The 70,992-nt window shown below is 44.5% G+C and overlaps 2 protein-coding genes and 1 long non-coding RNA gene across 13 annotated transcripts; all 3 read right to left on the reverse strand.

Annotated features, from left to right (window-relative positions):
• Positions 1-7,803: 7,803 nt before the first annotated feature.
• Positions 7,804-31,893, reverse strand: Znf180 (zinc finger protein 180). 9 transcript variants are annotated; one of them, XM_013068638.3, is made up of 5 exons: positions 31,715-31,893; positions 28,818-28,896; positions 22,312-22,386; positions 14,845-14,971; positions 7,804-13,692 (listed from the first exon to the last, which is right to left on the reverse strand). In XM_013068638.3, the coding sequence occupies exons 2-5, from the start codon at positions 28,866-28,868 to the stop codon at positions 11,948-11,950; spliced, it is 1,998 nt and encodes a 665-aa protein (XP_012924092.1). In that variant the 5' UTR covers positions 28,869-28,896; positions 31,715-31,893; the 3' UTR covers positions 7,804-11,947. The 9 variants fall into 9 exon arrangements, with proteins under 9 accessions (XP_012924092.1, XP_087056619.1, XP_012924091.1 ...); XM_087200493.1 differs by having other exon boundaries at positions 28,818-28,899; XM_013068637.3 differs by having other exon boundaries at positions 31,636-31,893.
• Positions 31,894-33,387: 1,494 nt separating this feature from the next.
• Ceacam20 (CEA cell adhesion molecule 20) lies at positions 33,388-51,233 on the reverse strand. 3 transcript variants are annotated; one of them, XM_004873123.4, is made up of 12 exons: positions 50,932-51,230; positions 48,761-48,835; positions 47,913-48,191; positions 47,210-47,491; positions 45,571-45,858; positions 43,011-43,289; positions 40,217-40,328; positions 39,896-39,981; positions 39,040-39,101; positions 38,674-38,709; positions 38,127-38,249; positions 33,388-36,345 (listed from the first exon to the last, which is right to left on the reverse strand). In XM_004873123.4, exons 1-12 carry the CDS (start codon positions 50,981-50,983, stop codon positions 36,292-36,294), a joined length of 1,728 nt encoding a protein of 575 aa, XP_004873180.2. In that variant the 5' UTR covers positions 50,984-51,230; the 3' UTR covers positions 33,388-36,291. The 3 variants fall into 3 exon arrangements, with proteins under 3 accessions (XP_004873180.2, XP_021106588.2, XP_012924098.2); XM_021250929.2 differs by lacking the exon at positions 38,674-38,709 and having other exon boundaries at positions 50,932-51,233; XM_013068644.3 differs by lacking the exon at positions 47,210-47,491 and having other exon boundaries at positions 50,932-51,232.
• Positions 51,234-59,970: 8,737 nt separating this feature from the next.
• On the reverse strand, positions 59,971-63,424 carry LOC110347272 (uncharacterized). Its single transcript, XR_002391783.2, has 3 exons — positions 62,786-63,424; positions 60,935-61,079; positions 59,971-60,606 (listed from the first exon to the last, which is right to left on the reverse strand). It is a non-coding gene; the product is annotated as an uncharacterized LOC110347272 (long non-coding RNA).
• Between the last annotated feature and the right edge of the window lie 7,568 nt (positions 63,425-70,992).

Below are 70,992 nucleotides of genomic sequence, written 5' to 3' on the forward strand. Positions count from 1 at the left end.
TTCCTGAGACTAGTTTGTTCGATGAATTGGTTGCTAGTTGAGGAACTGCATATTGTACATTACAATATTCAGAACAAAGAAATGGCCAAAGAAAACTCCAACTTGGTGATTTTGCTTGTATTTGCATAACTCTTACATACAGTACTGTGTAGTACAATCAGCAAAAATTACAGTACTGTACTGTAGAAGAAGCTGCCGTAAGGCTGCACTGCTGTTCACATAAGTCCATGATTTACCATGTGGGTGGTAAATCTGAGCAGCGAGTTGTTAAGCCCAAACAGTTATTAAACAGGTAGGTCTTTAAATGAGAAATATCTGAATGTGACATGTAAAAATCCCTCAGTTAATGTGCACCACCAGAATTACTGCAATCATATCTTCTCCAGCACATCCCCCAAATGATATAAGCCCGAGTGATCTAATGAACCACCACTAGGAGCCAGGGAGCAAATACACTAAATAAAGACACTGGAAAATGGCTCAATCCATAGAAGAAACCCATTTCTGGGGGAAGGCAACTGTGGCCACGGGGCCCCAGTGGGCATTTTCAAAAACCATGGGATGAAGAATGAGGGCTGGAATGCTACCCTCCATTTAGGAAGACGATGGCATTGCTACAAAAAAAGAAGCCAAAATTCTAGTCACCTGGAGCCCCAATGCCAACAGCCCAAGGGTCATTTCTTCCTCTGTTCTGCAGTCCTCTCTAGGAACAGTCCCAAGAAGCCAAGTCTGTAAAATAAAAATAAGCCACAAAATAGCATGATTAATCACATTCCCAACACACTACAGGGAGAAGTCTCTGAGTAGCAGCTGGGTGTAATCTACCCCTTCCTTTAGTCTACCCTTCTTGTAATCTACCCCTATTACTTCATTCAAGGGTCCTCTCTCCCTACAGGACTAGAAGTAAAAGGCCCATCCTATTGTTGCTCCACCAAACAATTTGTCTACAGGCCTGCAATCACTGTAGCTTTCAGAGACAATGAGAATCAAGACATGCCAAGATTTTGAATTCTGAGTGGAGACTCATACGCTCTGAGACACAGAAAAGTAGAATTCCAACTTGATGCTGCAGATTCATCTCAAAAAAAAAAAGTGCTGGGGCTGGGGATCTAGCTCGGTGGTGCCACTGCCGCTGCCTGCCTCGCAAGCACAAGGTCCTGAGTTTGATCCCCAGTACCAAAAAGAAACAAAGAAACAAAAAAACAAAAAAAAAACAGCTGTCAATTTTACAAAGCATCACTTACAACTTGTAAGGGCTTAATAATTTTCAAAGGAATTCAATAACAGAAGAGGAAGACTCAACTTCTGCAACTCTTTAAAGAAATGATTCCATGGAAAACTCTGAAATTTGTGAAGTGGGTGGACAGCCACCCTGAAAGAATTTAAAATATCATGACTTCGCCTCTGCCGAGTCTACTCAACTGATTTGCTAGTCGCAAGGACAAGAGCTGCTGGCTTCAAAGTGCTCTTTCCAAGCCAGGTGTGTAAATCTGCCTCCAACCCTTCCTTGGTCAGCTGGAGTTTGTGAAACCCCTAGCTACGATCCTCTGCCACAAGCCACCCTTTCCACCAGCTCCTAGAGTGACAACCTTTGGCCAGAATGCAGACCTTTAAGGAGACTCTGATCTCTAACAGGCCTTACTATTGCATAAGAAACCACAGCAGACATGGGAGGCCAGAAGCTGAATTGGGCGAGTCTGGAGGGCCTGGACTACATCTCCCAGAAGCCTCTGCAGTGCGCAGTCTATTTAGAGTCCAACAGGTGATTGAAGCCCCAATGCCAACAGCCCAAGGGTCGTTTCTTCCCCTTTTCTGCAGTCCTTGGTAGGAACAGTCCTCTCTAGGAAGCGTCCTCCTGGAGGTAGCCCACGGCAGGCGGAGTAAGGCGCTTAGGCATGTTGTTCCTGCACTTAGTGCCGGGAAACTGCTACACTCATTACCTCATTACTAACATATTAATGGAGCAGGACATATGAGAACAGTATTATCGAACAAATCTATTATCCCATCACCAAGGGATACAAAGTGTTCGTGATGTTTTCTGTGTAAATTATGCTTAAATTTTTTTTTAAGCTAATGCATGTATGAAGTAAACCAAACGTTAAATTCCAAAAGCAAATTTAAAGTGTTTTGTAATCACTGAAATCTTGATTTATTTCCTGGTTTGTGTGAGTGAATATGGTACCTCTATGGCACCATAATATTTTGTTACTGTTTTGCCCTCACATTTTATATATCATGGATAGCTTTCTATGTCACTAGATAATAAAATAATTTCAAATGGTTGCTTAGGATTCTTTAGGTTTAGATAATGTTATGGCTTGTGTCTAGATGTCCCCCCCAAAGCCTCACGCGGTCATAGGTGGGGCTTTTCAGAGGTGGCTGGATCTAGAATGCGTGATGCTGGGATCAAGGGTGTGTGATTACCAAATTAGTCCACTGATTGGTTTGACCTAGTTCTGAGTGTGGATAATAGGAAGGCCTACCCTGGATGTGACTGCTATCTTCCCTAAGGTAGCTAAACATGTTGCCTCCTCATTGATTGGATTTCTTTGCTCATGGAGACATTGAATAGATGTTGATATCTCAGTGGTGGAAATTAATAGTTGTGATTTTACATAGTGTGATGTGAAAAACAATAAGGAGAAAAATTATCTAATATAAATATTAAAATTTATGAATAAGGTAGATTAGGATTAAAACAAACATTAATAATGATAAAAAGAACCCTAAGTACAATATGCATTACCAAATAACTAAGCTTCAAAATCTGTTGAATAACACTGAGAAAGCTAAAAGAAGAAATAGACAAGTCCAAAATTAAAGTTAGGAATTTCATTACCCTACTCTCAGCAATGTAACACTAGACAGAATATTAGCAAAGAGAGAAAATTAGCGACGTCTTATAGTAAGAATAATGCCATCAAGAGAATCTACTTGGAATCTCCATCAATACACCACAGGAGAATACACATTCATTTCAAGTGTCTGTAGAAGATTCACCAAGATATACCATATATGAGTTATTTAAAACCCCCCAAATTGATAATCTTGTATCTACCTCAAGGTACTGGGAAAGAGCAAAACATATTCAAAGTAAAAAGAGAGAAGGAAAGAAAAAATAAGAGCAGAAGAAATTAAACAGGAATTAAGAGAAGAAAGAAAAACTAAAACCTAGGTCCTTGAAAAATTCAATAAAATTTGCATGCCTCTAGCAAGATTGACAAACATAAAGAAGAGAGGACACAAATCACGAAAACCAGGGATGAATCGGAGGACATCATTACACAATCTGCAGCCATGTAGAGGCTAATAAAGGGGATATACTATTAAAAAACTTCATACTCATGAATTCAACAACCTAGATAACATGAACCAATTGCTCAAAACTATAAACAAACTCAAACAAGATGAAAGAATCTGAGTAGTTCTATACTCATTACATAATTTGAATTTTGTAGGTTTTAAAAAACAATACCCCCAAAAGAAATGCCCAGTCTAGGTGTCTGGGGAATTTTTAACATTAAAAAAATTAATGCCGGGCTGGGGACTTAGCTCAGTGGCACTGTGCCTGCCTCACAAGCGCAAGATCCTGAATTTGATTCCCAGTATGGAAAAAAAAATTAATGACAATTTTACAAATATTTTCCAAAAACCAAAAGAGGGAATATTTCCTAACTCATTTTATGAGAGCAATACTACCTTAATACCCAAAACAGATAAACACCACGTAAGAGTGTTGAGAATGGACATCCCTGTGTTACTCCCAATCATAGTTGGGAAAGTATTCAGTCTTTCACCATTAAGAACAACATTAATTGTAGTCCTTTTTAGATGATCTTTATTAAGTTGAGATTCCACTGTATTCATTTTCTGAGATTTAATCCATCATATCAGCAAACTTACAAAGAAAATTCATATGATTTTATCAATCAGTGCAGAGAAAGCATTTGCAAAAACCCAACCCTCATTCATGATTTTTTTAAAAAAAATCTCAAAGTCAGTGGTTTCGCTGCCTGCTGTGCAAGTGTGAGGGCCCGAGTTTGATCCCCAGTACCAAAAAAAAAAAAAAACTTCACAAAATGTATACAGAATCTGTATCCTGAAAATTAAAACTGATAAAGTAAATCAAAGAAGATAAAAAATAAATGAAGGCAATCAAAGAAGATAAAAAATAAATGCAGGCACAACCATGGAAAACTTAAGATAATAAAGATGTCAATCTCCCCAAATTGATCTCTAGGTTCAATACAATTCCTACTAAAACCAAAGTTTTTGTAGATACAAACCACCTTACCTAAAATGTATAAGGAAATGTACAATCCTTGGAATAGCTAAAATAATTTTGAAAAAAATAAAGTGGAAATGTTCATTCTACCCAATATTAAAGCTTACAATATAGCAGAATTAATCAAGTTAGTAATATTGGGCTAGGAATATGAATATAATGTAGAAGAATAAAGAATCCAGAAATAGATCTACATAAATACTCCAAACTAATTTTTTTAAGACTGCAAAAGCAGTTCAATTAAACAAGTATAAGCATTTTTGTTGGGCACAGTGGTGTATACCTACACTCCTTCCTACTCAGAGGCTGAACCGACCCCCAAAGTTACACACTGAATGATTCCATTTATGTAACATTATTAAAGTGACAAAAATAGATAGGGAGAACAGACTAGTGTTTTCCAGTGGGCTACATGGAGGAGGGGATGTCTTTATAAAAGGGGGACAAGAAGGATCCTTGTGATGATTCTGTATCTTGACTGTCATGTAGATACATGAAACACAGATGATAAAATGGCATAAAACTGTATACATTACACAAACAAATGAGTACAAATGGGAAAACAACATGATCTATGATCTATGTATTACATCAGTGTCTGTACTCTGGTTGTATTATGGTTGTTCAAGATGTTATTAGTGAGAGAAACTGGGTAGAGCATATGAGGGATCTATTAATTAACAACTGCCTGTTCATGTACAGGTATCTCAGGGTTGCTTTTTAAAGCATTACCCAAGTTTTCAAAACAGACTCTTTGGACCAAATGTTTCTAAACTTCAGTTGAATAAAATTTTTATGTACTAAGAAAAACTTATACGATGGATACTCCCTAGTTGTTTTCCACAATGGTTAGGGGAAGCATGGACTTTTATCTCATGGACTGAAGAATATTTGATATAGAAAATGATTAAATTTAAATTTTTTATCATAGAAATTCATTACAGGGCCGGGGATTTAGCTCAGTGGTTTCGCTGCCTGCTGTGCAAGTGCAAGGACCCAAGTTTGATTTCCAGTACCAAAAAAAAAAAAAAAAGAAATTCATTACAGAAAAATAAATACAAAAAATGAAAACAGACCTTTTGCAAATGAGAAAGGGATCAACATTTGGAAAGAGCAGAGAGGGAGGAAGGAATAGGAGATAAAAAAAAAGAATTAAAATGTATTATGTACCCATACCAACTCCCCATGATAATCATTAGGTACTGCAAACACATACTAATAAAAAATAAAAGAAAACTCAGATAAGAAAAGGAAAATATGGTGCGTTCAACAAGTGTGAATATTCTTTTTTGTTTTGTTTTTTGGTACCAGGGATCACTCAGGACCTTGCACTTGCAAAGCAGGCAGTGGAACCACTGAGCTAAGTCCCCGGCCCAAGTGTGAATATTCTTAATACACTTAACTGTACCCTTAAAATAGTTAAAATGATTATATGTATGTTTTACAAGAATTTTTCATAAAAAGCAGAAACATAAGATCCCCTATAATAACAGTCCATGATCACTTAGCCCCATTGCTGTGGGCCTGCATTGGCACATCATGGTGGGTACTCACGGCACAAGAGGCCTGATCATCTCAGGATAGCCAGGAAGTAAAGAGAGAGGCAGGGGCCAGAGTTCCAATATCCCTTTCAAGGGCATATTCCCAGTGACATTACTTCCATGCATTAGGGCTCACATCCCAGCAGCTCTACAGGCTGGCAACTATGCCTTCAACATATGGGCTTTAGGAGATACTCTGTATCCAAACTATAGCAGTCAGGTACTGTCATAATTTGACACTTGATTACTTTGATATTCATCAGATGTGATACTGACTCCATTTTGACAACAAACAAACAACAACAACAAAAACAGTCGCTCAGTAGTCCTTGTTTGTTTGGTACTTAATACATAAGCTAGAACTTCCTGATGCTGATTGCCTCATAACTCATTACCCTTTGCAGCCAAAACAATTTGTTTGGTATTCACCATTTTTGGTATTCATCACACTTCCTGGAACCAATTAACTATCACTACTGAGGTACCACTGTATCTTATGGATTCTATGATGACTTGGATGGATGAGTCCAAAGTTAACCAGTAAAATTACACCCACTATGAGTTGCTGTACAGATAGGAAAGAGATGCTAACAAAATGAATGATCCAGTGGTAATCCCCATATATGCTGCACCCAGGAGGGAGTAGCAAGATACTAATTATAGTCTAATTTGATCCTGATAGATGATTGTGCATTCTTTTCTATCAGAGAAAGAAAGTCTACATGTAAACCAGGTTCTAGTACACTGATCTAAGAGATGTGAGGTCTTCTAACCTTGAATGGGAACAACAGTTAGAAGCAATGGAATTATATTTAGATATTTGGTTCCTAGGTTTCCCTTGGCTACATACTTGATGTTGCTCTATAGTTAATGTCTGTAACTCTCCCCTTTCAGCTTTGTCTTCTGGATGATCAATCTATCTATATTTTTCCTGCCCCATATCCACCCCTATGTGATAGAAAAGGCCACTTTCATTGTTTTCTTCCTACACTTTAACAAAGCTCATGAGGACTGTATTAATCTTTTATCTGCTCTCTTCAATGATAAACGTGACCAAATGCTCCCAGAGTTGAGCCCATTTATTAAATGTGTCTTTATGTGTCTTCACACAGCCTGTGGGCTTGCACACGAGAGCCAAGTGATGAAAAGACCAAGCTGAGTGTTAGCAAGGGGCTCTATGTTAGAATTTTAGGTGCTCGCTTCAGTGATGACACTCATAGTTTGCAGATGATCAATCTAGAAAAGGTTCCATTTTCTACACAGACTACAGCTAAGTCTATTTTACCACTTTTTGTAGATGCTGATTAACATTTGCCTGCAGGACAATTTAGACTGACCAATATAAAACAAAATAGTCTTTATGAAGACTATTAGAAGCCCTTCACACTCAGCCCATTTTGTAGTTTTTATTTTGAGAAAGGGTCTTGCTAAGTCACCCAGGCTAGGACTGAAATTGTGATCCTCCTGCTTCAGTCTCCTAGAGTCCTGAGATTAGGGGTATGTACCAAAATACCCAGCTATCTTTAGCACTCTTGATACTGCATGTAACAATGGACCAAAGACTCTGCACAAACCTACTTGTTTCTTCTAATCATAACTAATGGTTTCTTGATAATCAAGAGAGTTCCTGCCTTCTTTGCTAGGAATTCTACTTATGCCAACGGGTCCTGTAGCCCGACACCACCCAGATGACACTGAAGGTGTTTTTATCTGTTGATCACAAGATATTACAAGCTCAGTTTTATTTTTCTGTCTTAGACAACTGGCCTAATAACCCTGGTCCCATATTGTTGCACAAACAATGAGCTCACAGGGTAAGGTGCACCAAGAGATTGGTTGCCCTGTCAGGGCATGAACTGATATTACACTTTCCAGTTCAACTGTAGTTGTAACCCAGGCTCCCCCTTTTACAATTTTTAATTCAGTTTCTGACCTATTGGAATGTTTCATAAGTAATCACAAAAGGTCACAATATTGTTTCACTTAAAGCAAGATGCTTTTGTTTTCCTTTATATTAAAAAGTACAGCTAGACTTTATCCAGAATTAACAGCGAATAATTTTCCAAATACAGTGTTATTCTATTTCCTCATGTGAACATAAGATCCATAACTGAATACTAGGCACTCAAAGGTAGAGGCTACACGACATGGGGATGCTGTGGTGACAGGATACTTAAATTCTTGGGGACACATCCTAGACCTCGCTGTCTTCATATACAGGTTTAGAGAAGCAACACTATCAACATCCGATTAAAGCATGAGGTTATAAAAAGAGATCTCCATGCCTTCTACCCCAATACAATATATAAGTAGTAAGTAAAATGGACAGTATCCCCAGTATCAATAATGGAACCCCCATACAATTAGTACAGAATATGATCAGAGAATAGAGATATGGATTTGGGATTTCACCAGGAAAAATATCTCCCCTGGTATTTCTATAGGTTTGGTTCTTTCTAAACCTAATTTCAAATACTAAAGTTTCAGTTCATTCCACTTATGATCACACCTACATATTACTTATTTATTTATATATATTTTTTGGTACTGGGGATTAAACTCAGGACCTTGTGCTTGTGAGGCAGGTGCAGTGCCACTGAGCTAAATACCAAGTCAAGTTAATGGCATGTTCATAACTTTTTTTTTTTTTTTTGCAATACCAGGGATTGAACTTGGGACCTTGTGCTTGCCAGGCAGGCATGGGGCCACTGAGCTACATCCCCGGCCCCCCACAACATTTTTTTTACGTACAGAAAATTCAGAAATTTACTTCCATAGAAAGTTTAGGATTGCCACAAAATGTCTTGCAGAGTTCTATCCCCGGTACCAAAAAAAAAAAAAAAAAAAAAAAAAAAGTCTTGCAGAAATAGAATGGTCTCCATTCTGCCAGATCAAGTTATGGTGGAGAAAACTGTTGAAAAACCAAATATAAAAGAAAAAGAAGTGCTTATGGACAGAATCACCCATTTGGTCCGTAGTCAGTTTTAAAATTTAGTATTGATTTACTCTTCAAAAAACTAGTTCTGGGAAACTATTTCTTAAGATCAAGGTATTAAAAACATTTTGTTCAGTTTTACTTCTAAATTTAGTGGAGTGTGGTGAAAGAAATCTGACCTGTAAAATGTATACATACAGTGTGAATAACCCTTATCCAAAATGTTTAGGACTAGAAGTATTTTGACTTTCAGAATATTATAGATTTTGGGAGCTGGGGGTTTAGCTCAGTGGTTCCACCTCCTGCCTCACAAGCGCAAGGTCCCGAGTTCAATCCCCAGTACCAAAAAAAAAAGAATATTATAGATTTTGGAAATTTGGAGATGCATTAGATATTTCGGTGACGGGACACAAGTCTAAATACAAAACTCACTTATGTTTTATAAACACCTTACACATGTAGCCTGAAGGTTGATTTTATACAATATTTTAAGTATGCCTGCACTTTGACTGTAACTTGTCATAAAACACAAGGTATGAAATTTTCCACTGTGGCACCATGTCAGCATTCAAAAAGTTGATTTTGGAGCAATTGGAGATTTCAGATTTTTGGATTAGGGATGCTCAACACAAGTGCATGTATATACATATACTCATATGATACATTTATATACATACCTATATTCATACATGTTATTAAAATGAAGCTATTGGTTCCTTTTTTAATACAAACTTTAAGAAGTTTAATTACATATTTGAGGCATGTTAATACTTCTTTTACTTTGGTTCACCATTTGGTAAATATGCCTTTTGTTTTTTGCAATGGGAAAATATGGAGAAAATGATAGAAATTAACATTTTTATTAGTGAACCTAATTTATTTCAAAACACTTGCCAACCATAAGTCATTCATTACCCAGGAGTGGATACATTTATGACATAGTACACACAGTCGATAACCTACCAAGGTTGCCAGAAACACACACACACACACACACACACACACACACACACACACACACACACTTTCTCTCTCACACAATAGATACTTTCAAATGGTTTTTCGGCAATTTTGCAAATTTCACATTTTCAATGAAGTATTTTCAACATTTACTGATGAAATTCCATTGGAATAAAAGTCATTTCCAAATATTCAAATTTTCAGAGCCCTATTTTTTTTGCCCACTTTTTATATTCATTTGTACAATCTTTATTCCTTGCCTTCAATGAAAGACGCAAAATCATCCAATTATATCAAGCACCAATACTAGTTTTATCTATAATTTTGGAGAAGTCTACGTAGGTCCCATTGTTAAACTGGTATTTTCCACAATTTCAAGCCCTCTCCAAAAGCCACTACATGGAGAACTCTTGCTGCTTCTCTATTTGTGCACTCATGGACTTGGAGGACATGATCCTAGGATGGGAGCCAGTTTTCCAAAGGTCAACAACTGTTCCCCCAGACCTTCTGTCACTGCCAAGTGTGCTAAACCCTGGGACTTAATTCTCAAAGACTGCTCTACTGGGCAGTTTCAAGGGAATGGAATTTCACCAAAAGTTGTATCAGATGTCATTTTGGGTTTTCCTTCATTTCTCCAGGGGAGATACCTCTATGCTCTGATCTCTCAGTTCAACTCTTGACTTTTTTTTTTTTTGACACAGGGTCTCATTTTGTAGTTCAGGCTGGACCTGAATTCACTATGTAATCCAGGCTGGCCTCAAACTTGTGGTAATCCTCCTGCCTCAGCCTCCTGAGTACTGGGATTACAGGTGTGTGCCACCAAACCCAGCCAGTGTTTGGGGTTTTTTTGGTACTGGGGATTGAACTCGGGACCTTGCACTTGTGAGGCAGGCAGTGGAACCACTGAGCTAAATCCCTGGCCCCAGCCAACATATTTTTAAAATTTCCTTTCTAGGATACTAATTCACATGATGAGAATTCATGACTTACAGAAAAATCCCAGAAAGACTGTGAACCAAATCTTAAAAATCAAAGAATACCTAAAAAGGTTGCCACACTCAATGCCTTCTCGCAAGCTTAATTCAGGTGAAGAACATTTATGCAGAGCAGCACATCCCCAGAGGACTCTCACATTAGGGAATATATCACAGAGAATAAAGACAATAGTACATGAGGGGAAAAAACCTTTCCTGAAAATGCTTATTTACACTACATTAAATATATTAAAGTAAGCCTTCATAACTTCTGTACTATCCATGCATTCTCATTCTCTTAGCAGAACCCTTTCAGGTCTAGATTTTAGTTATCCATTTCCAAGGAACTATTTTATTTTCTGTAGGTAATATCCCTAAGGAATCTAAGCCCTAAGGAGTGACTAGCTCATGTTAAGCCAAATGGAAATCTCAGAACCCTGGGTGATCTCTGCTATCTGATTGCTCAGTTTTTCCTAAATGGTTAAACAAGATGGCAAACTTTGTTTCTTTTTGGATTTAACTAATTTTTCTCATCATATCATTTATTATAGCAAAACACCATATATTTCTAAAAGAAAAAGACTTGATATAAACCAAAATATCAAATAGATACATTCATAATCTTTCAATTTTGATCCATACACAAATATAGTTCTAGAAAATAGTTCTATATTTTTCTCCAGCATTTTTCATTTTGTATCATAGCCATTTTCCATTTTTCCCCTCTCAAAATTATCATTTATAACAGAAAGTGCTATTTTTTTAAAAAGGTGTGTAAACTACCTAATGGGGAAATCATGTAGTAGAATGATATATGGTAACATTGTTTTCCAGCCTAAGTTCTAAACACTACAGCAATCTTTCAACCTTCTCTATAACAAGTACACCAGTGTTAGAATTTTGTGTGCTCTTTTTGAGAAGAGGTCCACACTTCATTGGTTTTTCTCTCCAATTCAGGACTGAGTGCTTTCTGCTACAAAAAGTACCCATATTTAATAATTTTTCAGGAATGTTTGTAAGGCCAAATTTGATTTTGCATGTGAAACTCCTAAGTTAAAAATGTGCAGTACATAGATTTTCCCCTTTTCTTCATAGAAATTTCTAGATACATAACAAGTGATCAAAGTTTGTCAACATACATTATCTAAAGTTATCTAAACACATATATTATCTAAACACACTCCTTTAAAATAAACTTCTATAAAGAACAAAAGTAGAAAGAATCAATTCTGGTTTGAAGATTTGTAAACTAGCTATATTCATGGGGTTTCTCTTCATTATGAGTTGCCTGATGCCTGAGAAGCTTAGAGCTATTAATGAAAGCTTTCCCACACTGATTACATGTAAAGGGTTTTTCTCCAGTGTGAGTTCTTTGATGTACTATAAGTCGAGCACTCAAGCTGAATGTCTTTCCACACTGACTACATTCATATGGTTTCTCGCCAGTATGAGTTCTCTGGTGTTGAGTAAGGCATGAACTCTGTCTGAAGGATTTCCCACATTGATTGCATTCATAGGGCTTTTCTCCAGTATGAGTTCTCTGATGTACAACAAGAACATAACTCTGGCTGAAAGATTTCCCACACTGATTACATTCATAGGGTTTTTCTCCAGTGTGAGTTCTCTGATGCATAACAAGGTGAGAACTGCGGTTGAAAGATTTTCCACACTCATTACACTCATAGGGCTTTTCTCCAGTGTGCGTTCTTTGATGTGCCACCAGCTGAGAGCTCCAGCTGAAAGATTTTCCACATTGATTACATTCAAAGGGCTTTTCCCCTGTGTGAGTTCTCTGGTGAGCAACTAGTTTATAACTTTGACTAAAGGATTTTCCACATTGATTGCATTCATATGGCTTTTCTCCAGTGTGGATTCTTTGATGTGCAATAAGTTTATAACTCTGGATAAATGATTTCCCACATTGACTGCACTCATAGGGCTTCTCTCCGGTATGAGTTCTTTGATGTGCAATAAGCTTATAGCTCTGCCTGAATGACTTCCCGCACTGGTTGCATTCGTAAGGCTTCTCTCCAGTGTGAGTTCTCTGGTGCACAACAAGGACATAGCTCTGGCTAAAGGATTTCCCACATTGATTACATCTGTATGGTTTCTCTCCTGTATGAGTTCTCTGATGGGAAACAAGGTGTGAGCTCCGACTGAAGGATTTTCCACATTCATTACATTCATAAGGTTTCTCTCCAGTATGAGTTCTCTGATGTGCAACAAGATGTGAGCTCCAGCTAAAGGATTTCCCACACTGATTACATTCAAAAGGTTTCTCCTCAGATTGATTTCTCATGTTTTGAGCAATGGATGAATTCTGAGAAATTTTACTACATTTATACTGACTCTCTTCAAGAGGAATTCTCTGTTGTTCATTAAGGGATAATTCATGGTTCAAAACTTCCCCACATTCCTTAAAATCAAAGCTTTTACCTCCTGAATGAATTTTCTCATTTATATTTATGGGTGTTGCTTGACTAAAACACTTAATACTGTCACTAAATTTATAGGATTTCTCTCTTTTTTGAGTTCTTGTAAACTGAATGAGATGTATGCTCTGAGGGAGTTTCCCACATTCATTATTTTCACATAATTCATCACTGTCATTAGTCTTCTGAAGTCTGTTTACAACAGAATCAGGTTGCAATTTTTTAACATGCGACACACATTTATGAAAATGGGTTTTAATGGGTACCATGGGAAGTGAAAGAAGACTGGAATTAGCAGCATTCTTCTCCTTAGATTCATCACTTTTGCAGATTCTCTTGTGAATAATTGCTTTCCTTTGAGTGAACTCCTCTTCCTGCAAAAGTCTCTCTTGCTTCTCCTGTTGCTTCTCCAACTGGTCCTTACAGCCATGAACTTCATCACATGAAGACAGCCAAGGATCATCTCTTGTTAATTTTTCTATCTTCACTCCATGAGAGAGTTCTTCATCAAAAATGCCCTGCTTTAAGGTTGATTCTCTTCTTCCAAATGCAGTTGCCAGGTCTGGAATAAAGCAAAATAAGACACCATAGACAGATTATGTTAGAGCTAGAATATTGGAAAAAAACTTCACAAGAATGTAAAATATATGAATTTGCTATATAATCTGGGTTTAGAAAGCAAACGGGTAGGAATAAGCAGTAAATATAGAACTACCACAGTCCAACAGTATAACAAGGCACTCAACTGGAACTATTTTTATCTCATTTTTGTTTGAATAAGCAAGATTTTGAACATCAAGTAGCCTCATATTCTGAAATAAGATCATGTATGCAGAATTTACAGAATCTTAACACAATCTTGCAATACTTAGTGAATAAATAAAAGGACCTTTTCACCTTTAGTAGTGCTAGACACATGTTCACTACAATAGATCATTGACTACATTGCTAAGAATTTATAGAGGCATGAAACTTGCTACAATAGTCTGTATAAGCAAGACTTGAACAAATTGCATTTACAAACCCAAGAAAGAAAAAGGGCACATGGGCCAGGATTTAGCTCAGTAGCACCACACCTGCCTGACCAACACAAAGCCCTGAGTTTGATCCCTGGTACAGAAAAAAAAAAAAAGAAAGAAAGAAAGAAAGAAAAAGGGCACAATTATCACAGTTCCCTAAATACCTCACAGGCAATATTGCCCATAGATTCCTGTGATTTCAACTGAGAAGGAATAGAAGTTTGTTCAGAAGAACAAGCCTGAATGGATATTAGATAATTCCATGATATGTACAACTGGAACAGTGGTGACCAAGAGGTGGGAAAAAATGTGGCATTCTCCTATAAAACAAACCTTTTATACCTGTAATGACCCTTGTGTGTCTGGTTCCCAATTGGGAAGTCCTTTTTACACTCTTCCCACTTTCTCCAACTAAGAGATTAAGTGTAGTTTGAAAAGCTGACAGAGAAAGATATTGGACTTTGGGTGTTTGGGCTAGGGACAAAAGAAATTACTGCCTTTGACCTTTGGAAGCCATGAAGACTGAATAAGCTCAAGACCAAGAAATTTTACCAATTCTACCTAACAAATCAAAATTAATCTTCACAAGGGATGTATGGTCAAAATCGTTCTGGCTGCCGAACTCCACAGCTCTTAATGGGGATGTGAAAACATTTCAAGAGACATACCTTCATTATGTGGGATGACACACTTACCCCAAGACACCAGGTCTCTGTGGTTCTCTAGGGTTACACCTCTGTCTGGGGTCCTTACAGCAGGGTTCCAAGTGCCCTGATCCTCATGAGTGAAGTCCACAGTCACAATTTTGAAGTTTACTCCTTCCTAAAACAGGACACATATTTATGCTCAACTGGGCATTATTTCATTATGAAGTAGGAAAATGTCTGACAGATGAAAGTAGAAAAATATGATGACCTGGGGAGACTGTCAGTGTCCAAAAGATTCTGGTTGAAGTGTATGGATGTCTTTGGATTTTTGATGCTGGACCTGTTTTTAAATCTCCAAAGAGGGACACCAGATAAGAAGTGATATAAATTGTTTTCCCTCTTGTCCACATTAAAGAAATCTTATTCTGAATTTTACACTGGTGAATTCTCACTTAAGAATTCCCTCCAGATTCACAAGAAACTAACCAGGGTGGGCACATTTTTTTCTGTCAATGATCAGTTAGTAAATATATTTGCAGTCCATATATTCTCTATCACAACTATTCAACTCTCCTGCTGTGACAAGAAACCAGTCACAGAAACCATGTAAACAAATGGCAAGATTATACTATAATAAAACTTTATTTACAAAAACAGGCTGTGAACCTGCAGGGTGGACTTTGTAAATGCCTGAGACAGATGATGATATATAAGCATCAATGAAAGGCAGTATATATAGGCAAAGAGCCCTGGATTTAAAAGAAAAGACATTTGGGGTTTGTACCTATAATAAACATATCTGAAATAGAATTCTGAATTGTGAAAAGTTTTACTACATGTATATTAACTGCCTTCAATCAGACTTCTATGGGTGTTTATTTGTAATTTGATAATTTATCTTTTAATGGTGAATTTATTCCATTTCTATTTATTAGGCATAGTCACACCAAACTAATTGAGTTCCTGACTGAATTGTGATGTTACACAAAAAGACTATCACTAGAGTTTACTAAACAAAACATAAGGCTGCCCATTATTAATAAGATTGTTAGGTCTGAGAACCCTGAAAGATTAAATGACAGCCAATGTGACTTTTATCCTAAACCCTTGGTCTTCAGATGACAATACTATTTCTTTTTTGGGGGGTGAGGTTTAAGATAAGGGGTTGAGTAGGTAGCTCAGGCTGGCTTGAACTCCCAGCAATCTTCCTGCCTCAGCCTCTTAAGTACTGTGATTACAAGTGAGCACCACCACACCCAGCTGACAGCTCTGTTTCTGTACACACTCAGCTTCAAGGCAGAGCCTTCTAGGAGACAATCACTGTCATTACCGACATATAAATGAGGTCTCTTGCCCTGCCTCCTCTAAACAGGAAAGGCCTGTTTCCAAGACAGGAATTCTGACCCCAAAAGGAAGGGTTGAGAGTGACCTGTCCTTGCCCAAAGACAGAAAACAACAGGGAAATCTAACACCTCTTGCCACTAAAGGGTCTTTATATAGACAAGGCATTCTTAAATTATGGTTCATGCACAGGATTCTTGGTCCTGAATCCCATGAAACTACATGTAAAATGCTGTTCTACATGCATTTTCCTAAGTCAGAACTCATTAAGTTTCACCAAAATCTCAGTTTTTCATGATTAGCCCAAAATAGGATTTGGACATATAATTTACAAACCACCACCTGTGTAGAACACTGATATTTAGGGTACTCTTTTTCAATCTCTAATCCATTCCTCTTTTCAATGAACACTCTCCTTCAATGTTTAATGCAGGTCCTTGTAGTATTGAGCTTGTTCAAATATCAAATAATCAACAGGAGACTAGATTAATATCTCTCATTCCATCCCTTTGCAATCATTCTCAAAGCTCCATGGAATTCAATCCTAAAACTCAATACACTTTCTCTACAAACCAGCATCTGTATCACTAGACCATGACCCACAAGGGCACAGAGAAGGCATTCATAGTTTACAACCATAATTCTAACACTTACCATAGTGCTAATGTATAATAGATACTAAATATATTAAATTTAATAAATTATTTCAATAATTGAATCAATGGTGTTATTTCTTTTTCTTTCTTTCTTTCTTTCTTTCTTTTTTTTTTTTTTTTGTGGTACTGGGGATTGAACTCAGGACCTTGTGCTTGTGAGGCAGGCGGCAGAACCACTGAGCTAAATCCCCGGCCCTCAATGGTGTTATTTCTAATAAATCAAAATAACCCTGGTGCAAATTCTGCTTTACATCCTCTCTTCTCACCTGAATCACAGAAGGCACATCACACACCCATGTGAAAAAGTCCTTCAATATGCAGATACTGGCTTTTCTGGACTTCCATCCCAGTTATTTTATTCTTCCTCTCACCTGTCCAAAACACCCCTGCTCTGATTCTCTGCCATGCAGTTTTCTGCCTTAGAAGTAGCCAATGCTGGGTGGAAAAACCCAGAATAAATCTGTCCTCCTTTAAGTTGAGGATGTCAGGTATTTTGTCTCAGCAATGAGAAAGTAACTAAGAAACCTCACTTCTTGAAGTTGTGTCCTTTCAACCTTCCAAATCCCACCACCCCTATCCAGAGGACTCATACCTAGGATTCATCCTGTACTACAAGAACTTGTATTGTCTTGTCTTGCATCATCTATAGCATCCACCTGTAGACTCCTCTCATAATACAGTGAACCCTCCAGTTACAACTAGCCTCACATACAAACAACCTGGGTTATGACCAAAATTTTAGTTTTAACTTACAACTAAAGTCTTGACCCAAATGCTAGCTGCATGTGTGGTTGTAAACAAAGACTAGCAATGCCAGAAAAGCATATGTAAGCATACGTAACCATCAATCTGAGCCCAGATATGTGTGTTTGTTGGCATGATTTTGGTTAGTACTTTACATAATTGCTACAATTACTGCTATCAAAATGGCCCCCCAAAAGCTAGAAAAGAAATAAGGAAGGAAGGGAAGATAAAGAAAGCAATCACAATAGAAAAGGAATTATGCAGAAATATGAGTGGCGTTCATGTGACTGATCTCGCTAATATGTACAGCATGTTCAAATCTACCATCTTGACAATCTTACAGAGAAAAGATTTATATAAGGAAGCTAGTGTTGCTAAAGTATTACTCAAATTAGTAAGTCACAATTAACAATGTTAGACAAGGTAGAAAGGCTATTAGTTAGTGTGGATAAATGAAAGGCAGATGGCAGGTTATAGCCTGGGTCTATAAATGCTATAAATGCACATCTCATAAAGGATAATCCATCAACAAGTGATAATAGTGAAATATTTTGTGCCAGTAAGGAGTTGTTTCACAATTTTAAAACAAGAGCTGGGGTTCATAGTGTAACTAGGCACAGTGAAGCAGCCAGTGCTGATAAAAGGGCTGCTGAAAATTACATATACCATTTCAAAATGATAACAAAGAGAAATGGTTTTTGCTCTCATCAAGTTTTCAACTGTAATGAAACTGGGCTTTTCTGGAAGAAAATGCTCAGGAAAACATACATTACCAAGGAAGAGAAGAAAATGCCAGGCCACAGCCTATGAAGGATAAGCTAACCTTATTGCTATGTGCCAATGCAAGTGGGGACCTCAAGATAAAGCCTCTCTTTATCACTCTGAGACCCCTAAAGTGTTCAGAAAACATAGTCATGAAGAACAGGATAGGGGTGATGTGGGAATTTAAGGCAGAAGCCTGGGTAACAGGAGTGCTTTTTCTGGCGTGGATCAGGGAGGCTTTCTGTTCTACTGTTAAGAAATATCAGGGCCAGGAATTTAGCTCAGTGGCACCATGCCTGCCTTGCAAGCACAAGGTCTTGAGTTCAATCTCTGGGACCAAAAAAAAAGAAAAAAGAAAAAAAAAAAAGAAATATCTAGAGGACAAAAGTTTACTACTCAAGGCTCTCATCGTCATAGACAATGCTCCTGCTCACCCATGAGATGTGGAAGAATTGGCTGAAGAATTCTCACGACTCTCAGTCAGGTTTCTCCCACCTAATATAACTTCTCTACTGCAGCCTATGGACCAGCAAGTTTATAGCTAACTTTTTTTTAAAAAATTCTTTTATTGGTACATTTTAGGTATACAGTACGTTTACATTTATCATTGGGTGCTTGTACCTGTACATGATGTACCTTAGTTCTTACTTTTTCCCCCATTACCTGTGCACTCTTCACCCCCTCCATCCTTCCCTATTTACATAGATTTCATTTCCATTTTTTCTTTCTTTTCTCATAATTTTTCCTTTCCCTTCTTCCCTTTCCCCTTCCCCTCCCACCACCCCTACACCATTGGACCTTTTCCTATTTCAGATTATCAATTATTCATTTTAATCATTTTAATCCTTATTTACACTTTCAGTTTCTCACACTAGAGAAACTATTCCGTATTTACACGTGTGTCCTATTTATTTCACTTAAGAGTATGACCTCAATATGCATCCATTTAGCTATAAATGTCTCTAGTTTCTTGTTCTTTATGGCTGAGTAGTACTCCATTTTATTTAAAAAATCACATCTTCTTTAGCCAGTTTCCAGTTGATGGGTACTTGGGCTGTTTCCAAGTTATAGCTATTACAAACTGTGCCACTATAAACATGGGTGCACATATATCGCTGTGGTATGATTCTTTTAATTCTTTGGGGAAGAAATCCAGCAGGGGAATAGCTGGGTCAAATGGGACCTCTAGCCCTAGTTCTTTGAGGTATCTCCATACTGATTTCCACAGCGGTTGCACCAGTCTGCACTCCCACCAACAATGGAGAAAGGTTCCTTTCTCTCCATGCCCCCAACCAGCATTTGTTATTGGTTGATTTCTTGATAGCAGCCATTCTTTCTGGGATGAGGTAGAATCTGTGTTGTTTTCATCTGCATCTCTCGAATGACCAGTGATGTTGAACATTTTTTCATATATTTATTTGCTGCTTTTACTTCTTTGTCTGAGAAATGTCTGTTCATGTCAGATGCCCATTTTTGAATTGGGTCTTTGAATTTGGGGGGTCTGATTTTTTTCAATTCTTTATATATTATAGATAGTAGACCTTTGTCTGAGGTACAGCTGCTAAAAATTTTTTCCCACATTGTAGGTTGTCTCTTAGCTCTGTTGGTGGTTTCTCTTGCAGTGCAGAAGCTTTTTAAAAAGATGAGATCCCAGTTGTTGATCCTTTGTGCTAGCTCCCGTGCTACTGAGGATTTGTTCATAAAGTCTTTTCCTATGCCAATGTCTTCAAGAGTTCTACCTAACTTATCTTCCAGCAAGTTTAGTGTTTCTGTCTTAATATTTAGATCTTTAATCCACTTCGATCTTAGTTTAGTGCATGGTGATAGGTATGGGTCTAGTTTTAATCTCTGGCCGGTTGAAATCCAGTTTTTCCATCACCATTTATTAAATAGTCTATCTTTCCTCCAGTGAGGGTGGTTGGCTCCTTTGTCAAAGATGAGGTGGCTGAGTATGTCTGGAGTTGTTTCTGTATCTTCTAATCTATTCCACTGATCCTCGAGTCTGTTTCTTTGCCAGTACCATGCTGTTTTAATCACAGTAGCTTTATAGTACAGTTTCAAGTTGGGGACTGTGATACTCCCTGCCAAACAATTCTGTTGCCTAGAGTTGTTTTTGCTATTCTTGATCTCTTCTGGTTCCAAATGAATTTTTGGATTGTTTTCTCTTGTTCTGTGAAGTATACTGTTGGAATTTCAATCAGCATTGCATTAACTCTATATAGTAGTTTTGGAAGTATGGCCATTTTCACTATATTGGTTCTTCCTACCCAGGAACAAGGGGTATCTTTCCATTTTTTTATATCCTCTTTGATCTCCTTTTTCAGAGTGCTGTAGTTTTCAGTGTAGAGGTCTTTTGCTTCCTTTGACTAACTTTAAGAAGCTATATACCAAGGGACCGTCCCTGAAGTTCTTCCAAATGGTCTCAGATACAGACTTAACCCTTTAAAAAGTTCCAGAAGGAAAATTATAACATTCCTATGTGGGGTTAACTGACAAATCCTAGGCCAGTGTCTCTCTAAGGACACTGAAATCTCCCTGGAAGAAAATGTGACCTAAAACTACACAGGAGAGAGACTTTGAAGGCTGTGTAGAGGAGCCTGAGACTTCAATTGATCCTGTGGTTGATGACACTGTCACTATAGCAGAGTCCATAAGCTTGCAAGCTAACAGTGGTGATGTTGAAGAAATGGAAGAGGAACACTCAGAGGGAACTGTCTACAGAGGAACTTCAGCAGCTTCTGCCTGAGCAACAGAGAATGGCAGCTGAAGTTTGTTCTAGGAACAAACTGCTGCTTCACTGCCTCCTGCCTGCTTTGCCATGGACTGTTTCTCCTCTGTGATGGCCCTCTGCCATGCCACTCTGCTTTGGAGCCAGCCAATTATGGACTGAAACCCCTACAAACTGTGAGCTGAAATAAACCTTTCCTCCTTTAACTTTGTGTGTTGGGTATTTTGTCTCAGCAACAAGAAAAGTAACTAAGACAATATACTTTTCCTTTCTATTCAGAGCATTCTTTTCCTTTTTCTCCTTTTTTTTTCAGTACTGGGGATTGAACCCAAGGCCTTGCCACTGAGCTACATCTCCAGCCCTTTTTAAAATTTTGAGATAGGGTCTTGCTAAGTTGTTAAATTGCCCAGGCTAGGCTCAAACTTGCAATCCTCCTGCCTCAGCCTCACAGAGTGCCGGGATTAGAGGCCCCAAATACCTTTTCTATCTTATTTACTTTAAAGTCCATGGATCATACATTTTAATCTTTCTATTTGAGCCATTTAAAAATTCTCTTTCAAGTATTACCTTGATTTATAGATCTTCCACTGACTGTACCTGGTAAATTATAAACAGAATGAATTTGATGATACTCTGCTGTCTACAGAAAGTGGGTTACAAAATGCCACTGAGAAAAAAGCTACAAGTACAGTTGAACAGAGTATTATAAATTAAGAATCACTGTCTTCTAATGATCCTTCTGGACCACCCAGAAACTATTATAGCTATGAGGACAAATTTTATGCCTTCTCCACTCCTATCAAACATTTCTCTACTCCAATTCCCATCCTCACCCTCATCTGATCTTTCATAGAATAAAACCAACTTCAACTTTACATCTCCCTCACCTTCATTCATCTAGTAGAAATCTTCCCTGCATATAGTCAATTTATTCACACATTTACTGAACTTGTTCTGGTACCAATCAAAGATTTTCTATAGTTTATTTCCTTTATTTTTTCTGTCTACTGATTAACTTCTTTTTTTCCACTAATTCATTCCTGTAATCACTTAAGTAGAGTTAAATCTTTTCAATCCTTTAAAAAAATAAAAACCAGTCTTTAATCTCAAATATCCTTTAAGTTCTCTCTCTTTTGATCTTTCAAGCAATAATCAAATTTCTTGGAAATTTCCCCAGTCTCATTTCCATTTCCTCACTTTCTACTCACTAAGCTCTCCTGGCTCTTATCACTGACTAGTCACATACAATTTTCAATGTAAAAAAAGAAGCCCTGCTTGACTCACATGGGATGGAGCGGTCAGTGGCCCAGCATCTTCTCCCTCCACCTTGATGATAATCTCTTGAGGAGGGAAAGAGTCCTGAGAAGGTGGAACAGATGAAAGAAGGAAAAAAATTAGGGAAATAACTCATAGCTCAAAACTCCCACTGTGAGTCAGCTAGAATTTAACATATGAGCTGTTCTAACACGTCCCACCTGCCAACCTTGGGCTCCTGGCCATCAGTACGTTCAAGCTGACCATATGGAGAAAGAGAGGGGCCACCTTGGGGGACACCGAGGCCCCAGATATGGGCAGAAGGTCCTTGTGGATCTTCCAGGCTGGCCCCACTGCCAGCTCAATACAGTTGTCGTGACCCCAGGTACTACATATAGCAAAAGAACTGGCCAGTTGGGTCCTGCATCGCAGAACTGGAGCAAATAAAATGGACTACAGCACCATTAAAGCCAGACATATAAAGGAAAGATAACAAATTAACTGAAAAAAAAATTTAGCAGAAAGCATCACCAATAAAGGACCTGTCAATAAAGATGTATGCTTTCGGTACCTGCCTCAAAAGCACAAGGTCCCAAGTTCAATCCCCAGTACCAAAAAATTTTAAAAACTGAAAAATTAAAAAAAATAAAGATGTATGCTATTAAGACTCTTCAAATCAATAAGAAAACGATAACCTCAAAAAAAATGGACAAAGGAAAACATGCAAACAACTCAATCAAGAAGAAATAAAATGACCAGAGGATATGTAAGCAGATTCTCACCTTTTTAAGTCAAAAACAATCAAATATCTATTACTATGTCTCTATAGAGGCCATGAATTCACACTGATACCTCTAAATAGAATTTAAAACACATTTCATTCTGCATTTCCTGGTTTCTGTAGTTATATCTTCTGTGCTAGCTTTTCATTACTGCCACAAAATACCTGAGATAACCAACTTTAAAAGAGGAAAGGTTTGTTTTGGCTCACAGTTTCAGAGGTTCAAGTCCATGAGCAGTTGGCCCTGTTCCTTTGGGCTGTGGCAGTACAATATGGCAAAAGTGTGTGGAGAGCCACCTGCTCACCTCATGCCAGTAAGGAAGCAAACAACCAGGAAGAAAACAGAGAGGACAAGACTGGGGTCACAAATATTCCCATCAAGGGCACAGCGCCAGTAGCCTACCTTCCTTCCACTGGACCTTACCGCCCAAAGGCTTCCAACAGCAACACAGGCTGGGACCCACACCTTTAACACAAGGCCCTTTGCGGAACACTTTTCTAAACTATATCATCTTCTCAGGTTCCTACTATACTCTTTATATTTACTAACTAGCTCAAACTGTTGTAACTGACCAACATTCTGACTACACAGAGTATTTGTTTACTGTTAATGATTCTTGACAGCCACTCTGACAGCCCACTTGCCATGCTTCATGTATTCTTAGTAGAAGTATAAGTTGGACAACCATCTTGGATTTGCTATGTTTATAAATAATCCTTCTTTCCACCCTTCTTTCTTTTTTCCTTCTTTATTTTTCAGTACTGATGATTGAATGAGGCTACATTTCCAGTCTTTTTTAAATTTTGAAACAGAGTCTTGCTATGTTGCTAAGTTTCTCAGGCAGGGCTCACACTTGAGATCCTCCTGCTCAGCCTCCAAGTGCTAGGACTACAGGCATGCACAGTGATGCCTGGCTAAATAATGTTTTATTTTTAAAGTATTGAAGACTTGCAAAAATAGAACTCCATGCAGCTCTCCCTAATGGTAATACCATACACGATCAACCACACTGTCGAAGACAGGAAGTGGACATTGGTACAATATTAACTCAGGTATAGATATTACTCAGATTTCCTCAGTTTTGTATATATTTTTGTGGGATTTTTACTTTTTTAATGTAATACTTCAAAGTATTTATCCTCGGGAAATAACAGAAAGTCTGTCTAGATCCAGGTACAAGAAATCTCATTAAAAAGTTAATCATCACTGTAAAAATGGGAGAGGGAATTAAATGTCCACTAGCAAGTGCCTGGTTGAATAAATTATGCTTTATCCAGACAACAAATACTATTTAGTACTGGTAGCCAAAGAGAAAAAAGAGATTTGCATGTACTAATGTATATAAATAACTGAAAGAGGTCTATAATAAGATGTTCAGTGAAAATATCAATGATTAATATACACAAGATGAATGATTCTCTTAAAATTTAAATATGCCCACAAGTCTGGAAAGACATTCTCAAAAGCATTAAAAGCAGTTTTTCTTTGAAGGGGTAAAACTGAGGAGCAAGCTGACTGTATGTTTCAATAGTACATCCATGTTGTTCTGTAGCATTTATTCTCTTAATTAGATATTCAGAAACCAACACAAGTATTTCCCTCATTAAAAAACCACCTTCACACAGATCATTCCTTTAGCTTCCTAAGGACTTTTTCTTCAGGATACAATCAACCTGTCAAATAGCAGTCCATTCAAATACGCATTTCTCCTTCTTAGGGTCAATCCCTAATACTTCAGAAAGAAAGAGAGCTATTAATAGAGAGAAATTTATAAATACTAGCCTGTATTTCAAAATAATTACATACTTTTAGTTAATTGGCTTTTGCTTTTAGAATGGCTAAGATCAGTTTTTAAAATGGCAAAAATTGAAAAACTTAATGATTTTAACTCAGCAGGTATTACACAGAAACAAAATTCCAAAATAATTCTTATCTAGCCCTATAATTGCTCACTGGGCTTATAGTTTTCATTCAAGCCAAGAATTGGGCTCCACTGATTTTACTCCATGAGAAATAAAATATCCATGAGATCCCTGCTAAGTACTGTGCATTCTCAGAGTTGAGAAGTGTGGTAGCCCGCTGCTAAGCTCTCTCACATCATTTGTCTGGGAGAAATCAGCTGCTGGAGTGTGAGCAGTCTGGAAAGAGGCTTATGGGGCATGGGTCTGAGGCCTCTTGCCAACAGCCACATGACCAAGTTTGCAGGCTGATTACCCACTGTATCAGGCTGTCAGGAGGCAGCAGCCCCAGCCAGCAATTTACTGCAACCTTATCAGGGGTCCACAGCTCCAGAGACGCCCAGTTAAGCTGCTCCCGGATTTCTGCCACAAGATCGAGGAATGAAGTTGTGAACCAAAGGAAGAAGTTAGAAGAATTTTATTGGAAATAAGGAAAGAAGAATAGCTCCTGAATTTTGAGGAGGGGTCCAAATGAGGTAGCCAGCAAGGCCCTTTGTCAGGGGTAATATATACAGCAAAGTCACAATGTGGGTACAATGTGGGTCAAATTACCATCAATCTATAGGATTACAAGTGTAGCTGCTTAGCTGATATTGATCCAATAGGGAAATAGTCACCTAGCAAAGATACATGGAAAAAAATAAAGGGAAGGGACTTTTTTTGAAAGGGATGGGTCCAGATGCTCTGGCCACCCAACTGGGCGACTGATGCCTATCCAGACTTACTGGATCAGGTGGTGCTGATTACAATATAATCTCAAGTTATTGTTTATTCCTTGGGGAGGCATGCAGGCCCAGCCACTGCATCTTTATCATTAGGTCTGTGCATCCATCCACAATTCTGATCTCTTTTTTGTGTGTGTGCTGACTTCTTGAGAACCAAGTCTCCCTCTGGCTGTATATTAATTTCTATCTAACTTAGCTGCCTATAATATGGTGACTCACACCTATAATGCCAGCACTCTGGGAGGGTAAAGCAGGAAGATGAAAGTTAGTAATTTAGCAAGATCCTGTCTCAAATTTAGAAAGGTAAAAAAGGGCTAGGGACATAGCTCTGTGCAAAGGACCTGAGTTTAATCCCCAACACACACACACACACACACACACACACACACACACACACACACACAAGCACATAAACAAACATACTTGGGTTGTTTTAAGCTGCTAACTTCTGGGTATACAATAACTGATAACTAGCACTATGTTTCTGTTTTTCCTGTGGGGCCTTGGAAAATATAAGAAGCACATCTCTGACTGTATGAACAAAGACAAGAAGGCAGGGCTGTCTGCCTTACCTTTCTCCTAGTACTTTACACAGGATATAATCAATAAATGTAACAGAAGTAATATAATAAAGAGATTCCTGATTCAGCATCTGACAAAGAAGAAAAGGACAAAGAGCGTTCAGATTCTCAAAAGATACTCAAAAGTCACTAGTTTAAAATACAGTATTGGGCCGGGGATTTAGCTCAGTGGCACTGTGCCTGCCTCGCAAGTGCAAGGTCCTAAGTTCAATGCTCGGGATCAAAAAAAAAAAAAATACAGTACTGATTGTCATATCAAATAAAATTTTGCTGATAGTTTTGATGAAGATGTTGTTATGGTTTTGATCTAAAACGTCCTCCAGGGCCGGAGATTTAGCTCAGCGGTTTCACTGTCTGCTGTGCAAGTGCAAGGACCAGAGTTTGATCCCTGGTACCAAAAAAAATAAAAATAAAATGTCCGCCATGTTCTTCAGAGCTGAGGCCTCGTAGGACAAGGCAGGTCACGAGTGGGGGCATGACCCAAAAGAGTGCATTCTGTCCCTGCCTCCCCTCTCTGCCTCCTGGCTGCCATAGTGTGAGGAGCTCTCCTCTGCCCTTTCACCATGTTGTTTCTGCCTTGGAGCCTGCTGGCCACAGACTGAACCCACTGAAACAGTGAGCCAAAATACCTGCTTTAACTTTCACCTGGTGGGCATTTTGTCCCAGTGATAGGAAAGTGACTAATATAGATAGAAATTTCTAACTGTAATTAACTCCCTACGAAACTCTTGCACATGTTCAAGGACTAATGTACAAAATACCTGCAACAGCACTGTTTGTAACAGCAAAAAGACTGAGCACTAAATAGCCATTAACAGTGAAACCATAAAACCTCTGGTATATTTAAAACTCAAAGTCTGGGCAGTTGGTACACACAGTGGTATTGGAATGTCCCCCAGGCCCCCTCAGAGGGCACACAGGGAATACATACGTGCACACAGAGGCACACGTCTCTCCATATTTCTACATCTATGCATCCTGAAAACCACGAGCCCACATCAGAACCTTCAATTCCCACTGATCACCATCAAGTGCATTCTTTTTCCATCTGTACCTCAATGCTCCGACAAGGGTTCCTGCTGCCCTCACTACAGTTCCTGACTTCATCAGCCCCCTGTGAGTACTTAATCTCCACTCCCCCTACCCTACCCTCCCTGACACAGACCTTTCTCATCTATGTTGGCTCTGCCACCCACAGGAGGCCACCCTCTGCCAAGGGACACTTGTCACCCAGCTTGGGCTCAGACTCCCCAGGCCAAGGCACCCCCTATCATGGACTCACTCCTTGTGCCATCTGGGCTTGGACTATGCCACTGCATGGATGCCCTCCATGTCCTGGTTGGCCCTGATATCCTATGCAGGCTTCCTTCATGCCCTCAAGCTCCTCTAGCTCCCACGTGCCAGCCATGCTGCACCCCTGCCCTGATGGGGCACATGTCTCCCCCTGCTCTGGCTCCAACACCCCCACCAAATTACCCCAGCAAGAACACCTGCACTGCCTCTATAGGAAACATCCCCTCTGTGGATGCCCTGTTCACCTGTTGGCTGTCACTCCACCCACATCCCCCTCCCCACATGCATACCAGCTTCACCCCACATGGGCTCTGTTTCCCCATGCCCAGCCACCACCTTGTCCAGACCCTGTCCTCATCCCCAGTGGGTTCTAACACCCACTCTGGGCTGCCCCCTACATACACAACTCCCTCCCTCCACCTGGGCTCTGACCCTGTACCAGGGTGCACTGTGGACATCCACAACTCAAGGTACCTACTCGCCTACCTATGGTTGTCGGGACTGGGTTGTTCAGGAAAGGAAGTTCAAGTTAATATTTTCAAGAGACTAAATGTTTTCAAAGAATATTTGCTGTAAGACAATGCTTTCAATTATTCATTTTTAACCTGAAAATGTACTGTACAAAAGTACAAAGCTATGGGTAAGTAATTTTTGAAAATCCCTTATAACATAACTGACAGACAACCTTTCTTAACTAGTGTATTTATGGTCTCTACCATATTTTCTACATGAACAACTTTCTATTTCAAAAGCCAATGACTTCTAGATACTATCTACTTAATATAAATCAGTATCTTTTTGCCAGTAAGATGCACTAGTATATCATATCAGTTTTAATATGGATGCCTCGGTATGTGCCATCTCATAATTTGTTGAACTATCTACAATTCATTGCACATTTAGGATATTCCAACTGTTCATTCTCCAACAAAGCTGTAAATTGCTGGAAAAGGTGAATCAGTACTCCAAAAACTTTTAACTCAAGAGTCCAAGTTTCTCCAAGAAAACACTGTCTCTACTAAAAAAGATGAAGAATTGCAGCCGAGAGACTCATAAAATGCAGTGTGTACATGTTAAAAGTCTACAACCGTGAGGGACCAAAGCCCCTGAAAAGCTACAGAGACCTCAGAGGGTGAGCTGTGGGCCTGGTGGGCAGAGGCCCCAGGGCTCTCAGGGGAGGGGCCCTGCTCTACGCACCTGTTCGTAGGCTTTCAAGGGCCTTGGGGGCTTCTCATCCCGCTCCTCCATGCTCCCCTCCAGGTTTGGCAGGTGTGAGCTGCTGGGAGAAGAGATGCCCTAAGAACATTCTCTGCAGGTCTACCCATCCCTACACCAACCTGCCCCCCAATCAGCCTCCGATCCCAGGATGCATACCCATGGCAAGGGTGCTTCTAGAGGTTTCTGCCCAAATACCTATGCATGAACCAAGAGCCCCCCCAGTCCTTCTTGGGCTGGCCAAGATCTTGCAGCTCCAAGCCGGCTCCTTCACTACCACCCACCCACAAGCCACCTCATGCCCAAACATGGCCTTCTCCCTACCACCAAAATCTGCAGCACTAGTCCCTCCCCTGGTCCACCGGATCCTGAGATCCACACAAACAACCAGCACATGGGGGACTCCGTGGTGTAAACCCTTTTGCCCCATCCCTAACATGCAACTCCAAACCAGCACCTCTTCCCAGGGCCAGCAGCACAGCTCTGGTACTAATGGCCCAGAATCACAGTCCCTGACATGTATGAACTGCATGAAGCTCGCCAGTTCCACCCCTAGAAAGTGACTCAGCAATGAGCACTGACCCTGCCCTTCCAGCAGCCTGGCCTGTCCTCCAGCAGCCCTGGGAATGTGGCCTCTACCTCCTGCTCAGACAGCCAAGCTGAGCTCAGAGCTCAGCTGCGGCCAGGCCCAGGTTCCTCCACCATCTTATCAAAACATCACTGGCTGAGATTCCCACCTCAACAACCTCCTGGGGCCCGAATGTGCAGCTCTGACCTGCTTCCTCCATCTCCCTGAGTGCAGCAGAGTCTGCACAGGACTGAGGACTGTGGCAGACACCAGCACAGGCCAGTCTAGGGCAGCCCCTCCTCAGCACAGAATGTGTACCTCGATAGCTCAGCTGCTTTTGTATTAATTAGATGTCTTTTTGTCTGAGACTAAAGCAAATCTACTCCATCCCTTGCACCCCAGCTCTCAGTTTTACCCACTGTTCTGCACCTCCAGATTCTCATTCAGGCAGTGCAGTGTGTGTTCCCAAGGGAGCTGTGCCTTGCACCTGCACCCAAGCCCATTCCCTCCAGGCTTCCACAGGTCCCATCTTGAGCTGCATCTGACTCCTGCCCTAACACTTTCCTGGGTAGCTAAGGCTCAGAGATCCTATCTCTCCACTAACCTGGGGACTGTCAGGCAGTGATCAGGGCAATATTGCATAAAGACACAAGCACTCTCTAAAAATCCATCTCCGGCCACCTTCTTCCCACCCAAACACCTATTCCTGTGCACAGAGGGTCACTGGAATGGCCCTGCCTCTCTTCAGCCCCTAACCTACAGCAGCTCTCTCCACCCGCCCAGGCATCCCCAGGCTGCACCAGGTCCCAGGCAGGACTGTGCAGGCTACCCCTGGAGCAGCCCCATGCCTCCTACAACCAGAGCCTGCAGATCCACACTGGGGCTTCCAGGCCTCCACTCTTGCAGCCACTGCACAGCGGCCCACCCTCTCCTTCATGGCACACACACCCCACCCCCACACAGGGCAGGTTCACACCCAGAATCTGCATCCAAGGCCTGAGTGCTTCACCAAGGGATTTTGTGCAGTCCCTGCTCCTGAGATGAGAATCTGCACACTTACCCTATGCTGCAAACTGAGATACCTCAGGCACCCGCAAGTTTCCATGAAAATCCTGGGGTCACCTACTCCACTGCCAAACACCAGAGTACCTAGGCGGTAGCCTGCGTACAGAGCTCAGGAATCTGTCACACTCGCCACCCTGGGAGTTCTCAAACTCATGCTGGTGCTGCACCCACGGAAACTGGGCCCTTCCCCTTCCTTCTGTCCAACATGACAGCCTGGGTGTCAGGCAGAGTCAGCTCCTTTCACATTCAAATCTGCAGCCCAGACTCTTGTCTCTCTACCAACCTGGACACTCTCAGGTCTGCAAGCTGAGGAGCCTAAGCGAAGGTCCCAGAACACCTGCTCATAATGATGCTATTATCCTGCTATCTCCCCCACGGAGCTGTCAATCTGACCACAACTGCTCAAACTCAGTCCTTCCCGAGCTGATTCTCTGCCTCCAACCCAGCATCTCCACCAAACCCGAATGCCCAAGAATTCTGCACTCTCCTACATGGATCAAGATCATAGTCAAGTTCCTGACTCCTATTCAGAGCACGTGGGGGGAGCACTCTGTCTAGGACCCAGAACTTGGCCGTCTATTGCAGAATCCCACCGAGGGTTTGCTGAAGTAACACTGCCTCTCCTGGGGTAAGAACCTGCAACTCCAACCTAGTGTCTCCACAAGTCGAGGGTTCCCACGCCTGAGAGAAAAACAATGTCTTCCAGAGTCCCCGAGGCAACTGCTCAGAATCTCACCTGGTGTTTCCAACCCAAATCCCTGCTTTAGAGTATAGTGAGAGTGGCACAGCCCCTCCTTCCAGGAACAGAAATCTGCCACTGTGCACTTCAAAAACCTGGGCACCCTCGAGCCCTCCACTACATAGATACAGCATTGGAGAAGGTCGTTCCCCAGGTTCTGCCCCATATCCGTGTCCCTGCCCTATCTTCCAGCAACATGAGCATCCTCAAGCCCCAGATCGGTGAACCACTTGCCCAAGCATCCACGCATGCGCGCCAAGCACAGTAGCAATTGCCTCAGTATCTCCACCAGCCTCCAGACGTAAGACTGAACATATCTAGCGATAAGGCGCCAGAACCCCCACCCACACACCACAGCTTACAGGTGTTGGCCTACATCCTGCGCATGCGCACACCGCACACCCAATGCTGTGTCTCCCCCCACCAACCTGGGCGTCCGAGCCCCGGCAGCGCAGGCCTGTCCTGTCCCTGCTTGGGATGCCGGCACGGCTCCGCGGCAAAACGTACTCGAGTTAAGCAGCCCCTTGCTTCGATTCTGCACCACGTCAGACTAGGGTTAAACTAGACAGATCCTCTTCCGATCGCTTGGGGTGAACTTCAAAAGGCTACGGTGCGGAACGATTGCAAGCATCCGCGCGCAGGACAATGGCTGCGCTTCGAGACGAACCCGGAAGTGCATTGGGCTGAGCGAGCCGGAACTCCAACTACCAGAAGCCTCAGCGGCGCGTGCGGCTTTAGGGTGGGCATTGCGCTCCTTGGTAAAGCAAGAGCTGGAGCGCTGCCCTACAGGGCTGAGCATCGTCCTTCAGGCTGTGTGTCGGAGGCTTTTGTGGGATGCTGAGACCAGTCTTTCGCAGGGAAGCGGTTGAAGAGCGGTGAGGTGCTCGACAAAAAGCTGGCCTCAGACCCGCTTGACGCCGGCAAGTCGCCCTGAAAATGGAATCTGAGTGGAAACGACAGTTTCTCCTGAGCTCTTACTGCCTGTTGGTTCTCTTGGTAAACCTGGTGTCCCTATTTTACAATTGAGGCGTTGCCATGCAGCCTTTCAAGAATCCGAAGTTTTTGTACTTGATAAAACAGGAATCCTTTTACTACCCAGGCCGTGGTGGCACACGCCTGTAATCCCAGCATTCTGTAAGGCTGAGGCAGGACAATCACACATTCGAGCAAAACCCTGCCTCAAAAAAAAAAAAAAAAAAAAAAAGTTACAAAAGAGAAAAGGCCGAGAATAAACAACTCATTTTTGAAAATGAGTTTATTTTCTGCCTGTAAGGCCTTGAGGATTAGGCAGATTCTTGCCACAGGGCATTTGCACGTGTTATTCCTGCTGTCTGGCAGGATGTTGCTCTGAGGGATCAACTTGGCTCAGTCTGGCCCTTAGGGGAATGTGACCTTTCTCTTGGGCCATTGCCTGACCACCACTGTAAACTTGCAAACAACCCTTCCCGTCTCCATAAGCTCCTTGCCTCCCTCTTCATCCTTATTTTTTTGCTCTAGAGAATTTTTCACGATTTAATACACTATACGTTTTAGGTATCTATATAAGAAAAATTTATGTATCCAACATCTAAAGAAAAAGAACAATTCAAAATATACTGGGCATGTGATAGATGCACAATAAACACTTGTTGAATTGCTAAAGGTTCCTGGCTCTGGGTTACACACTAACATCTAATCACCCTAGCACCCTATGTCATTGTGATGTTCACTTCCACCCTACCAGGGTGGAAGCTGAAAACTGGAGCCCTACTATATGAAAATGTAGGTTTTTAGCTTTTTGAAGATGATTGTCAAAGCAGTCATGATTTTCCTCACTTAAATTCTGATTTTTCAACAACAAATTATTGCTATTTGAAATGTACTCTCTACCCCCAGAATTTCTTGTCGAGAGCCATTCTATAAAATTTTGGGGGGGAAATGATTTCCTAAAGTGTGGTTAGGATTCATCTGACTCCTTGTGCCTCCTGTTACAGTTGAGGCCTGAATGGACCCACAATGCTGTGATGCTCCAGGGCAAGAGTATATAAACTGAAGACATCTTGGTTCCTTGAGAACCAAGTAGTAATAAAAAAGGAGAAAAGTTTTGTCTGGGGGAAAGGACAGATTCCTTATTAGCCTGCTGTCTCATCCCACCTACTATTGTAAGTGTTTCACCCAGCGAGAAAGAACCAACCAGAGACTGATATTAAATCTACACAGGAGTTTATTACTGGCCGGGACCGGAGCCAAGCATCAGACTCGAGGCTCGACTCGGGGAGATTGACATATTTTATACACCTTTGAGGCCAGCAGTTTCTAGGCCCCCCTATGGGATAGAACTAGTAAAGCAAGTAAAAGGTACAGAAGCGGAACGTCCTGCTGTTAGAACATTTGTAAAACAATAGTTGATTAATTGTTGTTTGTAAGAGACTCTAAGGGGAGGAGGTTTCTAAGCTTCCTCCTTCTGAGTTCATCTAAAGGGCAGGTAGGTCGTTCAGCAGCAATATGGAGTCTGTCTTGCTGACTAGGGTCCTTCAGTAATAATGCTTTGCCCAGCTCACCATCCTCATCAACATAAGATCCCCATCAACATAGGATTACCTCCAACCTCTGAGTCACCCAATACTCCCTCCAATAGTGGCTAGCTCCTGGTGTCTTCATGTTGCTCACTCTGGCATTGACCTCCCAGCCGCCCATGAACTTAGAAAGTCTCTTTGCCTTTCTTTATCCCTTGCCGTACCCCTCTCTAGGCAGATCAGAGGACTGATCCGCCTCCGATAATTTCTTATCACTTATTGTGGCTCATTTTGCATTTTTTTTTCTTTTAGTCTTCTGTGGTGGGACTAGTTTTACAGATGAAATAGAAATGCTGAGCAATGAGGAACTAAGGGAAGGGACCTTCATTCAACAAATAAATTGCTTTTGTAACTGCCTTGGGTATGCCTGCTTGCATAGTGAACACCCAGCTTTGCAATACCAAATTAAACCCTCGCCTTCACTGCTCTTGGGCCTGTGAGTCCACTCCTTGGGTCTGGGTAAATGAACGCATTTCTCATAGACTACCCTGAACCGCACAGTGAGACCTTGTCTCAAAAAACAAGGAAGAGGGGCCAGGGACTTAGCTCAGTGGTTCCACCACCTGCCTCGCAAGTACAAGGTCCCAAGTTTGATCCCCGATACCAAAAAAAAAAAACAAGGAAGGAAAGAAAGAAGGAAGGAAAAAGAAAAAGAAAAAGAAAGAAATTGAAGTCCAGGTTAAACAACTTACCCTAGCTGGTATTGTTAGGGTAGAGCTGGATTTGAACCAAAAAAAGCCTGAACCCTGAGTCCATACTTTTAACTTTTACATTATATTGCCCCTTGGTTACCCATTAATATCTTTTTCTATAAAAGTAACACCAGGTTTGCAAACAAAATAGAAAAAAATTTACATTTATTCATGATAAAAGAAAAAGACCCTACAAATAAATTTAGCAAGCTAAATACAAAACACAGTAAGAAACTTGAAAATGTTGCTGATGGAGGTAAAAGACAAATTCCTGGCTGTGTTGGAAAGTTATCAGATCTTTTTTTTTTTTTTTCCGGTACCAAAGTTGGGGACCTTGCACTTCCAAGGCAGGCGGCAGAACCACTGAGCTAAATCCCTGTCCTGAGATGTCAGACCGTACAGATTGATCTACAAGCACAAATACAAGAGAAATCACAAGATGCTTTGTTCATCTTCTTTTTCAATCATTTTGCTTAATTTTTTAGTTTAAGATATTCAAACAATAAAGTGTTAGTAATGTTTAAAACTGACGTCTCTTTTTTTTTTTGTATTGGGGATCGAACTCATGACTTTGTCTTTTGTTTAGCTTGTTCATTTTTATTTACAAGGTGATGAAGTTTACCTGCAGGAGTCCCCAATAGTCCTGGCCTAGTCCAAATACTTTAGGGGCTTAGGTCAGCTACCACTGAGGAATGGGAAGCCACTGGCCTCAGAGATTTCCCTCTCAGCTGTTTGGGGACTGAATGAGACCCACATTTCATGCTGAGGTCAGATTAACCAGAGTTGGATGAGAACTCAGCATCCACTGGAAAGGAGGGTACAAATCCAAGTGCTGGAAGACAAATTAAGAGTCCTCAAAGGGGAGGAGATACAGTATCACAGCTCCAAGGATAACAGCCCATTCTGGAAACCTCTTCTTGGTTTCCAGGATTTTGTTTTTGTTTTTCCTCCTGTCTTCTTCAGTCCCTTACTGTCTCCTTTACTTGATCTCTGCTATGAACATTGAAGAGACCCAGGATTCCGCTGTCCGCCCCATTCCACCTTATCCTCATCCCCTCTCCTTGGGGTTAATGTAGCAGGCCCAGCTTGTCCAAAGCCTGCACATTTCCAAGAAAAGCTGTGTGCTTCACTGACATTCGGCTGGCTTCTGAGAACTGAGCTCTTACAACGTTCTGTCTGAGAAGAGTGTTTTCACCCTCACGAGGCCTTGAGCAATGCTATGCAAGTTTGTCAAGATAGTGGGATTTATGGGGGGCACCTGATCTCCTGCTTGGGAGCTCTGAGACTTCAGTCCCTGAGGTCACTCACACAGGCAGTGGATGCCGATGAGAACGACCCCTCATAAAAACCCCAGACACCGAGGTTGGGGAGAGCATTCCTCACACATTCATACATGTCGTCACACAGCACTGGAGATGGAAGTCTCGTGTGACTCCACTAATCAGGAACACTTGTGAGTTTGTGAGGATGGCCCTGCTTAGCCCTGGCTAACTCAGACTCAGATTCTTCCGGGCTCCTGTGGCCACCAACAGTGTGTGCTCATCCAGGAGACAGCTATGGTGTCCTTGGCTGCCGGGTCTCAATTCTTGGCCTGCAACTTCTAATTCAAGGGCTGTCACTTTCACCTTTTTCTATAGCTTTTAAACAAATGACAGTCTAAGACTTGGTAGGAGACAGAGTCCTGACCCTGACCAACACACTGAAATAGAACATCACACAGTCTACAAAGGCGATGAGAAGTGATTGGATTATAGTATGCATTCAATAAATGTCATTAAATACATCGTGATGTAGCATGGTTTCTCTAGAACTTCTGGAGAAAGGATCTCTGCTTCTGTTAGGCTTTGGAGCCTATTTGGCAGTAAATGTCATCATCTGGATGTATGAGTGTCTGTTAAACAAAGAGAAAATGTAAGCTCTACTGGCTGGGTGGATGCTTCTGTCCTAGCTGGCTGTAGTCTATAGCTCAACCCGCACTCTCACATCCGTGGAACTCCCAAAGATCATCTTCCTTTCGCACTTCACTTCAGTCACCCTGGCAACTGTTGTTGGGAGATGGATTCTAAGATGGCCCCATTGTCCCCACCTCCTGGTTGTTCCCCTGTGGAATCCTCTCCCTTATGGTCAGGACCTGTGACTTCCATCTAACTAATAGAATATGTCAAAGGAGACGGGACGGGATGTATATGCTTGCATGGATGCAGTTCTGTAACACAAGATCATGGTTTCCATCTTGATTTTGAAGAAGCAAGATAGGGTGCTGTGAGCTGCCTATGGAGGGGGACACATGGCAAAGGACAAGGGCAGCCTCCCTCTGACAGTAGGAAATTGAGGCCTTCATGATGGTCTGCAAAGAACCTAATTCTGCCTACAGCTACATGAGCTCAGAAGTGGAGAAGAGCAAAAGAGGAAGACATGGAATTTCATAGACTCCAAAATATTGAAATGTCATGAATGGAACTGAATAGCAAAGCACAGAGTGTGAGAAAGTGTGAAGGCGAGTGAATGAAAGGGGCTAGAACGAAACCAAGAGGAATGAAGTGAAATGGGAAGGAATGGGGCTTGAAAATAAGAAATAGAAAGTAACATAGACAAGGAAAATGGAATGGAGTGAGGGGCATGAAAAGAGAGAATGGAAATTAAAAGAATGGAATAGAACAGAGTAGGTGAATCACAGAAGAATGAAAGGAGAACAGAATGAAAATGAATGGAAAAGAGTGAAATAGAACTGAATGGAAGAAGAAGGGAAGAGCAAAAGAACAGAGAGGAATAGAGGAAAAGGAAATGGATGGGGAAACCATGCATAGAAGAAGTGGTGGACTGCAGTGGGAGGCAATGAAAGCCAATCAAACAGAATGAACGTAAACAGGAAGGCTGAAGAAAAAAGAATGGGCCAATGGGAAATAGAATGAGTGGAATGGACTACTATATAACAAGAAAGAACATGAATAGAATGGGAAGAGAATTAAAAATACGAATGAAATAAAGTGTTGGGACAGAAATTCAGTGGACTGGAATAGAAAGATAATGGAAAGCAGAAGAAATAAATGGAATGAAATTGAAATACATAAAAATGAAGAAATGTTAGCATTAAAAATCCCTAATGTGTATATGCTTTTATATGACATCCAAATTTTTGGAGAGTGGTTCATCTGTCCCTCCAACTAAAAAGAATGGGAGGGAATGAAATAAGAAAAAGATGAAGAGGGTTGCAGTGGAACAGTTGCAGGGATGGAACAGTGGAATGGGATGAATGCAAAGAAATGGAAAAGAGTGGAGCAAATGGAAAGAGATGGAAAGGAATGGAATGGGAATAGATGACGTGTGGAGGAACTGAGTGGAACGGACTAACACTAAATACAGTGAAAAATAAACAGTTGAGCAAAGTGATAGGGAAAGACAGAAATGGAGAAAAGTTAAATGGGTAATATGGAAATGGGTGGAGTGAAAATAAATTCAGTGGAAACAGAACGGAGTAAAATGGAGTGCACTGGACAGCAATGGATGACATTAGCTAGAAAATGAAAAGATAGAAATGGATAGAATGAGACTGAAAATATTTTCAGGGGAAATTTTGTCAACAGTCTATCCTACAGACTCCAGCACAGCAGGAAAATGCAGATTGGTAACAGCTTCCCACTTGTCCAGAGACTCAGGCTGCTGTGAAAGTACCTGGTAGTTTGACTCCCTGTTTCTTTCTGGTAGAGAGGGGCCCACTGGAAGCTCTGGAAGTTTGGACTGTGGATTCCTGGGTCTGAGAGCAAAGCCTCCTGGGATTGCTGGAGGTAGTTTCGTCTGCAAGCGAGCAGAGAAGGCAGATGGGCCCACAGGTATAGCCTGCCTGGAAAATGCCACCTAACACCCAGAGAGGGAACAGGGTCCACCCAGGTTCTCAAAGAGATCAGAAATGGAGGGAGGGTTAGGACCCAGGCCAGCTGCTGGCTCAGAGTTCTTTCCTGTCTCTTGCTGGCTTCATAACCTCTACTCTCGATCTCCTCCCCCAACCCCATGCTGGGCCAGCACCACTGCCCTGGAACCCAATTCCAAGCCCCGGAGGTAGAAGGAACAAAATGAGAGCCAGAGTCCTGGAATCTGAGCCTGCTGAGGCCATGGGCCACTTTCTCCCCACCCCTTGCCCTGTGATGCGCAATGACGATTCAGATAAGGTGGCCTCTCGGCCTGGTGAAACATTCGATCCACTGCAGCGGGGCCGACATACCTCATAGAAGTGCTGTGGGGGTGCTGACCAGAACATCTGGGGAAATACAAAGTAGTAAAGAGGTTGTGGGGCCTGGGATGGGGGCGCCCCCAGAAATTCTCAGAAACAGCCTGAGCCTCAAAGGTAATTACATCCCTTCTGATTCCCAGGCGGCTCAAGGCTAATCAGTGTTATGTTAAAATGCGAGAATCCCAGGAGAAGGGATGGAGGGGGGCTGAGAGTAGAGCTCACAGAGTTGACAGGAGCAAGCAAAGAGTTCTGGGTTAGCAGCTGGCCTGGTTCTAACCCTCCCTTCGCTTCTGAGCCAGGGAGGGCCTTGAGGGCCTCAGAAAAGACGCCTCTGGAGAGGAGATGTAGCTCACCCACCTGATTGACTCTGGTGTGTTCCTGGATCTCAGGTATTCTGAAACTCAAAGGCCTCGGCTTGTCTAGAGAAAGCAAGCCCCAGCCCAGAGCTGCAGTTAGGAAGAGACCGAGGAAGGAGCTGCTTCCCAGGACCCTCAACCTCAGGAAATAAGGAGCAGCAAACCTCCTTCCTCCCCTTCATATCTCTGGTGAGCTTAAGCTAAGATTGTCTTGGAAATCAGGTTGTAGGTTACCTCAGGCTGTTTGGTGACATGGATGGGGAGGGAAACCCAAGTCCCAGCCCCAATCCTGCCCACAGGTCCTGTGTAGCCTTCCCAGGCTTAGTCCTTTATCCCCCGTGTCGTGGTCTCCCCCTCTGTAAGATGAAGCTGGATCAAACCATCTCTAGAGGCCCTGCCATATCATGAGGCTCATCCTTTCAGAATCCTAGGTTTAGAGATGGCGAAGACGCCTCCATTGCCCTTGGGTCAGCCCTGCCCACCAGCATGTGAGGCATCGTGCAGAGATGAATTATGGGATTGGGTTTGGATTCAACGGGAAGGGCCGAGCCCATGGACTTGCTCTGTCTACAGCAATCTGATAACAGGGTTTTCTGAGGCTGAGGAGAGAATGCCACCATCTTGTCCTTCTTTTCCCACAGCTGCTGGAACAGGTGGAACCGGTCAGAATTCTTGAGGCCAGTCTCATCCCTATCTCCACAGGGACCCAGGGCTCTGGGGCTCAGGGAGCTGGAACAGTGCTTGCCCACATCAGACAGTAGTCGGGTGGCAGAGCTGGGAGGAGAGGCCTGGGCTTCCACCCCAGCTCTTCCCCAGCGCTCATTACTGCCCAGAATGTCCGCCATGGGGTCACTTACCTGCGCTGGGCTCTGTAGAGTGCTTCCTCCCGGAAGTAGGTTGTGAGGCCTTGGACACGGGATCATCTCCTAATATCTTTGAGAGCCTGAAACCCCAAAGCCTCCTTATTGTTTGCTGAATTATCATTTCAAGTAAATTATCAGTGAACACTGCTAGTTCTTGCCCATCTCCACAGGTTCTGACCATGTCCCAAATGTTCTTGGATGATGGCCCCAAACACTGAATTCCCCAGGGGCTGGGACACGCTCAGCACCACGATCAGCAACCCTCTCACCAGGCGGCCCCTGCTGGCCACGTCCCATCCCCTCCCCAGTAATTACCATCCGGCCTTTCTGCTGTAATAGCCCAGTCCTGCCACCAGAGCAATGACACTCAGGACTCCAGTGACGATGCCAGCGATGGTTCCCGCAGACAGGGAGGGTGACTGGGAACCTGGCCAGAGAGATGGAGACCCAGCCCTGCTGTACTGACACACCCTCGTCCCTGCTTCCAGTCCTATCCCTAAACTTGTGGCTTTTTTTTTCCTCCAGTACTGGGGATATAATCCAGTGCCTTAGCATTGAGCTACATCCCCAGCGCCCCGACCCCCTTTTAAATTTTGAGAATGGGTCTCATTAAACTGCCCAGGCTGGGCTCAAACTTGCAGTCTTCCTGCTTCGGCCTCCCAGAGTGCTGGCATTACAGGCACGTGCCACCATGCCCTGCATTTGCCTTTATCTTTACTGACATTCCATGTGTCCTGCTTTTCCAGTTGCTGGGAAGCAGCAGTTCGTTAATAACACCATTTCTGGAGTCAATTGACCTGTGTTGAAATCTCAGCTTTGTAGGCATGCTACTTAACCTCTCTGTGTTCCAATTCTCTTTGCTGTAAAATAGGAACAAGAGTTCCTACTTTAAAGGGTTGCTGGAAAGATTAAACATATATGTATTCATGTTCAACATATGTTATGTTCAAAGTGATATATATCTATATATATGGTGCGTCCACGAATGGGAGGTGATGGTAAATATGTCAGCTGGGATGGACGCTGCGGATTTGGATTTGGATGATGGATCGGGGCCTCCAAATCCTCTCTCCCATGAACCAAAGAAAAGGGCTTTGGCACCAGAGCCCTGGCTGCCACTCAGAGCCCTCACTCTCTAGAGTCTTGTGATCCCGGACAAGTGAATTCCTTCCTGCAGGTGCACACTGAGGCAAACAGTGCCTGTGACTAGGAGTGGTGAAAATAAAATGAGATCACAAATTCAATTCCTGGCACTTAGGAGGTGGCTCATACATGGCAACTGTTCTCACTAATGTTGGCCTGCGGGTTTTGAATTCTGCTTTCACCCAGCCTTTCTCAAGGGGTGACACACAGCCATCAGGATCAAGAGGGCAGCCAGGAGGATTGGGGTGTGAGGAAGGGGCTCTGCTTTTGGAGGAGGGGACTTCCTGTGAGGCCCCTGGGGCTTAGCCTTAGTCTCTGAGTTTCTGTTTCTTTAGATGTCAAACAAACATAGTTTGATATAATTCTATAGGCTTCAGAGGGGCTAAAGATTAAATGAACTCATTCACAAAAGTACCAGTAAAGTGCCTGGCACATAGTAGGTGCTTGATTAAAGATGATGGCTAGCTGGGCATATTGATGCACACATATAATCCCAGTTGCTTGGGAGGCTGAGGCAGGAGAATCACAAGTTTGAGGTCAACCTACGCAACTTAGACTTAGTGAGACCCTGTCTCAAAATTTAAAAAGGGCTGGGGATATAGCTCAGTGGGAGAGCACTTACCTAGCAGGTGTGAGGCCCTGGGTTTCACCTCTAGTTAAGAAAAATAAAGATGATGATGGTAACAGGAGAAGGTACTATCTAAGCACTCTGAGCCCTCCGTACCTGATCGCCTTCAAATTCTACAACACACTGACCCACAGATGCCTCCTCTGAGCCTGTTTCACTCACCAAACCCTCTTCCCAAGACCACGGCACTGTTTTGAAGACTCAAAGAGGTGATTTGAGAAGCTGCCTGGGGTCCTAGGCTCAGTGAGTGACCAAGATCACTGCTATAAGGTCAGCAGCGGCAGGACCAGCGTCCTAGGTCCCAGTCCCTCCCCTGGGTAGCAGAGATACCAGCGGGCTCACCTCGTAACTGGCTGACAGACAGAACTCAAAAGAGAAAACCCACAAAGTGCTTATTGATTTATACTTGGGAGGCTTGGCTCAGGCATATGGCACAGACTCAGTAAAGAGTAATTGTAAAGGGCCAGGGATTTAGCTCAGTGGTTCCACCGCCTTCTTTGGAAGTGCAAGGTCTGGAGTTCGATCCCTGGTACCAAAAAAAAAAACCAAAACCAAACCCGAGAATAATTGTATTTGTTTAATGAACACAGTATGCCAGGAACAGCTCTGAGAACTTTATAAATGTTAATTAGTCCTCAACACCCTTAAAAATAGGCACAATTGTTACGTTTGCTTTACAGCTAATTAATCAGAGGCTCAGAGAGGTTAAGGAGCCTGTTCAAGGTCACACAGCTAATAAGCACTGAAGCCAGGGTGTGGATCATGGTGAACAGCAACACCATGCTGTCTCTCGAGTGCTCAGCACGGAAGTACAGGGAACCCTTGCAGGCTGCGTCCAGTGATTCCTCTCTGCTCACTGTATCTGCGACTTGTCCTTCTACATAACTCCGAAAGGTAGTCTCTCAAAACTCTATCTTTCTTCTTCTTCTTCTGGTACTAGGGATTGACCCTAGGGCTTTTGCTCTGAGCTACATCCCTAGCCCTTTTGTATTTTTTATTTTTGAGACAGCGTCTCACCCAGTTGCCCGTGCTGGAGTAGGACTTGTGATCCTTTTGCCTCAGCCTCCTAGAGCACTAGGATTTACAGGTGTGCGCCACCACCCAGCTGTAAACCTCATTCACACGAAAGAAAGCCGAGGCTCAGCACAGCCTGGAGTTGGCCAAGGTGCACAGCACAAGGAGGGGCTGTAGGGCCTGGGCACTCGGGGTGGGGATTGGTGGCTCTAGACTGGGACCCGACCCACGCACTTCACGCACAGTCACACTCCGGCCCCTGCCTCGGGGAGGCTGGGAGCTGGGATCCCAGGGGACAGCGACTCCCAGGGCCCGAAGACTCACCCACCACGTGGACCAGGATGGAGGCTGAGCGGGCCAGGCCGGTCAGAGGGTTGGAGGCTGTGCAGCTGCAGGCGCCCTGGTGCGCCCAGGTCACGGCGGTGATGACCAGCTGTCCCCCCGTGTACTCCCCACCCGGGTGCTCACAGCTCCAGCAGTACTGGGCGCCCGGCTGGGACTCAGCCCAACACTGCAGGGTCAGGTTGGAGTCGAGCTTCACCTCCACGGTGCTGAGCACCACTGACACCGTGTCCCTGGTGATGTCCACTCGGTCTGGGCCGTCTGCGGGCAGAGGTGAAGTCACACACCCCACACAGGTGGACCACCGAGACCCCCTTCACCCCTCTGCTTCCACAGTGCACAGTTGGCTTTTTGGCTTGTTTATATGTTCGTTTATTCCTCCTGCACTGGAACGAAGGCAATCCCAGTCTGCAGCTGGAAGACAGAGGCTCTTCTACCTGAGGCTGAAAGGAATCTCAGAAGGAGAAAGAGAAAACGTTCTCTTTTCCTCCTGCGCTGCCCAACAAGCAGACTGTGGTCCACACCAAGGGACAAAAACTGTCTTTGCCAAAGTGAATTCTTTTGTGTGAGTGGGGGAGTTCAGGCTGGCCTTGAACTCATCATGTAGCCCACGTTGGCCTCAAACTCACAGCCACCCTCCTGCCTCAGCCTCCCACAAGCGCTGGGATCACAGGTATGCACTGTCACTCCGGCGCCACAGTGAATTAACAAAGAAATCTCGCACAGCAGCAGGATTCCACAATTGTCACCATGAGGTGTGCGCATGGCCCCTACCTACTCATACTGTGGACCCTTCATGGTATGAGTCTGGGGAGTTTTCTTTGTAATGCTCTGCCTCTGGCGGTGCCCCTTCCACATTCTCCAGCCTGGGGCTTCCTCTGGGTTCCCAAATCCTCCTTTTGCCCTGGCAGTGGTCACCACACTGCGCGGTACTTGCTGAGTCCCTGTCCCCTGGAGGCCGTGGGTGCTGACATCAGCCTCTGATTAGCAACCGCCTGGCTTGTTCCTCAGCTCCAAACAGTTTTGGTTTAACAACTGAGGTAAGCAGGAAAGGGGGGAGAGCAACAGAGAAGGGGAAAGAGAGAAAATACCTGAGCCTAGCCCATCCCTGTAAGCCCCGCTACCTCACACAGGCAAAAGGGGGCCCTTCTCCCTCACCTCCTCGGGCTCAGCTCATGGCTTCCACAGCCTCCTCCTTGGCCTCCTGTGGAGCAGCAGCAAGTCCCAGGAGTCTGATACTCTGCAGCCACCCCCAGCCCCCATCACCCTCTGGAACAACCAGGGCCACTGTGAGAAACCCCCAAGACCCCCTATGGCAGCAGTGTAACTGGCCAAGATCACTTGCTGGGTCCTGAAATCCACCCCAGTCCTCCCATGGGCTGCCCTGGCCAGTTCCTGGGTTCAGGGGGAAACTGAGGCAGATCCTGTTCTGGGAGATGCGGAGGGCTCTGCAGATTTGTCAGGTGTCCTTAGATGCATGACTGTCTGGGGGCTTTCTCCTGGCCTTTCCCCCCTCTCCCCCATGCACATTTCAGTCTGATGAATTCCCAGCCTTCTGTGGCCGCTTCCCTGCTTCCCCTCCAGGGTGCCTCTCTCAAAATAAAATCCTCCCATGGATGGTGCTGTTGATCCATGCCTGGGGCTACGTGGCCAAGGACCCAGATAACCACAGCCCTGTTCTGACCTCTCCCACCTCTCTTGCTCCTGTCTTTCCCTTTCTGTAGCTGGGCCGGTGAGGCCCTGTGAAGATCTGTCTGTCTGTCTGTCCTGTCCCTGTTCCAGAGCCTCCTGCAGCTCAAGTGCCCTCCTGGTCCAGCGGAGCTGTGCGACCTGGCTCCCAGCCCTCCTCCTCCCTGGCTACCTCTTCTCCTTTCTCCCTCCCCCACTTCAGCCTCTCCGACCTCCTGTGGTTCCTCCCAAGCCCAGCGCTGTCCCGCTCCACATGCTGCTGCCTCCCCCGGAGCGGGAGCTCTGTACCCGCAGCCACCTGCCAGGCTTGCTTGCTCCTTCGCCTCCGTGTGTGTGTGTGTGTGTGTGTGTGTGTGTGTGTGTGTGTGCGTGTGTTGCTGGGGATCAAAGCCATGGTCTCTCTGCCACTGAGCTATGTCCCCAGCCCTTTTTTATTTTGAGACAGGGATTCACTAAGTTGCCCAGGCTGGGGTTGAGTTTGCGATCCTCTCCCTCAGCCTCCCAGAACTGCCCTCACCACCTTCTGCATCTGCACGAACATCACCTCCTCAGGAAACCCCTGGCCCCTGGCTAAGGCGGCGACACCTTCCCCGTCCTGGTACACCCCCAGTCCCCCGCCATGCCCCCCAGTTCTCCATAGCCTTAGAGGGTCTTATCTCTTACACCTGTCTCTCCTGTCCATCCGTTTACAGCCTGTCTGCTCCCCCCCACCCCCACCAAGGAGGGCACTAGGTGGTGTTCCGTGCCCACATTCACACCTGGCACAGGCCAGGCTCTCAGTAACAGCAGGATGAACCACCAGAAGAACCTGAAGAGAGATGGGAGAGGGAGGAGGAAGACGCAAGCAGCTCACAGTTGATGGTCAGCCAGAGGGGGTCGCTCCATGCTTCTCTGTCCCAGGTCCAGATCTCACACTGGTAAGGGCCTGTGTCATCCCGCTGGAGACTATGGATGACCAGGGTTCTGTTGTCCGTTGACAGCACCAGGCGCTCACTGGGCAGGAGGACCCGACCCTCCCGGAACCAGCGGACACTGATCCCCTCATAGGTGGACTGGCAGGTCAGGGCCACGGAGCTGGTGTTCTCCACGAAATCCATGCTTGGGGACACCACGCAAGGCTTGGCCAGACTTTGCTGGGACGCTGGAGATACAGGGCCAGGTTCAGGGGTGCCTCCCAGCTTCCTGCCCATGAGCCCCACGGAGCCTCCCCAGGGCTGGATCTGTGTGTGCTTCAGCTACAACTGTGCAGTGTGTGTGAGATGTGGGTGTCTTTTGTGGATGAGTACATGTACTGATGGTGTGACTACATTGTAGGTTTTGTGTGGCTGTAGACTGGGTGGTGTGTATATGTATTTTGTGTATTTTATATCTGCTATATGTGTTTCGAAAATGTGAGCTATGTAGGTAGTACACGTACTTGTGTGCACTTTGTGTGTGAATGTGCTACACATGTATGAATTCTCTGTACATGTGTGTATGTTCTATGTCTGTGGTACTGTATATATAATATGTATGCATTGTGTGTTATCTTTTATGTTTTGTTTGTGCCTGTACTGCGTGTGGTATGTGTATCCATTTCATGTGTATATTTTTGTCAGTTGTATGTTACATATGTTGAGGTGTTGAATGTGTGGGATACGGTGTGTTTTTTGAGTAGTTTCTTAAGTATCTATGATGCTGACTGGTTGTGAGGTTGGATAGACAGTAAGTGTCTGTGGTGTGTACAAACTGTGTCTCTGTTATGAGCATATATGTTCTATGTGAGAGTGTTTCATGTCTGTGAGTATGATTTGTAGTGTCATGTATGTGAGAGGCGTGTCTGTGTTGTGCATGTATGTCAGATGTGTTGTATATGTGTTATGAATATGTGAGTGTACAGGGTGTGTGCTGTGAGTGTGAGTGTACAGTGTGTGTAAGTGTTGTATGTCCCTGATGTGTTAGACACTTTGTGCTGGGTGTGTTGGGTCTATTGTGCACATGTCACGAGGATTTGTGTTGTGTTGTGTTCTAAATGTGCAGGTGTGGTTATTCTTTGTGTGTGCGCAGTGTGGGAGTGTTGTGTTAGTGTTTAGAAGCACAGACTGTCAGCCCCCTGGCTTCCAGAGGATCAGTTCATGGACCCTGTAGAGAGCCAGCAGTCTGGTGGAGGATGTGCCATGCCCGGCGCCAGGCCCTTCCCCAAGGTCACTGCCCGCTCAGCCCCCAGCCAGATAGGAAATCCCCACTCCTCTGGGTCCTTCTTGGACACTGAGCTGTTGTTGTTGCTCAGTGGCTCTTCACATTTTTCCAAGTTCCAGCCCCCCTTGAGAATCTGATGATAACCACTGACCCTTTCTCTAGAACACAGCATGAACATTTTGTGTGCAACCTGAACAACCCATTCAGGGATCCCAGGGTGTACAAAAGCCCCAGATGAAGCTCCGGGCCCTTCTGGACATGACAGCCTCTGATTCTCAGGGGAACCAGGACAGGAAATAGGAAGGAAGACTCACCAAGGACGAGGACTTTAAGAGCGCCCAGGTGGGACATGTGGGTGGCACTGTTGAACACCAGGCACCTGTAGATGCCCTCATCTTTCCCAGACACTGCAGGGATGGTAAGTGTTCTTGTGGTAGGAGGCAGGATAGAGTCATTGGGGAGGTACCAGGTATAGGTGGCAGCAGGGTAACTCTGTGTTTCCGCCTGGAAGTTCACAGTGGAGCCCTTTGTCACCTCAACTACGCCCCCCCTGAGGACGCCTGAATCCACCTTGATCTCAACAGGGTCAGGACCATCTGGGAGGACAAGAACAATCATAGTAATGACAATAGCATCTGCAACAGCTCTTTTACAAAGGATTTAGGGAGTCAGTAAACACTATATTTCCCTCCTCCCCATTCAAGCTCTGGGCCAATTGCAAAGGAGGCTAAATGTTGGCCCTGTGCCTGGGTGAAACACGATTAGAAGACACATCTAAAGTATGCCAGCTCTTTGCTCACCCTACCCAGGCAAGAATGTGGATCGAAACATTTGAGGTTTGGGATCTCAGGTTTAGACCCATTAATTGGATGTTTCCAGTAGAATCCAAGCAGAGGCATCAAATAGTTATCTATCTGGGGTTCAAAGGCAGACAAGTCTGGGTTTAGATGGGATTCGAAGCTGTGAGACTGAACAAGGGGCCAAGGAAGGGGCTGGGGAGAATGGAAGGAGACTCACAGTACACCTCCAGAAGGGTGATGTCACTGCTCTGGACCTCAGAGGCACCCCAGACTTCACATTGGTAAATCCCTGCATCCTCTCGCTGGACAGTGAAGATGGTGAGGCTCTTGCCATCTGCAGACAGCTGCATGCGCTCATTTAACACAAGGGGGATATTGTTGGAGACCCAGTGGATAGAGACATTGATGTTCACAGTGTAACAGCGGAAGGTCACCACTCCCCTGTGCTCTATGACAATACCCTGGCTGGTTGAAATGGTGGGCTTGGCCAGCAATTCTGCAAGGGAGGTAAACAGAGGCAGAGGCATGGATAGAAGATGAATAAGACATAGTCACAAAGGGATCCAGAGAAACAGAAAGAGACTGGAATAGCCAGAAGATATTCTGGAGCTAGAGTGCCTGGGCTCACAGGCTGGGCCTACTGCTTGTTCTAAGTGACCTTATGTAACTTACTTCCCCTCTCCAAGCCCCCTGTGTGAGTACAGCAGAGAGTCTGAGCCATAAGAAGGGGTCAATAAATATCACCTTCAAAGAGGATCAAGCTCATAACAAAGATGCCAGCAAGAACCCTCTACCCACTTCTCAGCCATCCTTCCCTGCCTCTACCATACAGCTACAGTCCACCCCTTTGCTCCTGTCCCCAATACAACAGACTGGACCAATCATTGGAGGCCTCAGCTGGACCAATAGGTTCATCCTCCTGGGACTTGGGGTAGGGAACCCCAAGACAGATCTCTGGGTAGGCAGCGATCAGAATAACAGCCTTGTTCTCTGTGTCCATCCTCTGAATCTTCCACAAGTCTGGAGTACCCAGGGGTTTCAAACATAGACAAATATCCTTCTCACTTTGGGTGTTAGGTGGGCCGGCCTGGAGGGCAAGCTGAGCTTCGGCTGGGAGATTCCATATGGTCAACAGGGAGGCTGTATGGAGAGAAAAGCAGTCAGTGTTCAGGGAGGGGCAGGTGAGTTGGGGCCAGTTACAGTGGTCAGCCACAGTTTTCAGAAGTGGAGAGAAGTCTGTGGTTACAAATGTGGCGTCCCATCACAGAGACTTGTCCTATCTGCTACTTACTGGCTATGTGACCTTGGATGTATCTTTATTCTCCCCGAGTCTCAATTTCCTCCTCTGTAAAATGAGCCTAAGATGGCCTGCATTCTAGTGTCGTTGGGTTGGTAATAAATATTGGCAAGCATCAGCTGGGCTGTGGTCACTGTGTACTCTTCACCGTTTTTATTCTACTGGGGATGCAGGGCAGTTCTCCTCATTCCACACCAAAGGAAACAGGCGCTCCAAGGCCAAGAGCACATAGTAAATGGCAGGAGCTGAGTTTGAACCTGGCCCTCCTGGCCCCAAAGATGGTATAGTTCCTCCCATCAACCCAGGGATGGGCATGGAGCCAAACTTGATCAACGGGAACTTCCAGTGGGAGAAATTAGCCTTCTGTACTTCCTCGGATTTACTCTCGGGATATTTGCCATGCATGGGACGGGAGGGAAAGCAGAACAAGGTCACAGTAGTTCCTAGTTTCCCATGTGGTCATTCTGCACACAGTCATGGAGGGTGGGCTTGGGCAGGTGGGGCCCCAATCCCAACAACCATGCTTATGTGCAGCTAAGCTGCTCACCCCTTATCTCTCTGAAACCCAATCTGAAACCCTCTCCACCCCTCAAGACTCCTATTTGAGCCAAGCACTGCCTACTTCCTGCCCGTCCGTGGTGTAGGGCAGTGGCTCCCAGGAGTCTGGGAGGAAACGTGGACCCTGATGCTTACGGCCCCATTGTCATGGCCAAGAGCTTTCTCTCTGAGCCTCCACGTCTCCATCTGCACATGGGAAAAGCAGGAGAACTTAGTTCGTTGGGTTGTTGTGAGGTATGAATGACACATCAGATATGACATGCTCAAAATGTCTCCCAGTCAGGGTTCAGTCACCGTTGTGACCATGGTGGTGGCAGCACTGGTGGCATCTGTGTTTCTCCATCCCCGGTGCCGTGGGAGTTCAGGGCCACTGTCTAAGCTTGGAGCAACTGTCTGGATTTGACCCCTAGCTTTGTCACCTATTTGGGCAAATGATATTCTCTGAATCTGCATCTCCATTTGTAGACTGAGAGTAAACATAGTTCCAGCCTCAAATAACTGTCATGAGGATAAACGGAATAACGTGAAGGACAGCGTCCTTGGCACGGCCGGTCTCCTCATCAGAGAGACAGAGAAGCCTCCTCCTCCAGGCCCCTGCCTGGCCCCTTCCCTCCTGTTTCCTTCTCCCGGGCCCTGACTTCTGTCCCCGTCCCCGGGGCAGAGGCCAAGCTTGCAGAGAAAAGTGCAGACACAGCCGATAACCCTTGGCCTCAGGAGGACATTGGAGTCTGCAGTTTTCCCCTCAATGAGGAAGCTCTGACCCAGAGAGGGGGAACTAGTCTCAGGGTCACAGGCCAGGCTGGCCTCATCTCTGCCCCTAACCAAGTGCAAATTCAGTTCTCCTCCTCCAAAGAGCCGTATCAAAATATTCTAGTTTCTCCCCTCTGTCTCAGATGTTCTTTAGGCGCGAATTTCATCTCCATCCCATCCTGCTGTGTGGAACACGCAGGGTCAGCACACCCTCTGCCTGCCTCACTCCTGTCTGTCTGCTGTCCCCTGGCTCTGTCTGCACCCATCTCTCTCTCCTCCCTCCCTCTTATTCTGTTTCTCTCTGAGTGACTTGGTGCTGTTTTCATGTTGTCTCTGTGTGTTCTCCCTCCCTCTCCTATATCTCACCCTGCTTTTCCCTCTGGTAGAGTCTCTACCATTATTTTCATTCTTTTTCTCCATCTCTCTTTGTATCTTTGTCTGTCTCTGTGTCCTTCTCCTGTGTGTATCTCTTTTGCATCTGTCTTTACTTCTGTCTCTATTTCTCCTTCTGCCTCTCTGTAAATACACACACACACACACACACACACACACACACACACACACACACACACACACACACACACAGTGCCCTCCACCCACCCACCCCGTCAGCAGGAAGCAGAGCCCTCACCTGAGAGCAGGACTCCTGTCCACCAGCAGCTCCATAAAGCAGCCAAGCCCATGGGTCCACAGCGTGCCAGGCTGTCTGACTCCAGAGCTCCCTCTCAGACTCAGTCTCCACTCCCGCTGCGGCCTCACTGCCTCCTGGCTCTCCCCTCCCACCCTGCAGCAAAGTCACACACCCTATGGTGACAGCTGACAGTGGCTCCACAGAGACGGGGGTAGCAGCAGGGAAGGAACTTTGGCCTCACCTCTGCACCTCACCCCTGGGTCTCACTTTCCTTTTCCAGCCAGCACAGAGAGAGGGAATTCCAAGAGCCCTGAGAACCAGGAACTAATATTGCGATGCCAACAGCAATGCTAAGAACAAAAACAATAATGGCAAAAAAAAAAAAAAACAACAATAATGGCCAGTGACCCAGAACTTAGCAGAATCAGGCTGGGTGCCAAGCTCACTGATTATAAATATGCCGTGAGATCAGAGCATGCTTGATATGGAACTTGGTGACAAGTAGTGGCCCACAAGACCCCACATGATTCCACCCTACACTCTGCCCTCACCGCCCAGTATCCCCCCACTCCTTCCACTCCATCCTCACGGTTTGCAAAGCCTTGGGGCACACTCCTGCCTCCGGGCCTTTGCACTTGCTTTTCTATCTGCCCCAAAGTGTCCCCTCAGACTCCTGTTCATCTCCTCAGGGCATCCGTGGGACAAAGGCTTCACCCTTTCCGCTCCCAGGAGCTCCCAGCCCAGATCTCAGGTGTGTTTATTTCTCTCTGAACCGTCATCATCTGACGTGCTCTCTACTTTCCAGTATTTGTTGGTTGCCACTGCTAACACCAGCTTCCAGAGGGCAGAGATTCCTGTCTGTTTCATTTTAATTTCCCATTCAATGTCCAAAGCCTAGAACAGTGCCTGGCACATGGTAGGTGTAAACATTCTGTGAATGAATACCCTGGACTGAGCAGCTTAGTGAATCCAAATTGTCATCCTCATGGCACACAGTCAGGAACAGAGACTGGAGGACATAAGATCACTTTCCAGCCCCATGGCTCAGAAGGGGACGGGATTCAGACCCCCGCCCAGGGCCGAAGCCTGTGTTCTTCACCACTCCTCTGGGTTCTGAAGGCCCTTGTGTTCACTGATGACTTCCACCATCCCTATGACACTAACCCTTCAGCTCCCCACCCTAAGGGAATTCCTGTCAAGTGGATGGAACCACACAAGTGGACAAATAATTCCAGGGAAGTTGGAACTCCTTTCAGCATGCACAGCTGTTCAAACCCCAGATACCCCTGAGCTCCCTATGCCCTCCAGCCACCTCCAACAACTCTGCAGAGGCCACTGGTTGCTAACAGCCTCCGAGTCCCGGGTGCCTTTGATAATGCAGTGAAAGTTGCGTGACCCTGGATGAAAGCTGCAGACCTTCCCCCTTGAAAAACCACAGTCACACATGACTCATTCCACCGTGCCAGCAAGCCTTTCCAAAGAAATCCATGCCCAGATCCATAATTAAGCTAGAAAACCAAAAACAATTTTAAAAAGTTCTGGATGGGCATGGTGGCACACACCTGTTTCCCAGCACCGAGGAAACTGAGGCAGGGAGGCTCTGTGAGTTTGAGGTCAGCCTAGGCTACATAGTGAGACCCTGTCTCAAAAAAAACAACAGTCTTGAAAGCATAGAGAAAAAAACAATTTTTTGGAGCCAGGATCTCATTACGCAGTTCAGCCTGGCCTTGAACTCACTATATAGTGCAGGCTGACCTCAAATATGCAGCGATCCTCCTGCTTCAGCCTCCCAAGCGCCACGATCACATGTGTGAACTGCCATACGCAGCATTAATGTGTTATTTATGGAGAAACAACGATATGAGAAACCATGAAGTCTGGCAGGAAGTGGCACAATTTTTTTTAATGTGCTGAAAGAAAAGACTGTGAGTCCTAATAAAGGTAAAATAAAGTGGAAATTGTGGGTAGTGCAAATTAGCCTTGAATCTTTCTTAAGTTTCCCGTGCACACAGTGCCTCTGCCTTTGTCGGTATGACGTTGTCCAGTAGTATGTGTATACCTGATGCGGACATGCTCAGTACACAAAAGGAAAGTGCAATTTCACAGTGGCACAGTAGGTGGCGCAGCTGCCTACGATTAGAGCCCTTGTCTACTTTAGTTGCCCAACAACAATCACTAAACGGAAGTGAGAACCGCTTTGGACTTTGCTGTAGCATGGAAAAACTCACCTGAAATATTTTAGGTTACAAAGAAAACTTTACAAGGAAGTGACAGGATATTCTGTCACTTGGAAAGTCCCATTTTGCTCCCCTTTGCCAGACTGATTTAGTTCAAACATCAGGGAAGTCCAGTTACTGAGAAAAAAAAGTGGGCCGAGGATGTAGCTCAGCGGCACAGCGCCTGCCTGGTGAGCGCAGGGTCCTGAGGTCGATCCTCAGTACCAAAAAAAAAAAGAAGAAGAAATGAAATGAACATCTAGACCTAATGAAACTGTGAAATACCAAAGCGAAAAAAAAGATTTTATGTAATCCAGATTCACTTTGAGAAGAAGAGACTAGTTCATTCTTGTGGGAATCTGAGTCTCAGAGACACCTCAGGATCATTGGGCATCCACGTGAGTTTTTCTAATTACATTTTTGGAAATAAAACGTGTATTACAATTCCTTCACTATAGAGAAGTGACGAGAACCAATGATTCCTGCCTCCCAATATCTGGGCCCTTATTTAAGTCCCTCCCTTTGGGTGTGGGTGTATCAAATGACTCGCTTGTTTTTTTCTTTGAGATAGGGTCTCCCTATGTAGTTCAGGCGGGCCTTGAACTCACAGTGATCCTCCTGCCTCAGCCTCCCTAGTGCTGGGATCACAGGTTTGCACCTCCACACCCAGTTCCAAATGACACTTCTAATGAGTAGAATACAGCAGAGTGTGGTAGGTGTCACTTCTGAAATTAGGTTACAAAGATCACTTCTCCCATGTGAGACCTCTCTCCCACTCTCTCTTGCATCCCTGGCCCTGGTAGAAGCTGCCTGCCAACAGCCAACACCATCTGAGGGACTGGGAAACGGGGTGCCCCGCCCCTACCATTCCACACTGAACTTCAGGATGACACTGCAGCCTCAGCCCCGCAGCATGACTGCATCTGAGGGAAATCACACGGCTAAGCTAAGCCCAGATTTTTGATCCAAAGTAACTGTCAGACCTAAAAACTATTTTATGGTTTTAAATTACTAAATTCTGGAGTCATCATTTCCCAGCAATAGATGAGTAATAGGGCCAGAGATTTAGCTTAGTGGTTCTGTTGCCTGCTTCGCAAGCTCAAGTCCCCAAGTTCAATTCCTGGTACAAAAAAAAAAAATACATGAGTAATACAAGTAGCCTGTGGGGGCCCAGGGAAGGTGGAGAAGGGCCGTAGACTTGGAACACAGAATCAAGCTCAGATTGTGACTCGGGCTCAGAAATATAACCTCTGTCACCTCATCAACGACACATTCCCACTCCCACCCCACCCCCAACGATCCTTCCAAAAAACTGGCTAATATTCCATTTGCATTTTTAAAAATTGTCTCCACCCAGGCCCCTCCTTTTGTGGAAAGGGAAAGAAAAGGGCTGTCACCTGTTACGAGCTTTGTGTGATGTGTGGAATTTTGCTTGAGGGCATGCGAACAAGACAAGGCCAGAGAGGTAAAATGTGAACCTCATCCTCACACAAGATCTAGAAACCACACAGTTCTGGCAACAATATCCATGTGAACAGAACTGCTTATATTCACCACCACAAACTGGCCACCCCCACCCCAGGAGGGGCAGGAGGGAACGTGGGACCCATCCCCAGGCCCCACTGTGCGGAAGCCACCTGGTAGTCAGAACCTGCAAGGATGCCTGATTTTCTTCAGTTTCCCTTCCTGCCAGCAATTCCTCACCAGGAAACCCCTGCTCCAGGCAAGAATGGGGAGCCCTGGGGTGTGTGGCTGCCTTGTATGGGGCCAGAACTTTGCTGATGGTGACTGTTTCTAAATTTGCCTTTACAGATGACCCTTCACTTGGGACTTCAAAACTTTCTGACGGTGTGAAAGCAGCACGCACTTAGTCGAAGCCAGACTTTGAGGTTAGAATTCCGCTCTTCTCCTGAGCTAGTGAGGTGTGGCAGGCAGTGGCCGCACCATCGGACACTCTCACCACAGTGTGCAGGGCTGCTAGGCTCTGTGTCCACAGAAGAGGAAGCAGCAAAGTAGCCCTAGGGGAGCACTTTTAGGAGAGGCCAGAGGAGCTGGGAGGAGAGGTAAGGAAGTGACTACTAGGAAAGAAAGAGAAGGCCAGGAATTTCGGGGGTGCTTAGGATGGAGCTGGTGAACTTGGTCAGTCAAGGTCACCCACTTCAGAGCTATCTATCAACTGAGTACCTTCTGCTCGCCGCAAACTGTGCTGGGTGCACATATCAGTGAACAAGATCAAGTCCCTGCCCTCAGGAGACAGCCAGTGAGGCAGATGAGCAAGTTATCAGCCAGTGTGAGAGGACAGTCAGGGATACAGCAAAGAGGGAGCCTGGGAGGGGGGACAAGAAGTGTTGGGAGCCGCAGAGCTCCAGAGAGGTTTTCTGAGGAGGTGCTGAGCAATTATTTATTTATTTATTTATTTTGGGGAGTACCCGGGATAGAACTTGGGACCTTGCACTTGTGAGGCAGGCGGTGGAACCACTAAGCAAAATCACCGGCCCTCTGAGCAATTATTAAAGGTGGGAAAAAGAAATACACTCTGCAGAGTAAGAGCAGGCCACTGAGAAAGTCCACAGCAGCAACAAGGTTAATAGCGGGTCTTTTGCATCCTGTTCCTCCAGCTGACGTCAGGCCTAGGCTGTCCTATCAAAAGCCTGCTTGGTTTCACACCAGATGTAAATGAAGAATTGAAGATAGCACTTTTTGATTGGTCCCAGGTGCAGGGTTTGGGAACTTTGTTCTGCCCAAGTGTTCTGGGTCTCCACAATCGACAGGCCACGCCCACTCACTCAGCCAGTTTCCCCCACCCTAATCTCCTATCTCAGGCCTGCATATGGCAACATGTAGAAGACAGTTCAAAGAGACTGCTCTGGGTCTCAGTGAAGAAGTAGGGACAAGGAAAGACCTCTGGGAACAGAGGAGCAGGGGCAGGGGCGTGTTATTCAATTAACTCTGAAAAAACTTACAAGCTGTAATTTGTAGTGTTTGCCAATTTCTTTTTTTCTTTTTTGGTACAAGGGATCGAACTCGGGGCCTTGTGCTTTCGGGGCAGGCAGCAGCACCACTGAGCTAAATCCCTGGCCCAGTGTTTGCTAGTTCTGTAGTGTAAGCCACCATGGCCGATTTTCAGCTACCAAGGGTTTCACAACTGGCTGGCATTTGGAAATAGTTCTCTGCCCAAACACACTGGTGTGAGTGACTCTGATAGTCACTGGAGGAAGTGGAGGTGGCAAAAATCCTGCTCCTGAACATCTGGCGAACACCTCCTCCTGTGCTTCACCTGGCTTGTTTCATCCCATCAACACAACAAAAGAGAAAACAGAGACTCAGAGAGCCCTCTGCTCAAAGTTACAGCCACCAGCAAATGGAGAAGCTGGGACCTGAACCCAAGGAGGCAACTGAATGCTGTAGGGTGCTGACCACATGATCTTGGTGCCCAGCAAGTTCCCTCCTCAGCCCACAGGCGCCTGTTCCAGGAGTGCTAATGTAACCGATCTTTCCCTAAAGGGAAAGAATAAACGTTGTCAAGTTGTCAATAGAGCTCCCTCCCTTCCCCAACTTCTTTTCTTGTATGATTCTTTACTCATTTTGTATTCTAATTCCTTTTTGTATTCTCTTTTCTAAAGAGAAGTCTTTGTAACAGGCCACCTCCCCCCAGCTCAGATGCACAGAGTCTGAAAAGATGCCAGGAGTTCAAGGTCCAGTTTCTTTTCACCTCCATGAGATAAGAGGAGAGCCGAAAACAGCCGCTAAACAGAACTGCACATTCTAAGGATCCTCTGCCCAGTGCAAGAATTTCCTTGCCCATTACCTCAGGTGTCCTCTTCATCATGTAAGGATAGATGTCTGTAGGCAGGGAAAGAAGAGAATAAGGCCTTTGTTATAGTCAGGGTTTGCAAAGGAATAGGTTTAATACAGGCCACATAATTTACAGGATTATTCTATAATAGTCACCCAAAAAGTCAAATGCAGAGGAGGGCAAGAGATCTGTCCACACGCTAGAGACGCGAAGAATCCAGGGCCTGGATCCCACCATGATGATGTCCAGCATAAGCCTGGCCTGAGGCCTAGAGCCCAATGCAGTGTCCTCCACGAGTCCAGCCAGTCCAGTCCCACGGCAATGTCTCCTACTTGTCCATATTGAGGATCTGCACCAGGAAGGCCCAAAGGCCATTGGCGGAAGCTAGAAAGCTTTCTTCAGCAGGCTGAAGGATTTGTGCCACCAAGCCAAGGGATCTGCACTGGAGCCAGGAAGCGATGCTCAGGGTGAAGATCAGAGCTCCCCTGACGAGAACAGCAGCCATTCCCAGAGACAGTGAGGAGCTGAGTTCCTCCTCCCACGAGAACAGCCAAGTTCGCATCAGGAAAACCAGCCAAGGCAAGCCTCCCCCGGAAAATCAACAGTCTACGATTTTCCCCTCCACTTCTCTTTTTATCCCATTGGCTACAATCCTCAGGTGGGCCTTCCACTCCTAGAACCATGCTGACTCTGTTCAGCTGAGTGTTCCCAGTTGACCATTAGTTAATCCACCTCAGGCCTCATTAGGCTTTATTAAAGAAATTAGTAGAAAATCTTTCTAAAAGCCACTTTTGCCTCTGCAGTTAGATTCAGTAGCTAACCCTGACTAAAGGAGTTAAAAACTTACTAGAGGAATTCCTTTAAGAGTAATTAAAAGGAAAGAGGTAAAGAGGGATAGAGAAAAAGAGAAACCAGATTTAGAAAGGCACCAGATAGTACAGTTCGTAGAAGAATTTACAACTAAGGAAGGCTTGCTCTCTAACAGATTTACCAGAGGAAAAGCTGATAGGCCGAGCACGGAGGAAGCCAGAAAGTGGAAACCAGGACAAATGCCCCCTCAGCTCCAATAAAATGCAAAGGAGGCCCGGGGATTTAGCTCAGTGGTTCTGGCACCTGCCTCGAAAGCGCAAGGTCCTAAGTTTGATCCCCAGTACCAAAAAAAAAGAACCAAAGGAGACAAGTGGCAGCTACCTAACTTTTTTTAAAAACCTCTCATTTAGTATATAAAAATACACAAACACACACACACTTGTGTGTGTGTGCATTTTCACTCTAGGGTCACTATATTACTGGACTAGATACACATGCATCCCCTTAATCATTAACTGTAAGCTGTCTTTTCTTTTTTCTTTTCTTTCTTTCTTTTTTTTCCTGGTATCAGGGATTGAATTTATGACCTTATGCTTGTGAGGCAGGCACAGTGCCACTGAGCTAAATCCCCAGCCCTAAGCTGTCTTTTCTATAAAGCTCCTCCTAACCAACCTACAAATCCCAGAGATAAGGCCCTGACAACAATAAGGGCAAGAGAAAATCAAACAAAGCCCACCAAGAGGAATGTGCATAAAGGCAATGGGGCCCGGTTAGGGTCTTATAATCCAGGACCCCTCCAAAGACAGCCCAGAAAACCAGTCAGACTGTGACAAGTTACAGGTACCCACCTAGGAGGAAAGGTCCCTATTCCTAATAAAAGAAACCAGGGACAAAGCCTCATGGGCATCCGTCTTTTCCCAGGCCCCCTGCCCTCTCTCAGGGCCAACTTGTTCCCGTCTACTTTTTCCTCCTTACAAAGAAAGCATCTTCCTTTCTTAAACTCCATCCCTCTAATTCATTTACTGGTGCTGAGTTTTCGATCCAGGCTAGACGCTCATCCTGCCACGAGACACTCACAATAAAAACCCTTCCCACACCTGAGCCTGGGTGGGCAGGAAGATCTGAAGCAGCAAAGGCCCCTTTCCTGCAGAGGTAGTGTTAAATAAGCCTTTTCCTTTCACCAAAATTCTGTCTCCTGTTTTGGGGGAGTGGAAGGCAGCAGTAATACAGATAACACAACTGGGGGCTGTGAGATCCCTGCCCTCTTACTCAAATGAACTTGAGCAGTGTCCCGGGCCCAACCACCCTGACCTTTGTCCTAAACCCACAACCTAGAGACAGGGATAAGAATAACAAAGGCCCCTGAAGTTTTCCAAAACTCCAAACAAGGGCACACGAGTACTAGGCCTGCTGGCATGACCTACAATGACCTTTCTTCACTTAGAGCTCGCTAAAAGCTCATACACGTGGACTGCATCTCATACACCCAATCATAACAGTAAATTATGGGAAAGGACATGCACAGTAGATACAGCTGACATGACTCACCACCCTGCCAATCACATTGTCAATCATGCTCTGAAAGATTTAATGGGAAGCACCCAAGCCCTGGAGCAACACTTCAAATTCTTCAGGCCAATGTCCTCGAGGGCTCATGACATTTTCCTTTTAGCACAAGCCCACTTCCTCTGAGTATACCTTCACCTTTTAAAAGTCATTCAAACTTAGGGCTAGGGATTTAGCTCAGTGGTTTTTGCCGCCTGCTGCGCAAGCGCAAGGACCTGAGTTCAATCCCCGATACCAAAAAAAAAAGTCATTCAACTAGATTTTTGTAATATGCTTTCTATATCCTTTTAAATTCTGTAAAATCTGTGGTAATGTCTTCTAGATCTTGATACTGTAATTTAAAAAATGTATAATTGACATTGTGTAATAGGAAGAAAAGATCTAAAGGAGTAGGGGAAGTGGGAGGGGTAGGGGAAAGGAAAGAAGGGAAAAGAAAAAATATGAGAAAAGGAAAAAAAATGGAAACAAAGTATTTGCAAATAGGGAAGGGTGGAGGGGGTGAAGGGAGGGCAGGGGAAGGGGAAAAAATAAGAACCAAGATACTCATGTAATGGTACAAGATCCCAATGATGAATGTAACTGTATTTTATACCTAAAATGTACCAATAAACTTAATGAAAAAAAAAGTCATTCAACTTAGCTGCTTGTTCTTTATCATTTCATCCTATGTCTAATTATTTTTCATCATGCATGAGAACCTGGAAACCTGTCTCCGGACCCTACCACCCATGATAACAGTTTGAATCTTAACCTCTAATAACATTAACCCTCCAAACAGTGTTAGGGGGTAGAATCTACTGTTATCCCCCATTTTACAGACAGGGAAACTACGTTTAGGAAGATCAACAGCTTGTCCAATGGCTCACACTGCCTAGCAGTAAATACAGGAATCAGGAAGGCCTGTTCCTGTCACTGGACAGGGCCTAAGGAAGGCCACCATCCAAGAGAGATGGGAACCTCAGTTCGCCTCACCTGTGGGGTAGGTTGAAAGTTCTTGACTTACAGAAAAGAACAACAGGATATGACAGGGAGAGGCACAGAAAAGTTTATTGGGCAGAGTGAAGAAGCCCACACTCAGGAGGGGATGTGGGTGCCCATAGTGAGGTGCATTATGGACTGGGTTGAAGGAGTTTGTGTGGTTTTGGGTGTGTCCTCAGGAGATCTGGGATGTGTACTCCTCCTGTGCGTCAGGTTACCCACTTGGTGGGCTGGATTAGATGCACTTGAGGTTTAGAGCTCTGGTTCCAGTGTCGGTTGCAGGGCTGCTTCCTGGAGGATGAAGAAGGCCTGGGGGGAAAAGCAGGCTGAATTTACAGGCTAAACACAGACCTGGTTTACAGGCTGACTGTATCTCTAAGACCCTTTGCAGGCATTTTGTTTGTTTGTTTTGGAGTTTCCTGAAAGAAAAAAGTCATTGTAACCTTGAGTAACTCTGTGTCCTGAAGCTATAGTTTTCTTAAAAGTAAAACTTTACCATGAGTGGCAGCAAAGGGGCTAAAACCCTCAAAAGCAGGCTCCACTGAAGCTGTCCAGGCAGGCAGGTAACACACACTGATGGAAACTTTGCAAACCTTCCATGTAAGGCCCACTCCTCCTCCCATGCATTCTGACTCACCTTCCCTAAGAGACGGCATCTAGGCCTCCTCATCACCTCCAGCTGATAGGCCTTCTATAAGGGGAGGAATCAGCCTTGTCCAATGCCAACTGCAAACATACAATTTTAAACACAATGCAGGTGCTCCTGGAAAATCTACAAGGTGCTAGAGGATCGGAAAAGGACATTCTTTAGATAATCATATTTGCCCCCTAGACCCTTTTTCCACACCCTAATCTCTTCCCCTGACTCAGACTCCTCTCCTTGACATGTACTCTGGCCTGGCTAAACTCTTATCTTGACTCTGATCCCTGCCTGGTAAATTCTTTCTCCTGCCTGCATCACCAGCATCACTGCCCTCCGTGTGCCATTTTGAAAAGAAAAGCCAGTGGACGATTTCCCATGAATTGCGACCCTTACCTATATTCTTCTGTGCCCCGTAATTACGAAGCCCATCAAATCTGTTTACTGTACAAAATAGTCCAGATCAAGGGGCGTTCAGTCTCTTGAACAAGAGACCTGTCAGGAACAGTAGGCCAACCCGTGACCACAGGACTCAAAGACCTGATCGAGAATAGCAGTCCGTCTACTTTCTCATTCCCTTCCACACCTTACAGACCCTTACAATGCAAGAGAGAGAAGCTTTAGCACTTCAGAGCCAATGGCCCCTCTCCCGTCTTTATCTAAATAAACCTGTCCTTGCTGCAAGATTTTCCTTCTCCTTTTATTTCTTACACATCTCACACACTTACCTCCTATCTGCCTCTCTTTATTATTTCCTTCCTATCTCAGTTCCTGCAGCTGCCGGCTCAGCCCCTGGGCTGCCCCATAGAGAGTCCCTTCATCTCCCCACGTGCAATACCTCCGTCCTCCCCCTAGGGAACATTTCCTGACAAGCTGAGCTCGGAGGGTTAAGGAATAAACAGTCTAAGCATCTTTCATTCCAGTGCATGTTACGTCACCCACGTCTTCTCACTCTGTTAAATCCATCTATGGGCCCAAGATTTGAATGGCTGATCACTTGTCCCAGTTGACAATCGAGTCAGCTGTGACGTTTCCTGATAGACATTCGTAGCACTGATTCCAACAAAACTTATCCACTGGGCCAGTGGCTGTCGCTCACACACCTGACAGGGCCCTGGGGAGGAGGCACAAAGCCAAGGAGCTGTTAATCTCCTCTTTGAACCTAGCTTTGTCCCTTTATATGAAGAGGGAGAACTCCCCCACCCCAAACAGGGCAAGGTCCCTGCCCTGCCCAGCTGGGAGCCCACACTAATCAATCCTTCCCATGAAGCAGCCGCGTGCAGTACTCAGCTGCGAGCCCCTGGAGCTGTAAATAGGGCGCTGGTCTCCAGCGCCCTCTCCCCGCAAACAGAGACTGGAAGTCCAGTTTGGCCCCTCATCTGTGGCAACCTTCGTCTCACCACCGTCCTCACTCAAAATGCGGACGTCCGCCGCCAGGGGGCGCCATTCGCACAGGATATAGTAAAGGGCTCCCCCACAGGGTTGTGCAAGGCAGTGGCCTTGTCCCTAGTCTACACCTCAGGGAGCAATAAGGGGCAGGAAAGAAGTCGATGGAAGGGAGCACTCCCACGTATCAGCAGCAGAGCAGGGGAGAGTGTAAAAGCAACAAGCGTTTCCATTTAACCTCCACACCAAGATTAGCTAATATTGTCCGCTAGAATGAAAGGGTCATAGCCAAGCAGCAGAAGAACACAATGGCCAACAGAGGATGGCATGGGGTGTGTCCTACGTCCACCCTGCAGCTTGGACACACTAGTGTTTCTATGTGGCCCAAAACAATTCCTCTCCACTGAGTGCAGCCCAGGTAAGCCAGGAGTGTTCAATTCTGAGGCCACAGTCTGGACACACCTGACAGGGTGATGGGGCCCAGGTATCACATCCTTGACCACCAGAACCCACTCTGTTGGCCTCAGCTGGCAGGGTGCTGATCAGTTCTCCAAAAGAAGAACTGGAGGATAAGGGTAGAAACCTTTGGGCATTCTTGGGACAGATGGAGAAAAGGGGAAGGGTGATGGAGAAAAGGGGAAGGGTGATGGAGAGAAATGGAACAGCAGGGGGGTAGGCATGTTGTAGTGTTCTCATTGTCTGTGCTGCCCTCTCATTGGCTATACAGTCTGCTCCACATTTTCTCATTGGCTACATTTCCTTCTCATTGCCCAACCCACAGGCAGGCACATGACCAGGAGCATTCTCTTTTCAAAGGCATAGACTGGATCCTAGCACTCATCTTACTGCCTTTCCCACTCAGTAATTGAAGTCATCAGGATTATGTTTAGAGGATAAATTTATAGGATCATAGTCTTGTGAGTTTACAGTCCCAGGCTTACAGCAAGGCTTCTCAACCTTGCTCACACATTGGAGTCACCTGAAGAGACTTTAAAAATACTGATTGATGGATAAACAAACTGTGGTACATCCATAAATGAAATACTGCCCAGCAATTTAAAAAATTAAATCCTGAGACATGAAATCATGTGACTAGATCTCAAAAACATTAGGCTGAGTGAAATGAATACTCAAAATGTACTCAAAAGAGTGCATTCCATGTAGTACTGTTGAGAAGAAATGCTAACAATAACAGAGCTAATTTTTTTTAAAAAGTGAGTTGATGGTTGCCAGGTAGGGTGAGTCTGCAAATGGATACAGTCTAATGGCCTTTCATTCCATTACAGTAATGAAAATGTTTCAGATGTTGGTTGTAGTACTGTTTACATGGGTCCAAATATCTCAAAGTGAATACTTTAAATGGACAAATTTTAGTAGATATAAAGTAAACCTCAATAAAGTTGTTTTTTCAATGGTATACTGGTGCCCTCATCCTTTATTTATTCATTTTCTTGTCCTACTTTTTTTTTTCTTCTCTTTGCTTTTTTTTCTAGTACCAGGGATCAAACTCAGGACCTTGTGCAGGCATGGTGCCACTGAGCTAAATCCCTGGCCTTCTCCAACTTTTAAAGATTATGATTTGAATGTTCTGGGGTGTCACTTGGCACTAGAATTTCTTTTTACTCTTTTTTTTCTTTTTTTTTTTTTGGTACCAGGGATTGAACTTGGGTCCTTGCACAGCTAAATCCCCGGCCCTGAAATTTCAATAAGCTCCCCCAAGTGAATACAAATGTGCCTAGGAATGGGACTTTTCCAGATGTTCCTGGCAGACACACATCTGGATCCTGGGAGTTTTTGCCCTGTAAAGGATACCAAAGGGACATACCTAAAGTCTCCTTAGGAAATCAGAAGGTTGATAGCAAAGTAAGACAGGCAGTCCTACAGCACCTCAAACCTTATTCCCAGTTCCATTTTGGTCCTTCCTCAAGGGACATAGTGACAAGCTATAAAAATCCTACATAGGAAATGGGCCTCGATCTCCTGGGAAAGTAGAGAGCTCCAACCAGACGGAAATTGAGCTCTGCAAAACTTTGCCAAGAGACGTCTGAATCTTGGCTCCGATTGCTGCCAATAATGTTCATGAGGGTTTGTGACATGCCCCAAACTGGGCTAAGTTTGAGCCCATTTGAAATGTTATATCAGAGGCAATTTCTATTCTCTGATATGATAGTAGACTCAGAGGCCATGAGGCTCTTACAATAGCTCATTAATCTGGGCCACATACAGCAGGCTATCCAAATGTGTGGGGATAGCCATATATCTGGCCTCCTGGAGTCCATCCTGGACTGTCCATCCTGGAGACCAAGTGCTTGCAAAAACTTGGAGAGAGGGAACATCTGCTGACCAATAAAAGCCAAAAATGGAAGGGCCCCTCCTCAGTGATCTTTGCCACACCACTGCAGTAAAGGTGGCAGAGATAGATAATTGGATTCATCTTTCTGGAATAAAGCCAGTCCCATCTGAACTGTCTGAAGAACAAAATCACCCAAGAAGAGAAAGCTACTCCTGTGAGGCCCTGGAAGACTTGAGATTTTCTTCAAAAAGCAAGACTCCAGTGTTGCTACAAGAAATGTGGAAATCTTACCTGCTCCTTATATTTGGGCTAATAGTGAAGCTCAATGGTCATTAATTCTTTTCTTACTATTTTCTGACAGATTTTTCTTTCTTCAACACAGCCAGTGAGCCACAGCACCCCAAGGTAGTTGGAGAGCACATAATCTCCACTAGGTAGGGTCTACAGCTCCTTCCAGCTTGAAGAAGCTATAGAAGACAGACCTCTTCCTCAGCATCCCATAAAGAATTATGGGGATTTGTGTCTCTCAGGGGGAAATGCGAAAAGAGATTAGGGTGTGGCAAAGCTGGCTGGGGAAGTAGGCATGACCTGTTAATTACAAGACTGGACACATTCACAAACAGTTCCCAGTCCTGCACATGGACTTCTCATGCAAACTCCAGCAGGTTTTCAATAGGACGTCCTAGACCCTAATGTCACCCCGAAGAGTGGGATCCCAGCACCACCTCTTAGGACCTGTATGTAGAAGTTCTCATGAGTTTTCTCTAGATTTGGAGAGTATAAAAGAACACAGAAGCCAAGAAGAGCATGCTATCGTGGCTTTCTTCACAATGCCTTGCCCTATATTCCCCCGGGTGTACTTTTATCTTGCTTTTTCCTCTTTTACTCAGCCCAAGTTCGCTCTATAGAGCCAGTTTCCCCCTCACTCTTCACTTTTACTTAAAAAAAAAAAACAACTTTGCCATTGCTAAAAAATAAATAAATAAATTTGCCCAAGCTACCCTCAAACTTGCAATCCTCCTACCTCAGCTCCCAACTAGCTGGAATTACAGACAAAATCTGAGATTTTTTTTGAATGCCAATATGATACCACAAGGGAGAAATTCTACACCTGGTCTTGTGATAGGTCACAGTCAAAACAAAGGCATACTAAAAATATTGTATAGAAGTATCTTTAACCTATGTGTGCAATGTGTATATGAAACATAAATGAATTTCATGTTTACATGTGGGTTCCATCCCCAAGATATCTGATTATGTATGTGCAAATATTCCAAAAGGTGAAAAAAATCTGAACTCCTAAATACTTCTTGTCCCAAGCATTTTGGATAAGGAATATTCAACCTGTACCTCATTGAATATGTTTGGTGTCCCTGTGAAGGCCTGCATCTATTGCTGTGTAACAGATTATTCCAAAAATAGCAGTTTAAAAAACATTTGTCATCACATTTTCTGTGTCAGGAATTTGGGAGTGGCTTATGTAAATAGACCTGGCTCAGTGTTCTTAATGAAAGCTTCTCCAGGTCTGGAAGCTTTGCTTTCAACATGGCTCTTCCATGTGGTTGTTGGCCAGAGGCTTCAGTTCCTTGCCATGTGGACCTCACCACAGTGCTGTTTTCAAGTATGAAGAAATGCACAGAGTAGAATTTGAGGCTGGTCCTGGGGTCTGTGATTGAAGAGCTGGGTGCCTGCCTCAGATATTGAAGGTTTGGAAGACAGGTAGAGGCTGTTGTGAAGCACCTGTGGTATCTATTCCTCCCCCTCTTCCTTGCTGGAAGAGTTCTAGTTTTATAATAGCCCCTTTTTCTCCCTGCCTTTAGTGGTGGCTTCCAGACAGAAATCCTCTCAAAAAGATAAATTCTCATTGGTGAAAAGCTGAGCCAATCATGGTGCTCCCATTCCCAGAAATGGGCATATGACCTGGTTCTGGCCAATGACAAGTGAGAGGGCATCTGCTGAGGCCAGATGGGAAAGATTTTATGGGCTCTTGTCAATAACAAGGATAGCAAGTCCTCTTATCTGTCTCCAGTTGCTGTTGTTGCATACCATCTTGCATGCAAAAGGAAGCCAGCCTGCAAGGACAACCTGCAATAGGAGAGCCAGAGGCCCAACAAATGTTGCAAAACCTGGATATTTGGTGTTTTCACTGGGCCACCATATTAACCATTCTAGGAAATGCCTTGTCATTGGAATGCCTGCTACATAGAATTATATATGTCAGAGCTTTAAGCCATTTTGATTTGAGTTGTCCATTTTACTTTGTGGTCAAAAGTATCCAAAGTGATCTTTTGGTGGCTGTTTCTCTTACCTAAACAAAGCCCAGGTCAGTTAGGCATGGGATGAGGCAAGGGTAAGGGATGCAGGAGGCAAGGAAGCATGTCTGTTAAGAGATTTTAAATGATTGAGTAAAACAAAAGAACCCCTGCTATCACCACTGTAGATATCTCGACTTTACAAGACAAGAGTTTTTCAAATGTCCCTCTCTCAGAGGTAATTGTGGACATGTGGATATTTTCCAAGATTTGAGCTAGCTGAATGTCACCATTAATCTCTGAATGAGATACAGTTTAAAGTGACAAGTTATTGAATCCAAATGACTTTCCCAGATCACTTGAAAACAGAATGTTTCTTACCTTTCCTACTTGGTTTCCTTATTTTGGCAGATGCAGAACATTGGACGATTTATGCTCGATTTTGGAGTAGTTCTGTTGGTCCAATTTCTGTCCAGTATTGCTAACTTTTTACAATATTGGAGCTGCTTCTCCATGCTTTAAAATAAATGTGACTGTGGGGCTGGGGATTTAGCTCAGCGGTTCCACTGCCTGCCTGGCAAGTGCAAGGTCCCGTGTTCGATCCCCGGTACCAAAAAAAAAAAATGTGACTGCAAGATTTTGCCTTGACACTCCGGGCTGTTATAACTCTGGCAACAAAATCTCAGCAGCATAAGAAAGAAAAAGTATCCCTCTTCTCCTGCGACTACAGCAAGGCAAAGGCTCTTTGCCTGGGTAGCTGTCCTTCTAAATGTGCTCCTGACAAGGACCCTTATAAGATGTGTAGACTCCAGAGCTTGTGCTGCTACATCCTGTGACAGCCAAGTTTAGCATCCCAGAGTGGACCAGTTGTCTTCATTCATAATCTGCCATCCCTGGCAATGACACCTCTTTTCCCAAAAAATACTGTACAAAGAATGACAAGTTTTCATTGACATCTCTCTCTTCTGTTCCCTTTGTGGTGCTCTTACTGTCCAGGACCCTGCTAAATCTTCTTATTTAAACATAGTACAACAATCTTGTCTCATTTTTTGTTGGCTTGCATTATTTTTGTTTTCTTTTTGTGAGATGAGGTCTTGTCATGTTACCCAAGCTAGTCTCCAACTCCAGAGCTCAAATCATCCTCCTACCTCAGCCTCTGGACTAGCTGGGTCAACAGGAAGGATTGTCTTGTCTCATTTAAATCACTCTTTTCCCTCCTGCTGATATATAAATAGTGGCTGAAAACAGCAAAATGAGAAAATGACTTTAACCTGGAATGCTATTGTAGGAAAATCTTAAATTTACTCTCTTCCTCCTGATGTTTCATAATTGTATTCTGTGAATGTGAACAAATGGCGGGAGCCCACCCAAGCAGGCAAAGGAAAGGCAATGAGGCACAGACTTTATTTACCTGGGTGCAGGTTGACTGAGGGTGAGAAGGCCATCAGCAGCAAACTAAGAAAAGGCAGGGAGTTTTATAGGGGACTTGGAAGGGGTCTGGCATGTCTGTCATACACAGGAGTTGGAGCGAATATTTGTGGTCAGGGTCCATGCAGTGGTCAAGGCAGTTATATGGATGTTACTGGGTAATGTGGCACTGGGAAGGTGCTGTACTATACTTTGTGGTCTTATCTCTTTTCTATAACATCCCATTCTGTGTTCTATCTCCCTGGAGAAGGCACAGCCCGTATCTGGGCAAAGGTGGCACAGCCTATGTCTGGTCTTTAGCCACCTGAAGGAACGGCTTGCTTTTGTTGAGGGCTGTGACTTTTTGTATCTGCTAAAACTGTAGCTCGGAATTAAACAACATATTCATGTAACCAGGTCATAGCCAGATCGAGCCTGACAAAATGAACTGGCAATATACAGGCAGCAAGAAAAGGCAGTCACAAATTTTATTACATACCTAAGCATGAGAGGTACATATTCAGTATGAGACGAAAGACTGCCTCTCACAGGAGCAGAGTAATGGGGCGGGGGGGGGGGGTGCGGCAAAAGGAGGTGGCTCACACTATGGGAGTTCGAGGGGAGCAGGTTCACAAGCAAAGGTTGCCTTTCTAAGCAAATGAAGTCTCTCAGAAAACAGATACCTGAGGTCACCACTATCTGGGCCAAGCTCCCAATTTCTTCTTCCTATGGAAGGAAAGATCTAGGCAGAAAGGTAGAGGTGGATATCAGAAAACCTGCCCTGCCTTTATCCTCTGTTAACTTCACAATGTAGACAAATATAAATTTATTTTTATAAAAGAACAGCTTGGAACTGGGCATGGTGGCACATACCTGTAATCCTAGCACTCTGGAGTCTGAGGCAGGAGGATGCTATGAGTTCGAGGCCAACCTGGGTTGCACAGTGAATTCAAGGCCAACAGTCTGAACTACATAGCGAGATCCTGTCTCAAGTTAACAAACAAACAATAATGAAAAAAAAGGGACGGCTTTTCCAAGCCATTCCTGTACCTGCAGAGGTCTGTAGTTTTGTCGCCAGTTAGTGTGGGTCTTTGCTTTAGGGATAATAGAAATTAAAAGTGACAATAAATTTATAGGCTGAAGTTGTGATTGGAGAATAGGAGGGGAAACAGGGAAATTACTCCAGCCTAAGCCGCTGGAGGGGCACATGTCATGAGGAGGATCAGCCAGGCTTGTTCACAAAAGAACAGATTTTATGGAATGCTGGGATGCTGGGAGTCGATCGTCATCTCTATCCTGGTTTCATAGCTTAGGTTGGCTCCTCAGGACTGGAGGGACAGCTCAGTTCCCACAGGGGAAACCTCGTGACCCAGGAATCTCAGTCCTGGGGCCTTTCCTGGAACCCAAGGTGACTGTAGGTCCAGGACAACGGAGCCTCCTGGGTGTAGCATCCCCAGCCTTGAAGTGCGGTGAGGTAAGCGAGGAAAGTTTAGGACTGATTAACAGACACTCCTTTAATGACTAACAGGCCGGAGAAGGAGTTGAAGAGTTTCAGAGAAAGGAAGTCAAGCTTTATTCTACTTTTAGTCACCACTGGGCATCCGTAGCCCCAAGTGAAGAGTCACAGTTTCTAGCAAAAAAGCACTTTTAAATTCCTGTAAGGAGAAAATACAAATCATGCTTTTAATGAGTAACAGGTTACAGACCTGGGAGTTGCTCCTCTGTCACCATAGTAGTCTCTGCCTGTGTCAGGACTGTGTCAGTTTCTCTGAATATCCAACTGAAAATACGCCCTCCTGCTGCAAAAAGAGGTACATTTTGAGTGAGGTGTTTCATTTTCCCATTCTGTTGCCCTTGAATTTTCCAAGCCCTGCAGGGGCAGGTCACATCCTGGGACCTTTGTGTGCATCTGATGGGGTAGGGATGTCCCAGAAGGACTTCTGGAAGCAATCCGGCAGGGAAGGAAAGGAAGCTTTGTCCCAGCTTCTCAAGACGATGCGAAGCTGGACCGGCCCTCCACGGTGCAGCTGCTCCCAGCACCATAAAAAGGTCAGAAAGCTGCTGCTGCCCCTGTAGGGCTCAGCTCCAGGCTGGAGCTCATCTCACCCAGCTGAGTGCCCTGGAGCTGGTCTGAGGATGCCTCGGGGAACAACCAGCTGTTCCGGAACCTGGTTCTCCAGAAGCAAGGGCGGGCACAGCCTGCGCACACTTCTGTTTTCCAAAGCTCCAGCTGGTGGTGGGAGGGGACACCAGGACAGTCCCCATACCCTACCCTGCGGCCATAAGGCCACTGAGGAAGCCTGTACCAATTAGCAGTACCATGGGGTTGAGATTTAGCTCAATGGCACTGTGCCTGCCTTGCAAGCGCAAGGTCCTGAGTTTGATCCCCAGTACCACAAAAAAAAAAAAAAGAAAGAAAAAGAAAAACTGGCCTAAATCACACGGAAATGTAGCTCTGTCTCCTATAGCAGTCCAAGTCAGTGTCCAGCTCTGCTTGGCAAAGGTGTTGGTAGTCAGGGCTCTAATATCTTGTTCTCAGCCATCTCTATGGTGTTGTGCTTATCCCCAGAGCCTCCTTACTACAGCCCTACTCCAGCCTGAAGGAGGAAAAAACAAAAAAGGAGGATTTCCTTGAAGTGCTTGACCCAGAAACACAAGTTTCTTCTGCTCACATACCAGTAACACAACCCGGTCACATGACCACCTCTGCCACAAGG

Source organism: Heterocephalus glaber, unplaced genomic scaffold, assembly GCF_053883595.1.
Source record: "Heterocephalus glaber isolate CG9 unplaced genomic scaffold, H.glaber_assembly_v1.0 deba00001744, whole genome shotgun sequence".
NCBI classification, from domain to species: domain Eukaryota; kingdom Metazoa; phylum Chordata; class Mammalia; order Rodentia; family Bathyergidae; genus Heterocephalus; species Heterocephalus glaber.

What these genes read in the sequence shown, in the direction of transcription:
- Znf180 (XM_013068638.3), bottom strand. Translation starts at nt 28,868, where the DNA reads ATGGAGGAGCGGGATGAGAAGCCCCCAAGGCCCTTGAAAGCCTACGAA. An exon ending in CCTTGAAAGCCTACGAACAG is followed by an intron (nt 22,387 to 28,817) that starts GTGCGTAGAGCA and finishes CCACCTTCTCAG; the next exon opens with GACTCTTTCCCTCCTCAAGA. An exon ending in CAGAGACCTGGTGTCTTGGG is followed by an intron (nt 13,693 to 14,844) that starts GTAAGTGTGTCA and finishes GCTTTATTCCAG; the next exon opens with ACCTGGCAACTGCATTTGGA.
- Ceacam20 (XM_004873123.4), bottom strand. Translation starts at nt 50,983, where the DNA reads ATGGGCTTGGCTGCTTTATGGAGCTGCTGGTGGACAGGAGTCCTGCTC. An exon ending in CATCCTGGTCCACGTGGTGG is followed by an intron (nt 40,329 to 43,010) that starts GTGAGTCTTCGG and finishes CTCTCTGGCCAG; the next exon opens with GTTCCCAGTCACCCTCCCTG. An exon ending in CTCTACAGAGCCCAGCGCAG is followed by an intron (nt 39,102 to 39,895) that starts GTAAGTGACCCC and finishes TGCTTTCTCTAG; the next exon opens with ACAAGCCGAGGCCTTTGAGT.